The sequence below is a fragment of the Odontomachus brunneus genome, unplaced genomic scaffold (genome assembly GCF_010583005.1).
Source record: "Odontomachus brunneus isolate Ranch 3 - 2012 unplaced genomic scaffold, Obru_v1 Obru_scaffold_010, whole genome shotgun sequence".
NCBI lineage: Eukaryota > Metazoa > Arthropoda > Insecta > Hymenoptera > Formicidae > Odontomachus > Odontomachus brunneus.
Window position 1 is genome coordinate 431730 of NW_022639460.1, and position 61935 is coordinate 493664.

A 61935-nucleotide genomic window follows, 5' to 3' on the forward strand; every position below is an offset into this window, starting at 1 on the left:
TCTAAGAGGGCGCCGCAATATTTAAGAATTAGGGAAAGAAATGGAGGAGGATCAGGTTAGGACGCACGCTAGCAGAAGGTTAGTCGGGGAAATTGGGAAAGCTCCATGAATGCGAAAAAAAGATGAAGAGGAAGAAATAACGAATGTAAGATTGTGACAAAGAGAGAGAGAGAGAGAGAGAGAGAGAGAGAGAGAGGGGGAGTTAAGTAAACTAAGAAGGAAAGATGAAGGTCCCTCTTGATCGTGGGGTGACAATCGCAGACAGTGATAAGACGTAAACAGCAGGAACGTTTATTAGCTAACTCCCGCAGCATTCACGAATAGCTCGATCGTACTGAAGTCTAAACGAACAGAGCCAAATGGCGCGCCGCTCGTAGGATGAGGGCGGGGAGGAGAGAGGTGACAGTTTCTCGTACGCGTAATTCTCTGTAAACTCGACTAATCGTGTTATTCGAGCCTGCTCGTCGTGAGCAGGTGCGCGTAGTTATGTAATGGTAGCGTTAAAGCGTTAATAAGGATCGCGGCGGTGCTTGAGAACAGAACGAAGAAGCAAAGGAAGAGTCAGAGTGCGTCAAAGATGACTGAAGGTAGGAAGGAAGCAAGGAGGGATAGATAGAAGGAAGGAAGGAAGGAAGGAAGAAGGGACGGACGAACGGTGGAAAAAGAAAGCTGAAAGAAACAGCGGAGATGGAAGCAGTAGGCAAGGAGGGGTTGGTCTTTCGGTCGTGGTAGTCGCTGGAGTCGTGGTAATAAATGGGCAACACGAGCGCTTATAAGGGGTAGGTAATCTAAAGCTTTCGAGGCGGTGGCACGGCGGGGGCTGTCGAGAGAAAGGGCGTACAAGAGGGGCGAAGGGGGTGCAGGAGGAGGAAGAGGAGGAGGAAGAGGAGGACGATGAAGTGGCGGGCCAGGCGGCTTGGGGGGTGAAGAGAAAGAGAGAAGAGAGAGAGAGAGAGAGAGGTTGGCGTGTAGGATGAGAGGGTCTGGTTGGAGGAGAGCTGGTAGCGGAGGAAGGGGTGGATAAGGGTGGTTACGGGCGAGGGTGTGAGATAAGGTATAAGGTGGGTAAGATGGCGGACAATTTGCCGCTCGACTACTCTTGCCCGCACCCCTGCCTCCCTCCCTCCCTGGGCGATTCCGACCACCTCCGTCCCCCTTGCCTCTCCCGTTCCTCCTCTGGTCTATGTACCGGGTAATAGATGTTCCTCCTTCACGACCAGCGCGGAGACGTTGAACGCGCGCGCAAAAGCGTACACCGTCCTCCTTTATCTCGCGGCTGTACTATCGGGAAGCCCGCCTTTCTCTCCCGCGGCGAGAAGACGAAGGGGCGCGCGAGTACGCGGTGGGAGACGGGCGAGTATGAACGTGCGTGACGGTGAGAATTGCGCGTACACGTAGCGCGAGACTCGACACACACACATGTACACACTCACGACTATGCCACGCACATCGCCGGAACTTGCGGTCGCGTTCACCTACACGGAAAACTGCCGTTCCGCGGAGTACAGTCGTCCGCGGGTAGCTACGTAGGTATTTAAACGCTCTCCACACAGTCACCTGCCGCCGTTCTCCGCTGTCGCGCCGCCGTCTACCCCCGCTGCTTCCTGCTCTTCCTCGCCGCCCTTCCTTTCTACCTCGCCGCCCCCGCCGTTTTCGCCGGCGCTCCCTAGTCGGCAGACCGCACCAGTGTGCTCTCTCTCTTAGCATTCCATCCGCCATCTTCTCACTTAATAAAATAATTACCCCGGGCCAATTAAGCGTTCCCCTCTACCACCCTGTTCGCCCGCTTCTCTACGTGGGACCGTTCGTTCGTCTGTGCGTAGTCTCTCTCTCTCTCTCTCTATCTCTCTCTGCCTCTCTTTCTCTGCCTCTCTCTCTTTCTCTCTCTCTCTCTCCTTTTCCCTCGCGCGTGCTTTTCCAACAACGCGCGACGCCACGGCGGCAGTTTTCCGCGTGTGTGAGGAATAATAAACCGACGGAGCAACGGTATTCCCGGCGTTTATTATTCGTTATCACTTGGCGGGATTTACGCGCCGAAGTCTTGAGAAACGGCGGTTAATTGGCGCGTGTCGCGTTTACGCGCTACGATCAAACTTCAGCCTCATTACGAAGAGCGCGAACGACGCGGATCTGTGCCTTTGCTGGCGTATTTTAACATGAAAGTCGTCGCGAATCACGGATTTTGAAGATACCGTGACTGAGTTGTGAAACGTGGTCTGTGGGCGAAATCGCATGTATTCGCGCGATTAAAGGACTAATTAAATTTATCTGTTCGAATTTTGACACGCTGCATTTACACAAGAGATATGGGCAGGCACAATCTCTTATTCTTTTTATTCGTTAGATATAAAAGCTGAGAAATGACAGGTTTAATTTTATTAAGTCATATGAAAAGTAAAAAGTCACTTTTTACCCAAAGTATATCTTGAAATTTTTAAAAGATGTTCTGACCGATCGATCTCTGATAATTATTGTATCATAAAGATATCGCGAGAAATGATCGAATAAATTCCATAATCTTTTTAATTATTTTATGTTTAACAAATTATTAATTATTATAATATTTATTATTACTTATAAATGTTTTAAAGAAAGAAGGAACATAATATTAAAAAATAAAGAATGTCTGGCCTGCCGCCGAGTCATACTACTACCTCGATTTGCCAGTAGAAACAGTGGCGGCTCGTAGCGGACAGTTTAGAACTATATTTTAGTATAATATTGATTTCCAAGGCTTGTGTGTATGTTGCGTGCAATTCATTTACCTAACGAGTTTGAGTCTCAGCTAAATGAGGTTTAAATCTCGGCTAAATAGTCCCTATGAATTTTAATAAAAAACCCACGTTGTAATACGATTTAACGTGACAAATCAGGTGAACTTTTGATTTCGTGATTAAACAGCAGATAAACTTCTTATTTCTATTTAATAGGAATAAATATAAGTTTGGAATTCGAATCAAGTATACATATGTAGTAAATACATACAAGCGCTATAGGAGATCAATGAAGTTGAGTGATATAATTTAATAAATTGTATTGGAATAAGCTACAGACAACAGAGTTAATTGAATTTGAAAATATCGAGGAGACAATCAATCTATCGAAAGATCTGAATCGATAATTGATTCATCATGTATCGCGCATCTCCAACCAGAGAGAAGCATGAGAGCGGCCACCAGCCTGATTTCAATAGCCAGAGCTAGACGCATTTTTGAGATGCCATCTAACAAAGTGCACCTTTACTACGTTCATTAGGCACATTTTCGCGGTGGTAACGATAAAATACTTCTGGTTTTCTTTCCGTTGTACTTCCGTACAATGATAGTACAATGACAGTAAAGACCTTTGCACGTAGAAAAATTTTAACCGTAACCGTAAGGACGTAAGAAAACTGACCAATCACAGTCGATTATTCCTCGAATGTAAGGAGAATAATCAACTCTGACTGGTTAGTATTTGGTTTGATTGGTCATTGATTTTCGCGTTTGCAAAGGTATATTTTCGGAAATGACGTAACGTATGCGTATTTTGCTCTGCATCGTCTCTTGGATGTCAATGTGTGTTAATGTCACTCTACTCTCTCAGTAACACGCCCAGAATGTTGAAAATAATTTTCCAATATCCCAAAGTCGCGTTCTGAACGTTGGATCCACTATATCTCATCATATCTAAATTTTCCCGCTAAATTATTAAGTCGAGATTTGAACCGATGTATTTGGCGTCTCCCCTAAACTATTTAACCGAGATTCGAACCGAGTTATTTGGTCTCCGGTATTATTTGTATTATTATAAATTACTAGTTCTATTAAGATGAATTGTGGGACAGATTGTGCTCTTTGAGTCACTTTGATATCTTTAGTCGTTGCTGAGAAATGTCCGAAAAATGCAATCGGTAGCGAAATGGCTGTCAGCGACGTCGAAAATTACGCACCCTTCCACTGCTTTAATGAACCTTTATTAATAGTATTATTATAGTATATATTATTAGTATTACCACCGCAAAAATGCGTCTAACGAACGTAGTAAAGGCGCATTTTGTTAGATGGCGTCTCGAAAATGCGCCTTACTCTGGACGCTAAAATCAAGTTGGTGGCCACTCTCAGGCTTCTCTCTGCTCCAACTCAATCTAAGGCTGTATTCGAGGAGACGCTATTTAGCGCTATGAGTGTGTTCTGTCCTTGTTTATTTCTAAAAGTTGAACAAGGACAGAGGATGCTCGTAGCGCTAAATAGCGTCTCCACGAACGCAGCCTAAGTGTGACATCTAAGTGTGTAATCTAGAGCCATCTATTGGGAGAGACAGAAAGAGAGAGAGAGAGAGTAGATTAAAGTCAAGATGTCTGCTGCAATGTTGGCACGTCGCATTTTCTGTCAACAAATATCCGATTTAACAGCCTCAGTGTTGAATCAAGTACCAAAGAGGTTTCGATGTAAATTCGTGAAAGTACCGAAACCGGGCATAAATGGTAAAAGTTATCGAAGAATCGTCCATTTCAAAGATGAATACACGGTGGAGCCGTTGCAAGTGACGAATTTAGGTGGTAGAGATCCTGTTACAGGTACGTGAGGTAATACCGTTCTCATAGTGTTATTTGCGATAAATTATAATTCCGGAGCTCCCTATCATTATAAAGCAATTGGTAAATTTACGTCAAAGCGAAAAAAAATAAGTGACAAATCGAAATTCTCGTACTCCTCATGTCAACAATATAAAGCGTTGTTGTTAGACATATTTAAGCATTTCCTCTGCAATAGTTTAAAAGTTAATAGCTTTATACTTGAATACTAGTATTTTATCGTATTTTCAAAATGTTGTCATTTAAAAAATCACTTGACACGCGTTCATGTCGACATAACCTCAAAGATTATACTATATAGGTTATAATATATTCAGCATGATAGCTGTGGATAGAATTCATATTAGATGTTGTATTTTTTTGGCTCTTCACTTCAACTTGACAAAAATATCATGAAATTATCGAGTCTCTGTCTAAGTGTTGGTGCCATAATTGACAGAACCTGCAAAATTCAGTTTCTGTTTGTTCCAAGGGAACGGTCCAGTTTTCCTGCTGCGTAACAAACCTAGGACTCACATTGACTGATAAAGCAAGAGATACAATTAGAATATTGGTTTTGGTATACTGGTCATCAAAAAGTTATTTTAGATTGTCGTTCCTTTTGATTCATGCAACATGCCTTAGAAGCACTTGTGAACAATTAGTATTTCCTGAAAAATAAGTGACATTCACAAAATTCATTATGACTTTGTTGTCATTAAGCTGTCAAGTTTTAGATGTGAAAAACTTAGTACTCTGCCCAACACTGTATAAAGAGACGAGGAATCTTTTTGAATTATATAATTGAACATGTCTTTGATTCTTTTATAAATATAACTAGAATTTTGTAAACAACAAAAAGAAGAGACGAATAAGAAGAACCTCTGCACACATCTAATATCGTATACATAAATTTAAAAATAATAAATAATAGAAATAAATTACATTAATTAATTGAAATCGATACACTTAATTTATCAGCAGAAATGAGTGGGAAACGTAGAAATTTGGGGAACCGTTGGAAGATAACGCAGGAGACTTACATATCGACTCACGTTAATCGTCATTTACTTCAGCAATCAACGTTATATTTGCCACATGCAGAATTCGGCTGAATGACGTAATGATAAAATTCCCGATCGCGATAGAAATACTTTCGACGAAATACCGCGTAGAAACGTGCAAATTTTGCGAAGCATATCGTTCTCCTCCTTCCTCTTTCATTTTAAGCCATGCATAATCATCATTGGAAGTACCAATCGCCAAATATATCCCTGAAACAGGTAGAGTAGTGGCTAATGGTATCGGCGGTGGTATAAAGCACAAGTACCATTGGATCAAATGGGTCAGGGACGGGCCGAAAGACCTGAACGAGCCGCCCAAGGAGGAGAAAGTCTTAGAGATCTTCAAAGATGGTTGCAGAACTGCTTTCGTCGCGTTGGTCGCCACGGGCCGCGAGTTGAAGTACATTTTGGCTACGCAGAACATGAAACCGGGCGACATACTGCGCACTCACCAGGGAATACCGCGTAATTTTATACGACCATCGGAGGGAGATGCCTATCCTCTCGGCGCTCTGCCGGTGGGGACCATAGTGAGTTGCGTGGAGATGTACCCAGGATTGGGTGGCAGCCTGATACACGCGGCTGGCACCTTTGGTACGGTGACGGAGCACAATGAAGATCGTGTGATCGTCCAGATGCCCAGCAAGAAGCACTTCAGCTTGCACCAGACGTGCATGGCCACGGTCGGCCGACTATCGAACGTCGAGCACGGCTCCACGCCGATCGGCAGCGCGCAGAAAAATCGTGAATTGGGAAATCGGCCGAGGAGCGGTCTCTGGCATCGCAAAGAAGGCAGACATGGCCGGAAGATCAAACCACCTCCACCCGTGAAGAACATCGATCCAAAAGGCCCCCCGAAGGTCGAGACGTACGTCTTGAACATATGTGGTTACCGCTGATAAGCTGCGCAGCGGACACGTAATAATCATAGCGATTAAGCAACAGGTATACGTAATAAAAACTCATACAACACTGCTCGGAACATACAATAGTTTATTGTCTTTGTTAACCCTGAATCTTCTGAACCTTACGAAATTACATAACATGAAAGTCGAAATGGAAGAGAAGATATGTAGCTGTACGTGCGTTCGCAGTTAAGAGAATCGCAGCCGATGTCGGGTGCATCGGTGATTCGGTAGGTTTCCGTAGCACGACAGCTAGGAGTGTAGATTGTTTACGGAAGTTTAAGTCACTCAATGTTGAATTGAGTGGAATTCGCGCAGAAAGGAGGAGAGCCAATAAGGCCAATTTTTGGGCCATGAATGTCGCACTTTCTTGATGAAATATTCGTATAGTTAAGGTTGAGAGCTTTCCAAAACGCCTTATAAAAACTTTTTTACGTTGGAGAAAACTAAAGTTACGCGCCTTCAAAATTTTGATAATGAGGACCACAGAATAAGCGATAGCAATATTTACTTCTCTATAAGAATTAAATAAACTATTTTTATTGCATTAAATATATAAAAACAATATTCTACTATAAAACTATATGTAAAATATAATATATTCTGCATATAAAAAAAGGTAAATATTGACAAAAACGAACCACCTTCCGAGGACGATAATCATATATATTGTCAAAGTCATTACATTCAAAAGTAATATTCAAAAGATTTTAGTCGTCGCTCATTGTTTGTTAAAAAGTTATTAACAAAAGAAGTTTTATAAAACTCTGCTATGCTATGATAGTTCTCATAGAGACACGCACGCACAAATAGTTGTACAAACACACATATAAATAAAATAAAAATAGTTTATTTAGTTCTTATAAAGAAGCAAATATTACTATTGTCTATTCTGTGGCCCTAAACTTTGAAGGCGCGTAACTCTAGTTTTCCCCAACGTAAAAAGTTTATAGGGCGTTTCGGAAAGCTCTCAATCTCAAATATTTCATCAAGAAAGTACAACATTCATGGCCCAAAAATTGACTTTATTGATTCTTCTCCTTTATCTATTGCGGAACGCGCATTCGTTGCCCGAATGCCACGCTCGCGGGAATGCTTCGTCTGTACCTGAGTTTCGAGAGAGTAGGCCGTGCTCTTGAACCTAATATAGAGATAGAAGTCGTGAAGACGCACGTGAGGATCCCAAGTCACTCTTCAAAGGCCCTTGTTGTAGTATACTGTGTCCAGTTTTGGATGGGACGACTGTATATTGTTGCGCACCTCTGGCTCCAGTTGATACACCGGGATAGCGACGCGTTGCGCGAAAAGAGCGCAGCAGAGCGGCGTCGCGAAGGTGAGACAAACCCCACAGATGAGGACCTGAATCGGCCCAGCGGCCCATTTCATGTTACGCAGCATCCGCTTCCGGTCCAAGTAATTCATTATTATCGGCGCTAATACTGCAACGATAAAAACAGAATGAAACGTCTCAAACGTTGCACGAATCCTTCGCGACGAGTCGACTTTGTCGACGATAAACGTTAAAGAGGGCAAGCTTATTCAATTGTTAACGCATGCAAATCAGTCAGAGTCAGATAGGAAGAGCTAGAACATTTTCCTTAGTAAGTACTTGGTTAACGAATGTTAACTTACTCATGCTCGGAGAAGCCATTAGTATTCGCGATAACGTGACGGACGTAATCGCTTGTTTTGCCGCTCGCTTGCTCTGGCCAACCTTCGATCCTTCTGCGTTCTGTAATTCAATACCATCCTGTAGTTCAGTGATCCTCATGAGGGGAATGTTCACGCAATTAGCTGCCGCGACCGCCGCCAACGGCACCAAACGGCCTGCCAATGGGGGCCCATGTTGGGCCAGACGATTCAGGCTCAGCGCCGTGATGACGGCACCTCCGGTGGCGCCTACGTAACTCCGGGTTAAGGTCTCCGACGAGATCGGGTTGGAGCCGCTGCGGTTCGTGTAGTTCACTATAGCGTTGAACGACTGATTGATCCATTGCCAGAATATCACGGCCGGCGTGGACCTAAATTTATTCATTTTTAGTTTTTCATCGATTAATCGCGCAAGCATCACTCGTGTCCCCACGAATGCGCGGACTCTCGGCGAATTTAGGCCGTGCTAGCCAAAGAAGACACGCGGAAAAAATGCTGTCGCTGTATCAATAGAAGTCTTCTTTTCAATTAAATTGTGAATTAAATTCAATATCAATTCTTTCACACGAGTTATTCTCAATTTTACTACGTTTTCTAGAAGTATAGGAGTAGTAGGCTGTCGGTGGAGCTTGCTAAAGAACATGATAAACTTTTTGATAGTACAACGTTCAGTTCTTTTATAAGATGAAAAATGTTAAAGGAAGAAATTGCATCGATAAAATTGACCAACAGCGTCATTTCTGAAGTAAGACTTTTTTATTCAATCGCAGTATTGTTGAAACCACTGTTGGGCGTTAAAGGATTCAAATTTTCTTTGACTAAAATAATCGATGAATCTATAATCAAGATTAATCAATCGTCATCTGTAAAATAACGAATAATTTCATCGATTGATGAAATTAATTATTAATCAAACTTTGATACAATTGATTTTTCCCGATGTGTTTTATAACTGTCTTGTATGTCTTTTACTTTGCCATTGAAAAAAGTTCAGGACAAGATCGAAACGTTTTATTTATGCTTGTTTATAAATCAATATCATTGACTGTAACGTAATTTGAATAATCCTCTTATGATACTAAGGGCCGGTTTTTCAATGGTAGTTTAAACTTAGATTTCAACTTAAACTCTGTTTAAACAAAACAAACGCATTGTTAGAATAGAGTTTAAACTTGAATCCAAGTTTAAGCTGCTATTGAAAAACCGGCCCTAAGATATCAATCTATGGGCTCTATATGGGCTGTCAGTGACTCATTTTACTTAATTTTTTATTTTATCATCGGAATCTTCAATTATTTGTTTTATCGATTAATTATGTTGATACGGCAACATTTTTTCTCTATGGAAAATAATGCAGCACAGAAGCGCTCAAAGCGAGGGCAGCTTTAACGTTGACGCAGCGATAGCCGGATGACGCTAGTATATTTCAGATTTCAAAATTTTTTATCGCGATTCGTGACTGAGAATCAATACAATCGCGTATCGCATCGCTTCTGAAACTGGATTTCGAACAACAGCTAATAGATATCGTTATCGGGTCAGTCACGGCGAGCGCTAGGTCATGTTTTATATTTGACACGAGGCGTATCGTAGAAGTCGAAGTCCGCCTGTCGCGCTCATCGCAAGTGACTTCTCTGCCTGACGCGCGTAGACTTCGATTTTGATTACGTACTTATAAAACGTCATCATGCAGCCGGTTATTAGCATGTTCATGGGCACTTGAGCGCTCATACGGCCTATTAACAGCATCTTCTCGCCGGTGTCGGGATGGAAGGCGCTGTCATAAAGATATTTGTATCGCCATAAATCGTCCACGGTGATTCCGAGCTTTCCCAGGTCCTCGCTCTCGTTCTCTCTGCGATCATATTAAGATTACGCAAACCGCAACCCAATCCGCCTGGTCGGGGAAACACGACCAAGCAAACAAGCAAAGTTGCGCATATCAAAGTGCAAAAAATACAAGACACCTTAGGTAAGAGTATCAATTCTCGAACACTGATCTAATTCTGGATATTCTTATTATCTTGGTCTTTAAATGCGAATGGTCAAAAATGGTCGGATTTTTAGCATCGAGAATACATGTAAAACTGAATCAAAACCCAATAAAAATGTTCAGGGTTCATGTGTCCCGGCATTGGTACTTTTATCTTACACATAGAAATTAGAAATCAGATTACAAACGATGACGCGAAACAATCGGGGAGACGCGTGACTCTGTGTCTCTCTCTCTCTTATTGTTTCTCTTTCTCTCTCTTCCTCTCAAGCGAACTTATTTATCGAGCTTCTCCTCCTCCAATCCGATCGAACGTTCGATAAGGAAGTCGCCGGGTAATCAAGTCTAATTCATGACGCAAACAGATACCACTTATACATGATGTTAACGGCAACACGTAGACATTGGCCACGCGCGCCGCCACGATTGCGCGTTCTCTCGCTGAAAGGAAGCGAGGAAACCGAGAAAAGCGACTAATTATAGCTGAAACGGCTACCTGTACATCTTGACGACCTCGCGCGCGCGCTCAAGTTCCTTCTTTGGGGCGAAGATATTGAGCGGATTCGTCACGGTGAGAAAATGCAGAGCCCTACCGCGGTAAGAGCTCTGATCCCAGTACGGTTTGTCGATATTTACGCTCCGTATGGAGGATACCTCGTTCTCCGCTATCACCGGCATCTTCGTCCGCTCGTGTTCTACGCGTGTTCACCTCTCATGCGATCACGACGACGACGAAGACCGGCGCTACACCCACGACGAATGTCTCCTCCCCGTCCTCGTGCTCTTCCTCCACCTTTCTCCTTCTCTTTCACCCCGCTTCTTCAAGCCCGTCGGCAGCACGGGGCTTTCGTTAAAGAGCCGACGGCGCTCGCACCTGTGACGAGCACCTGCGCACTTGCCAGCAGTCTGTCAGACTCCAAAGAGACGGCATACGTGATGCTCTGTACCACAGGACAGGCTGTTCACCTAGCTCCCAGCCAACTGACCCATTCCAGAGACCAGGCGCTGGCGCTCTCCCTCCCTCGCTGTCTCTCTCTCTCTCTCTCTCTCTCTCTTTCTCTCTACTCTTTTGCCTCCTTCTCTTTCCTCAACTCTCTGCTTCCTACGCGCCCACATAGTTCTGACACCCGTCTCTCCCCTTCGCCTACCTCGTGCAATTCATCCAGCTTGCTCCCACCGTATTCATCGATAAGAGCGCGTGTTGCGCGCGCACCAGCAGTCGTCCGTGTTTAGCGGCTTGACCACGAGATGGTGGCACACGTTTCCCTTCACCTGATAACAAAGTAAGTCTGCTGATAACACCAAAAAAGTGGCCTATTATTTCGCTGGCGTTAATTTAAAGAAATAGTAACTTGACCCGCATTCGACGCAGTCGAATTGGCGCGATGCACGTGCGCGCGCAAGACACGTGAATGGAGCGGTTGTTTTCGTTTGTTTGCTTGATGAGCCGTCGCTCATTTGTTATTCAATCGCTTCCTCAAGGCGATTCCGATATAACATTATCGTTGACTATCAAGCACGGTGCTTTGCCACTCGTAGGTATTTCATATTCTACCTGTAATTTTCATATTAAATGAGCAGTGTGTTATATGTTATCAAAACCGCGCGCTGATAACGACTCCTCCGCATCGTTAGGCCGTTTCAAGCACGAGAAGTTGCTTTTAAGTAGCGCTCAATGTGGTGGAGTCCGCGTGCAAAGTAGTTTTCTAGGATGAGTCTCGAAACTCACTTTCAAGGCGATAATAACGCCAAATGACCTTGCTAATTGGACGCACCGGATGTTTCAAGGAGACGCTTCACTGTCATGAACGTTTTTCCGCACCATGGCGGCGGGGCCGTGCTTTTTTCCGGATCATACGCGTTCTTCTCTCATCTGGAGACGCACGCATAAACACGACGCGTGGAATTTTTGCGTCACGAAATTATCAATCGTTACTTCCTTTCTCTCTCACTTCAATCGCGCGAGCCGATCGAATATTAAACATCTAGATTTAATCAGGTTAATGTGAACTGCGCATGTAGCGTCTCGTTTAGTTATTCGTAACGAGGATAATTATGAATAATTCCTCTTCGTCTATGAAGCATTTTACGTCGGGTGCAAAGTACCTTTTAACGATCGTGAGAGGTTGCGCTCCAATTTACGCTGACGTTGCGCGTTGGCGAGATTAATAATACGTAATCCTAATGAAATTGAACGCGCCAAGGATGTGTTATCGTATAGTCTCCGCAAAAAGTCACTGAAAACGAGAAATAGCGCTCCTGTTTTCTCTGTGTGAAGAAACGCATGATACACGATACAATTGAATAACAATTTTTACACTAACATCATATCTTTATAGTTTATTTGCTTTACTTTATATTATTTGCTTTACTTTATTTTATTTATTATTTGCTTTATATTATTTGCTTTACTTTATATTATTTTTAAATTAATTAACGAAGGCTTTCTGGTAAAAATTAAAATTGATAAAAAAATATAAGGATATATAAGAGTCTATGCACAGACTGTAATAATGCAATAAAACAAAAAGCGCAATAGTCAAAATGTTTAAACTTAAATTTAAGGATTAAATGTAGATTAAACTTTTTTGACTCTTGCTTTTTGTTTTATTGTTCTATAACAGCTCTTATATGCTCTTATGTTTTTTTATTTATATTATCTTTGACTTTTAAACTTTTACCTCTTTCACTGAAAAACTTTACATATATTATTTCGAATATCTAAAGTATGCGTGAATGAAGAAATTGAGAATTTCGTAATTATTGTTTAATTATCTTTTACTTTACTAAAAACAGCGATCATATATTTCCATAACAGCACAGTTTAAGATATTTTCAAGCAGCAGGAAAACGCGGAAATGATATGTTAATTACGTATTATTATCGTTAGGTACATCATTAATACGTCATTTGACGTCATTATATTTATTAGATTTACACATTTCAAAGTAGAATCAGTTCCGATCAAAAACTGAAGCAATGTCAACTTGTTTGTGTGATAACTTTTAGATATAAAATAAATTAGTTTGAAATCTTTCTACAATTTTTTCATTCATTTTGAGATATGGGCAATACATCCTTAGTTGAATCGATCGTCGTTTATCATCGGTTATCGATTGCATGGTCGAAGCAGCAGGCACTGATAGCTACTCGAAGCAGATCAATGGTCACAATCGATCATAAAACGATCTTAAAACGAAGTCATTTTGTAACTTGTTTTATTGTTTAGGAAAGTGTGCCAAACACAGTGCCCTACAATGTTAATGTGATCTTCCGTTCCTTCTTCGATTATAAAGTACAACGTGTGTGAGGTCTGTGATGAATGTCGCCATTATTCGTCGAAGAACAAACTATGTTGTCCATGTAAACAGCCGATTTGAAAAGCAGCACAGAGCAAGCAGGATTTGCATTACAGAGAAAGGAGGATCTGTGTTGAGCGATTAAAATGAGCGCGACGTGAGAAGGTTAAATAAACAATAACCGTGGGCACGTGCGTGAATGTGATCTTTTAAATTATACGGAACTGTCCGCGTGTATTATGCGAAACTAGCGCTAATACGTTAATCGCGGTCCTTCCTTTGTTCAGCGAGGCTATGATGTCAAACGTCGAAACGACTCGACGACAAAGATGATAATGATGTTGTCGCAACCTGATTATTACCGCTATTCGTACTGTCATGTGGTCATGCTCTTATGCCCGTCCGTTAATTATCTCCAACTGGAAGAGAAGAGTGGAGAGTTTTTCACCCTTTAGCGATTGCATCTCTCATTTTTCTGTCTTTCTCTGTCTTTCTCTGTTGAGCCAGTCCCTTTCCAAAAACACCAACTATCAGTAATGTAACATCAATGTTACAATTTCCCACTCAACATTGTAAGTACAAACGTAACGTTATATAATATTATTGCATTGGTGAATGGAAAATTGTAACATTGGCATAATGTTACTGTTAGTTGGTGTTTACTAGGGAAATATTAAGTAGAATTAAATAACGTTACGCTAATTAGCTAATTACGAGAGAACGAATTTGGCGATTTAATTGAAAAGCGTAATATTAGGCGTGATTTTGCTGGGAAAGAAATATTATCGTCCGCAATTACGGAGATGCCTGGCACCGAGGATCTCTCTCTCTCTCTCTCTCTCTCTCTCTCTCTCTCTCTCTCTCAGAGCCACGAGATGTGTTTATTTTGAATTTTGTAGAATGTATATTGAACACACTAGTCAAGTCAAACTGTGTTTATACAATCGTGTATAAAAACCGTGGACTAATCGCTTGAACGGCAGTAGGCTCCTGTCATATAAAAATTGAAATACTTTAAATGGCAAGTATCCTAGTTATAAGAACACAGTATAACACTTTTTTAGTGAATTTTAATATTCCTGTCTTGACACGCAATTATTGCAGATATGATCGATACTTGACATATCGTCGAATTCACTAGAGACGCGAGACGTGTCAAAAACTTCTCAAAACCGAAGCAAGGGTGTCGCCAACGGCACTCGGACGATTTCTCGTCGATGGAGAAACTGGCTACATTATTTCCTCTGAATATATCAGATGTAACGGGGACGATAATATTTCGGATTTTAACGTTTCGTCTCGCACATCGTAATTAAAAATTAATTTTCGCTTGGGTCAGTCGCGATTTTGCGAGCGACGGTTTTATTTTTATTCAATCCGCAGGTCAAGATATCACGAGGTAGAATCTATCACGAGATAGATTGCGCGCTGCGTCTATAATCCTGTCAGCGCTAATCAAACGCGTTCCTTGCGATCGAAACGCACGATGTCCATGCTGGTTTGCCAAGACATGAATATTCAAACTTATTAAGAAAGTGTTATACTGTTCTAAAGTGTTATAAAGTGTTGTAAAGTGTTCTTATTAGTGGGATGCCTGTTGTGTGAAAGTATTTCAACTTTCATATACAGGAGCCTACTGTCGCCAAGGGCGTCGAACTTCCGGGCGAAATTCGCGATATATATCTCGTTCGCGTTTGATCGCTAACTCGCGTTTGATCGTTTGATTTGATAACTTTCAACGACGATGTCGTTACCTCATCACATATGTTGTTTGCGCAGATACAATACAGAAGGTAAAAAAGCTGGCGCAATGTTGGTGACATCGTTGTCATATAATTGGAGGATCGGCCTTACAGAAATTAATCGTCGTTTCTCAGCGCGCGATTTCAAAGAGGAGAGACTCTCGCCTGAAAACGATCGTGCGCCGTGAGATGCATAGAGGACCCAGGGCTAGTTGGTTATCGGGGTGAGTTGGCAGAACCGATTATTTCTATTGTTCTTTAACAGATTTCAGAATCAAGCAAGCAGGGATTCCTAAGCCATCTTTGACATGTGTAAAAATCTCGCTTGTTCAATTCTGCAACTTGTTAGAAAATAATCAGCTTTGTCAACTCTACCTCAGTAGCCAACTAATTCCGGTCTCTCTCCTATATCGAAATGTGTCATCTAATTGCGGACACGTCCGACTGACCAGCGCTCCAGACCGGAGGAGCAGTATACGCTAACCTCCTCGGAACAAAACGCGTTTTAGTGCCTGCGGGACTCTAATGAATTCAACGTATGTGTGCCACGTGCCTTTTCACTGCCGAACGGAATGCAGGACGGCGCGAGCGCATTAATATTTTACAAGCGTCTCTCGTAGGTTTTATGAGATGTATAAACATATTGCGAAAAAAAGGTACGACGTGCTCCGCAGTCATCATTAGACGCGATTGTGTGCCAGTGCACTGATGCATGCATGTTCATGAGAAAGAAGGCGATTTGTCCGGATTTGAGATGTTTCGTTATCGTCACGCGCGATATATTGTCGCGACGTTTATATCAGTTTAAATTACCCGCCCGCGGGAAATCACAATTTTTTTATTGTTCAGATTATCACAACGTATCGAGAGAATGAAATCAAGTAGGAAGGAATGTTCAAGTTTTAAGAATCTCTCGCAGGGTCTTCTCGACAGTAAATTTACTCTAGATCAGGTTTAGAAGTGTATAGAAAATATACAGAAGCGATTTTTCTAATCTCTTGGGTTTTAACTAACAGTATTTGGCGTTAAATGACTGAAATTTTGTTTGATTAAATATAAATAACTGATCTACTAATTAACAATAAATATCACTCATCAAAATCAAATAATCATAAAATAGTCATTATATATGTAATTACGAATAATTTAACCGATTGGCTCAGGAGTCAGAGTTCGATCCCATCCATAGTAAGTTTAAATATATATAAAATTATTAAATATTATAATTATTAAATATATAATATTAATTTAAATATATAATAAATTTTTTAAATATATCACAAAATTAAATTAATTAAATGTCATATATAAATTGTGTTTATTTTTATTTTTCCTTCAAAGTAAACAAAGACATTTAATTTAACTGTTAGTTAGCTTATCGAGAAGTTGGGAAAATTAGCCCACAGACAGACAGACATTCTTATTTTATGGATTACATGATATATTTTAGGATAAGATATAATATACTTACAATGACATCCGATACATTACGTGTAATATCTTTAAAATTAATGATATTATTTTGGTTCAAAGAAACAGAATTTGTGGTTTTTAATAAAAATAAATTTAGTTTATATGAAATAGTTAAGATCAAATTCGATTTATAAAAAACAGAAATTCTGATTTTCTCAACCAAAACAATTGTTTTATATTAAATAATTAAAGTCAAACTTTATTTATAAGAACCTGAAATGCTGTTTTCTTCAATCAAAATGTGTTTGGTTCTTTCATATTGTCAGGTTAATTCAAGCAATTTTCTTTCCCTTTGTGTATGTTGACATTTCATTAATAATAATAGTCATAATTTTATTGTGCAATATAGGCAATTGCAGAGAGTCTCATAAGAGAAATATTAAACTGAAACAAGAAGAAAAATAAAAACGCACGCACAAAAGGCACGCCAGCAACAGGGGGATGCTGTTACGAGATCTAACCTGATTAATGTAATGTGAAATATTTTATTTCAATTAACAGGATACAGCCAATCAATGCAGAAATTATCCTCACTTCGTCGTTGATACTCTTGAGAAAAAAATCTATCTCGATACATAAGGAAGTAGTGTTTATGGGTTAATGGAATTGGACGCTTATTATGGAATGACGGTTAGGTGGTATTAAGCAAATCGTGCTGCGGTAGCGTATATTTCCGTTGCCTTCGTCGCATTTAACGCAAGGGTGATAATAAGCGCAGAGAGAGAAAGAGGTAGCAAGAGATGCGCCAGTAGCCCACTTATTCGTGGTATTCGAACATGAAATCATGATCGAAAACGAATGACATGAGGACAAAATGAGGATATGGAAGATAATATTTGGCGTTAAATGACTGAAATTTTGTTTGATTAAATATAAATAATTGATCTACTAATTAACAATAAATATCACTCATCAAAATCAAATAATCATTAAATAGTCATTATATATGTAATTACGAATAATTTAACCGATTGGCTCAGGAGTCAGAGTTCGATCCCATCCATGGTAAGTTTAAATATATATAAAATTATTAAATATCATAATTATTAAATATATAATATTAATTTAAGTATATAATAAGTTTTTTAAATATATCACAAAATTAAATTAATTAAATGTCATGTATCAAGAATATTTTAAGTAAAAATATAGACAATACTTCTCTTAAAAACAATGCAATAAAAAAGAAATGACAATTAAAATATTTTTAACAGTGTACAAAAGAAAAATATATATATATTTATTTGATATTCTAAATATATCGATTTTATGCAAAATTTGCTTCAAAATAGTGTTTGTCTTAATTATTTAACACAATATTTGTGTTTTTTTAACATAGTCGCTTTGTATTAAATTAACATGCAAATTTGAGTAGACTTTCTGAGATATATAAGATATGTTAAAATGTTTTAACATATATTAAAATAAAATTATTTACTGTGCAGTCTTCAGTCGTAATAGATGAACTATTAATTTTTGTAAGTAAAAATCCAAGATTTGGATAAGTTTTGCCTAAGAAAAAATTGTCTTAGAATTCGCACAAGATTATGATATTACAAGAACAGAAAATTGTTTGGAATTATTCTGTACGCAGTTATGGGATGTGTTTTTGTCGAGTGACTCGTCATGCAATTACGTCCACTCGTGCTCGAGAGAATATTGTTCGTGACGGAATATTTTCTGTCTCAATAATTATGCCACTACGAGACCTTAAAAAGCGGTTGCTCCCAATTTTCTTGTCGTTACAGACACCGGTAGGCTTCGATGAGCCGATCTAGTCTGACCGGATACTGTGAAACCGATGCCGTTTCATCGCGCAAAACTTCGCATCCGATAGCGAGCCTAATCACACACCGTATTGCATCACAACCTCGTAATATCGTGCATGTACTCACTTTATGAGCATTGCCTCTGAAATTAATCCTGATGCTAATACACCTCTTATATATCTCGGATGTATGTGATCAGAAAATTGATTTGATAAATTTTTAATTTATTACATCATTTATCGTAAGCTGTAATCATTATTCTCTTTTTTTTGTTTTACTTGCAATGTGATTTTCGTGCATAATTTTGAGAGAGCTCTTGAAAGCTTGCACCCCAAGATACAATCCTTAACAAAATTCTTTTATAGTCTCAATGGATTCTCCTCAAGAGGAAAATATTCTAAATGCAATATTATTCCTCTTTATTAGTAGAGAAATATTCTTCCGGTAAAAGATTCCGCTTAGAAAGTGGAATTGCAGGAAGTAGCGCCTTGCAAACTAGAGTTCTTTTTCTTGAGCATTAGAATCTTTTCTTGTTGTTTGGTTTTAGAAGAATCTTCTTGAGGTCATGACGTAAAAAGATCCTAACGTAAGAACGACAGAATTATATATCTTTTTGGATACGCAGGAAGAAATTTGCACTAGTATGTCCGGAAAGTGCAATGTGTTACTATCTGTCGATCGAAGTTATCTCTCGTGAACGAGATTTCGTTCCGAGGCGGATCGCGAGTGATCTATCGATCGATCTCGTTGATGGTGAATCATTGAACGGCGTTTGACTACAGGAGTGTGAATCGAAACTATAAACGCACTTCATTTCCATATTTATAAGAATTTGATAGGCGACCATCATAGATGTTGAAGTAGCCAGCGGCAACATCTTCAAAATTGCTATAAGCTTAATTCTATGTAATTTATTGAGCTGATGAGAGGGCTGATTTGTCGTGTTTATATAGAAAATAGAAAATGAAATCGCCCGAGGAATTAATAATTTTTACTAATAAAACACCGACTCAGTATTTTCTAGACATTTAACAACGACTTTTCCTTTCAATATCTAATCTATTTGCTAGAATGTAATAAAAAAATAACAAAGTTTTTTTCTCAGCCTAATATCATTAATCGTGTTTACTTTATTTATTTTCCTCGTTCAAAGCCACTTAAATAGTTATTTGCCGGTGTAAACGTGAGACTCTATAAACATATAATAATTTCTATTTTCCTTTTAATACTCAAATTTCTTATGGACACGTAGTAGTAGAAAAATCACAAATATTTTACACCAACCTATCATTACTAGTTTTGTTCAATACGTTTCTCATTTTGCTTTTATTCAAAGTCATATTTAAAAATTTATTTATTTTTATTTTATTTTATCACAAAGATCATGTATAAATATCAACAATAAAATATATCACAAAGATCATGTATAAATATCAATAATTATCTTAATGTTATCTAAGATACAAAGATAGGAAGCTCGGAAAACGCGAGTTTTACATTGCCGTCGATTGTTTCTTCGAGATACTGCGTGTCAAACACTTTATATCTTCGCTTAACCTTGCTGCTCACGTCTCGTGATGTCCATTGCGGTCTTCCGTTGGAATCGCGATTGTAGTCTCGAACGTGAGAACGAAGAACGGAGCGTGAGGAAAACCGCGTGCCTTTTCTTCATACAGCATGCACGCGGGATTGCAGGCGGGACAATTTGTGATTCGCATAGCTCTTGGCAATGTCGGTGATTACGGTCAAAGGCTTCAATCGAAGCTGTTTCGAACTGTCCCCAAGTTTCCTCTGCAGTCGTGGCAATTCACTGGCCGTCGCCAGTGATTGTCGCCAAATAATCCGCGCAGGCCGCTGAATCGAATGCGAATTAGCGATATTCATCGTAGTCGACGCGATACTCACAGAGATATCGCACCCCGTCGCGATAACTGCCGAGGTGAGGTGGAATCAGCGTGATGTTATTTCCGCGAGAAACGTTCAACGTCCATTCATCATTTGTTCAAGCGCGCAGATAGGCTCCTCATGAACTGCAAAACACCACATGGCAACCATAACTGGTTAACTAAGATAAATCCCGTCGCTCCAACTTGGATATTACCGATTGGCTGCACCTTTTAGTGCAGCGTAAAATAAAGCTTGTCTTAACATTGCGCAATGTCAGCCTCGGCAAGGTGAAAGACTTCTCTGTATCAGTGTTGGGTATTGGTCGATTAAACAATTTTCTTCAACCAAAATTATCGGCGAGCCAGCCATCAAAATTAATCAATTGTCATGTATGTCATGCATCACGAATAATTTAATCGACTTGTGAGATTGTTATTAATAATTATTATTAATTGAATAATTATTATTAATCGATCACATCGAAACTTGATTAACAAGTAATTTCATTAATTGGTGAAATCACTTATGCACACAGAAAAATATTATTCCATTAACAAATAAAAAAAAATATTTGTTAATGGAATAAAATATTATTCCATTAACAAATACCTTTTTGTACTTCTACATTTGTGCCAAATTAGGAAGAAATCAGAATGTAACTTTTGGGTAGGTTTACTTGTAAGAAAAGCGATTATTCAGTTTACTTTTCTTCTTCAAGTGATAGTTATCTTCATATTTAAAGAATATTCTCTCGATATAATAATCTTAAAATATGCTCGTCATAAATTTTAGAGGAAATTACACATATATACGCACACACACAAAATTTTTATTTTTTTACAAGACATTCTCTTTATAAGAATATTATAAAATTTTATCACAGACAAATTTGTAGTAAGCAAGCCAAATTATTCTTTTAATTCAATATTCTTTACTGAAATGTTAAACTTACTAGGATTTAGAAAACTTTGGACAAATTTGATCGTTGTGATAAACTTCTGATATAGATTTGCGAATACATAAATTTATAAAATATTTGAAACAAGTAACACTTACTCGAGTGCAGTATGTATCTTCCTGTGTATGTGTGTGATTTTACAGATGACAATTAGTTAATTATATTGATTATGACTATAGAATCGCCGGTTGTCCTTGAGTCAACGACAATTTTAACCGATTAACGCCCAACACTGCGCTTTATCTATCCACATATCACTTGTAAAATTAATCTCTGTCATTTAAAGCCTCTTGCTCTAAGTAAGCGATTTAAGATTACGTTCCGCATACGCGCACGCGGCGCCTTGCTTCGAGATTAATCTCCGATCATCGTCACCGACCTGTAACTAATCAACCTTGAGCAAGTTTACGGAGAATAATTCTATATTTTCTTGCTCTTCTGCCGAGCGAGCCTGTCGTTCTCTTTCTCTCTATCACGCACACATATATCTTCCTGTCGTCCTCTCGTCTGATCGGGAATGCTTGGAATATCAGCGGGGAATATCGAGACTGAATATTGGGTGCGAGACAAGATTATTCATTTCATATCCTGCCGGTATCTCGTACTGGGTCAATCGGGTAAAGGGGTAAGCAGGTTACGCCGGGACAGACAGCGCGCGCTTCAGGATCCCGCCCGGCTTGCGCGACGAGCCATGCTCGCATCTTCTTCCTATCTGATGATAACTCCGTCGATGCGTCGCCACGGCGCGTGTTCGTTTTTTGCGACGAGCTCGCCAACCGCGAGTGAAAGGACGGCTTCTTGGACGAATGAACGCGGATGGACGTGCGTTCGAGAGGCGCCCGGAGCGGCGCGTTTGTTCGCGTTAACAACCCTATTCGCCTGTGCAAATCGCGGAAACGAGACGATTATATGGTCATATTGTATCTTATGCAAATTGCGAATTCTAATTTCGAGGTCAGTGAAACGGGGTGACCAGTAGATATCTTCCGGATTGCGTTCCGCAAAAACACATCCTCGTAGACTCGGCGGAATTCGCGTCGAATCTTTTTTTATCGTTTATACTAAAGATAAAAGCCGTCCGTACGGTGAGAATTACTATAGAGTTTTGTAGCAAGTAGATCGATGCCCTGCAATAATGCTCTGCGGAACATCCTTTCTTCTTTACATCCTTTCATTTCTCACGTGTATTATTTATGTCTTAGGAACTGAAATGAGCTATTAAAACATTTGCTATGCTCTTCGCGAAATTTACTGTGTGTTCCTTGGCAAGACAGTCTATTCCTGCACTATTAGAAACAAAAATTGAATTATTAAATAACAAAATTGAAAATAATTTATAAGAAAAAGCTACACTATGTGAGAGAGAAACTAACATTTAAGAAGTAAAAAATAATTATTCGATAGGTACACTGAGGAAAAGACACTTGGAAATTTATATTGTATAATACAAAATTTATTTCCGTGATATAAAATATATTTCTGAGAAATAAAATTTGTTTCTGTGAAATAAATTTTTGTCCTACAAATAAATTTTCAAGTATTTTTTTCTCAGTGTGCTACATGTTTATTTATACTACATGGAAGGAAAGTGTGATTGGACGGGATGTCTAATGAAATATGAATGAACTAAAATTCCGGTTAAAGTCATCAGAAATCGTGTTTGGTTAACCAGAATCTTGTTAACCTGAACCTGAACACAGAATTCTGGTAACTCCAATTGGAATTTCGATTCGTTCATATTTCATCAGACATTTGGTTAACTCAACCAAATTTTATTTTTCATGTATATTTTAAAATATTTTTCAAATAAGAAAATACGCATTTTCTTGATACTTTAGCTTTTCTTGAAAACAATTGTTTATTCTATTTAAATAAAATAATTTAGATTTAAGTGAATATATATTATTCAATATTCACTGATTAAATATTTTTTTAGGTATCTTTTCTCTTAATATGTACATGTGTGTATAATAATAATATATAATGTATATAATAAATAATATATAATATATAATACATAAAATATAAAATAATACATGTAAATAATAAGTGTAATATTCTCTCCGTGTACAAGAGCCATGTGTTAGATGTCAGTATGTGAATTTTATTAATTATTACGCAATAGTTCTTTGTTGTTGCAAGTAAATTAAAGTCATTACATCGGTTTAAATATATTCGTAATGTCTAAAAGTCCTTATGTAAGTCCTTATGTAACATGATTAATTAAATTTGTATACTGATATCTAACGCACGACTCTCTTATAAGCCTTTTATTTTTAGAGTTTGATTTAATATTAGACAAGCTTTCATAGTAGCATTTGGTTGTTTTGCGTAGCTCAAAGACAACAACTTGAATGTTGGGCTTGACCAGTCGGATAGATTTCTGGCGTCAGATTGTTTTGATTGCATACAAAAGCATCATAGTCCGATTAGAGCACCATAAATAGCAGCAAACAATGAGATCGTAACGATTACGAGTCTCCATTCTCTTCTGTACATGATCCTCCGCTCTCAATACTTTTGAACAAAGTATACTACGATTTTTTGATCCTATGCTATCACGTAGATAACGGACGGTATACCGTAATCCACGTGAATTGGCCAATTATCAAATAGGAGAAATAATGTGTAGACAGCTCTGCCGCAAATATTTTCCATTGAACGCACAAAGTGCGGACATAAAGTAGTACATCGCGACTCGCATACCGCTAATTGCGCGCGAATCGTTAAATTTGACAAGTCAGTATTGCAAACGAGATCAGTTCGGTTTGATCGTATTTTGTTAACTGTTTGCAAAGCAGCACACTACGGATGAACGAGCGGACGATCTTGAACTTAGCTCGCCGCGCGATACTTCGGAGCAAACGAAGCGTGCTACGAGGAGGAGGTAACGAGCGTCGTGTGAAGGTAAGTGGTTTTCAAAAATCGCGTTGAAAAAGTAAAACAAATAATATGACACGAAGCTAAAGTAAGGCGCGGACTTGTCGCACGTAAGAGGGCAGAAACCGGTTACGGAAAAGAGGCTGCGACGGCGTATACGTGATATTCCGATTCCGCGCGGACCTACGACAGCGACGATCGCGTTAACAGGTCGATCAACCGTCTGTTAATAGTTTCTTATTCATCTTCCGCTGCGTCCTGCCTCTTACTGCTGCCTCTTACGTAAGATTTCCCGGTGTCGGATCCCGGTGTTCAATGCGTCCGCAATCTTAACAGCGTTCAGCGAAGTGACGACGAATTCTCATTTATCTCGGAACAGCAGACGCGTTTGGCACGGAAAAAAATGTAAATTTGATGTAACGAAATGTCTGGTGAAATATGAATGAGCTAGAAGTGCGATTGATGTTACCAGAATTTTGTTCAAGTTACAAGATTCCTTAACTTGAAGAGTTGCAAGTTCTGGTTAACCAGAAATCTTATTAACTTGAACAGAATTTTGGTAACGTCAACCTGAATTTCTGGCTCGTCCATATTTCATCAGACATTGGGTTAATTCAACTGAACCTTTTTTTCCTTGTGAGTTATTATCAAATTTTAGTATTGCGAAAACTTGTTTGAGTCGCGGCTCACTAAAAATTGTGCACCGATCGCGAAGTCGTTTGCGAAGCACGCAGTCACACGTGCCAATCGAGAGTGGTTGCGGCGGCGATATCATCCTCCTCCGCAATTAACTTTTCAATTGCTATAGGCACGCACAAGAAGATGCATACTGCATTCAAGTTGAAGCAAATGTTATTTGTTAAAGTGGCCCATAGGTTTATATATCCACGATTTTTCCGTGAGTTTGTTATAAGCATCAAATTTATTTAATCCTTTCATAATTGTCGATTTTTATCTCAGCTTCTTTTAAAGAGGAAGATTTTCTACATATAGAGAATATTTTTAAATTTAATATTTTCGATAAAATATCCCTAGTAGAAATCTATTTTACATTTTAGTAGAAATCAGTTTTACTAGACACCTAATCAGTTACTGTCTAGTATTACTGTATTTCATAGTTGTATCGAAACTGCGCAAAAACTGGAAAGAAACTGAACATAGTTTTATTAAGTTTTATATCGCATACACATGTGCATGATAAAAATTACATTGTATAGAGACGATCTATGTAAAGAGTAAGTGAACGCGTAGCAAAACATAGAGCAAGGAAGTTGGAGGAAATCTGGAATTTAACAAAACAACACGCTATAGCAGAAGTGACGAGTAAGGTTAGAGTTGAAAGTGAGCAAACGACAAATGGGCTATATATTAATGATATAGAATTGTATTGCGACAAAAACACATTAGACTATCTTAGAAAGCACCTTAGATTTCCTGTACAATTGTGAACATAAAGGTTGTCCGACTTTTTGTTAGCAACGCAACCTAAAAATTATCCAATGAGATAATAGTACCTAAGAAATACATTTTCTTATATTGGACTATTCGGTTATATTCTGAAACTTATTACAAAAAATCAGACATTCTTTATGTCTACGACTGTATTGACTTTTATTAAAAATTAAAATTGTACAATAAGCAAGTATGCACACAATATCCATTATTACTAGCACAAAACTGTCCATTTTATGAGCAATAAACTTGCTTATTAATCGACTTAATAGTTTCTTTGTCCAATTATTGTTCAGTTCTCAGTCAATAAATGAGTTCAAATATCGCGCATTTTTTGTGCACAGTAACTGCAAACAAAGCGTTACATCTTGATTGGGATCCCAACAGTTTTATTCGTCAGTTACTGGACAAACGTTAATATAACTGTCCAGTAACTGCTTACAAATTGCGTGAAATTTTTACCAGGGATATTTAACTAGAAAACTCTTTTCAAAAAATCTAACTTTTAGATATCATACTAACAATGTCTACTTAGACTCAGAATATCAATGGTTCAAAGGGGGAGTCAATAATTGGATGGTTTATTCTAAACTGGCAAATTGATGATAGGAGTGAGAACATTAAAAAGCTATAAACTGCTCGTGAAATTCAAAGTTGGCCAAAATGAAAAAAATATGATCTAAATATTTTTTGTACTTCTACATTTGTGTCAAATTAGGGAGAAATCGGAGTGTAACTTTTGGGTAGGTTTACTTGTTGAGATAAAAACATGTGAAAAATAAAAAGATATTTATTCGGTGGGCATTAATAACATATTTACTTAAATATGAATTCTTTTATTTAAACAAAAGTGAGATATGGAATAATTAGTTGTGCTTTTTCTTGGGAAAAGCTCTGACTTTAAGAAAATGTGTATTTTTTATGTGTATTTAAAAACAATTCTTCCTTAGTATAAAAAATATGTAAAAAAATATGTATATTAATATTCACTGATAAAATATGTTTATCTCTTGGATAGTTTTTCCTTCTGCGTGTCTCAATGTTCTGTTGTGTATTTTAGCGTCAATAATAAAAACAAGACTTCATATAGTGCAAACAAGATAGTCTCGGTGCGTTGCGTTGGCCTATAAGACATTATTTTCTTCACCGATCGACTTATAACATTCCGAAGTATGCCGGCGATCGTTTGGTTCTGAAGTGTTCCGTAATGAAGGGATTAACTGCGCGGTATTCTGAATAATGGAGCGCGAATAATGTTTTCGCGAAAAACAAATGCCTCGTACCACGTATAACACGTGGCGTTCACGTTATGACGAGATAATTCGTGTTCGTAACGTTACCCGTGATTATCGGCGACGAAAAATCGAGCGGTCGTCGCGGGTGGGTGAGTCGGAAGATATGGCGTTTCCAGCGATTGGAGAAACACACCTGTGCGTGATTATCTCGCGGGCGGGAATGTCGTGAATTTTTCCCGGGACATACATCTCTCTCATCGGACGTGAAAACTCGTCCGCGTCCGTTCGACGGAAGGAACGCGCGTCACATCGCGGCCGTGGAAACGCGTTCGCTCCCATTCCGCGAGTTCGATTATGGGACACATCGTCTCGGAAATGTGACTTTGCCGGCGCCACAGCACCGAAAATGAAATGCAGAGCGTGTAATGGCAATTACGGTGCGGTTCACCGCCGCTTCTCTAAGCAAACTTCCAAGAGGCATTCTCGTAAAATCTCGATTGTCTGGTATTAGCCATTAGACTGACAACTTGCTCGGTAATACGGCTGCGACGTACCGTTAAGACCATTTTTTTGCTCAGCCAAAAATAAGGTTACGTGCACTCTTCTTTGGGGCCTCTTGATTGGATCTATTCAGTCGATCGCCCGAGATAATTAGACTTGGAGGCTTCTGCCGCGGCTTTGCGTCGCGATGTCCTTCTTGACGTAAGTTGCGCTCACCAGGTGGACGGTTTTCGCAGGAACAACAAAGAAGAAGCGCAGGGCGAAAAGAAGGAGAGAAAAATTATATATTATTATTGAAAGAATTATGCAAATTTCGTACGAGAGAGTATTACGAACACGTAACTGTCACACATCGATGGCGATGAAACTTCACGAGAGTTAAACTCGGAAATCGAATTTATCGAGAGTCAAAGTTAAAAGTTCAGAAATACAGGACAATATAAGAGAAGGAAATATAAGATAAATTTTTAAAATTACATACGATTTTTATTGTTTCCACAGGTTTTTCTATAAGATATTGTTTAGGATTTTTTAAAGTATATTTTTAAGTAAAATGAGATTTGAAAATATGACATATATTTGTTTTTTGCACGATTTTTTTATAAGATCTTTTGGTTATAATTGTTTTTATACGAGTTTTATAAAACTTTTTGTTGGGATTTTAATTTTATATTAAATTTTATTAAATTTTGGCTTTTTTATGCGGTTAAGATCTATTTCTTAGGATTTTTATTAAATATGCTTTTGAACATTTTTTTGCTTACAACTTTGCACATCTTTATACAGTTAACATCTTTTTTTCATAAAAAATATATATGGGAGAAAAAAACTTTGGTTGGATTAATTAAATTTCTGTGTGTATTGAAATATGAACAAACCAGAAATTCCGATTGAAATGATCAGAATTCTGTCCAAGTTAACAAGATTTCTGATTAACTCTTGGACAGAGTTTTCTCTGGTGACTTCACTTTTCTCTGGTGGAATTTTCTGATTCGTTCATATTTCACGATAAATTTAGTTGAGCCAAACCAAACGTTTTCTTCGTGTGAGAAAATAAAAATGAAAAAAGAAAAAAAGGAATATGTCGGAGCTCTCGTGTTTTGATAGTAATTTTTTCGCTCTCGCGGCGTTATTAGCTATTAAAATTTCGCTCATCCGTCGAGACGTCCATTGAAAATTCCACGACGAATCTGTCTCGCTTGACGTGTACTTGACCAAGTTTACAACGTGAGTCGCGAGCAGAGCGGCGCCCGGCCCGGCGTGTCTCCCGAGACGGCCGCTGCGCGCAGAATGCAGCTGCAATCTCTGCACAGGATTATCTAAGCCGTGGACCGTTACCCCCACCGACCTAAATGCACGCCGTATAAATGGTCAGGACAGCTTCTAACCACTGTCAGTAAGCTCGTGCACCTAATCTCGCCTCTCTGCGCAGCGCATCATCACGCCGCGAAAGTAGTGCGCGATAGCACGCCGCGCGCGCTGAAAGAACTAGCCTCGCCGACGCCTCATAACAGTACTTATGACTTCCCGCGATTAATTACGGAATTCTCTCTACTACCGGAATTCGCGCGGTTCGCCTCGGTTCTGTTGAGTGGCGCGACCTCGCCTCGTGATGATCGCGCGAGATCGCTGCAACGATCCGGGCGATCGCCAGCGGCGTCTGCGATGAGACACAAAACGGCGCGAGATTGAGATCGTCTCGATCGGAATTATGAGGTGCGGAGGTCGCGGGTGGCCTTGCGAGGCCGGACGAGTGGCGCGATTGTCGTGCTGGTTGTTTCTCCTGCTGATCGTCTGCTCGCGACCATGCCACTCTGCGGCTTTCGACAACACGACGGATCCGTTCGTCCAGAAATGCCAAATGGAATGCAGTCTGCGGAGAGATTTTGCGGCCTGCAGCAAATACAAGGTCGCCAGGTGGTTGCACACTTTGGTCAGAGAGAAGGTGAGAGATATCTCCAGAGCGTCGCTTCGTTTAATTAGCGCGAACAACATTCGTCGTTTCTGTCTGGTGCGATGTTGTCGCTGATAATTATTGAGTCAAAAAATTCGTTGTGTCAGATAAAATAGAAATGCAAATTAGTTAGCAGCAGAGATTGATTAGAATGCAAACGGCTTGTTGCGTTGTATCGAATAAAATAGGAAATGAAAACGTTCAGTTATCGAAGGATCGATCATTTTTACAAATGAAATAAATAACACGTCGACTCGATATTTTTTTACATTCGACGAGGACTTTCTATTGTTTTCTTTTTTTTTTTTTTTTTTATAAATAAACTTCTCGCAAGCATTTAATAGAAAAATGACAAAGTTTTGCACCAGCTTGAGATACGAAACATTTCAATCGCGATTTCGGTCGGTCGTTATTTTCTGTGACGTTACGATCTCGATGACGCATTCGCGGAAGATCGACGTTACGCATTGATGTGCGCGATCCATGAAGGTGTAACACTTTTTTTTTTACGTAGGAATTTAGTTACGGGCCATTTCGGGTAATAAGGATACCGTCGATGCACAAGCAATCATTCCTGCCTAATTTGCCGCGTAGCCGGGCATTCAAAAGCAGCATAACGGAAGTCTTGAACTTCATTAGGAACAACGTAGAAGATTTATTGACGAAACGTGCCATTGTGTACACGATAGACAACTCGGCAATTGGCAGCAGAGGCTTCTCGTCGGGTCTGATGGTTATGGATGACGATGAAATCAAGAAATTGCAAAATAAAGAAGAGGAAGGTAAGAGCTCTAACGGGAGATTAATACTGATGAACTGATATCTAATCAAAAAACAAAAGAGTACATAACAAAATGGCATGTAAGATAACCTGACAAAACATGTCGGAACGCGTACTCGGAATTTAGATTTTTCAATTACTACCTTTTATTCTTGATACGTTAATCTTCTCATGTAAATGTAATCATATAAATTTAATTGTGTAAATTTAATATAATTGATAAAAAAGTGAAAGCAGTGCGTGAGATAATAATTTGACAAAATTATATCGGGATAGATACTCGAAATTTACATCTTTTCGAGTATTCTCGTTTATTCTTGACACGTCAGTCTTTTCATGTAAATGCAATAATGTAAATTTAATATAATTGATAAAAAAGCAATGCAATACGTGAGATAATAATTTGACAAATATCTGAATGTAGTCATGCAAATTTAACTGTGCAAATTAAATATAATTAATAAAAAATAATAACGGTGCATAAAACAATAATTTGACAAAATTGTATCGGGACAGATACTCTTTTTTTAGCATTCTCATTATTCTTGATATGTCAATCTCCTCGTGTAAATGCAATCATATAGATTTAATTAAATTCATGTAAATTTAATATAATTGATAAAAAAGTGAAAGCTTTTCATTAAATGTATGAGATAATAATTTGAATATGCCGGGACAGGTACTCGAAATTTACATCTTTTCGATCATCCTTATTTATTTTCTTTGATACGTCAATTTTTTTTCATATAAATTTAATATAATAAGTCATATTGAAAAAACGCTGATTCAGTTTTATGCTCTTTGGGTCGCATCTCTCTCTCTCTCTCTCTCTCTCTCTCTCTCTCTCTCTCTCTCTCTCTCTGTCGTTTTTTTCTCTCCGCGGTTTTCACAATATCTTCATTGGTTAGCAATAACAAGGGAAAGGTGCATTCTTTTACTGTACTTCTGCACAACGGGACATTAAAATTCCGACATATCTGTGCGACTGCGGCGTAATTGTGGCTTCGGTTGCTTTTTATTTCGGGTAACGGTCAACGTTATAGGAAACAAGTATTATCGCCATGTACACTATACAATCAACTACAATGTCCTATATATTAGAGAGAAGCGATGAATGCGACGACAAAATGACAGTGTTTACTACCTCGCGTTTATTGTAACGGCAAGCAATATTTCGTCGCTGCCGACTGTGACCCCGCGAGTGTCTAACAGTGACCGCAGAGATTCTTTCCTTTTTTTGGGAGAAGCGAAACTCTCAACGGTTGACTCTTGTGTGCTTCTCACAGGCGATTGGCGAATCTTCAAGAAAAAGAAGTCCATCATTCTGCCGGTTCTCATACTGTTAAACTTGCTCAAACTGAAGCTGCTGCTGCTGCCGGTTTTTCTAGGAGTCCACTTCATCAAGAAGCTTCTCGTGCTCGGCTCGTTGGTCCTGCCATCCGTGCTGGCGCACTTAAAAGTTTGCAAAGTGCCACACAACCATCACTCCCATCCTTACCACATATGGTCCACCGCGGCGGAAGCACCGGCCGATTATCCGTCAGGTAAAAAATAAAATCCACCGATCGAAAGTACTCAGTAAAGATGAACACACATCTTCCTCAAACTTACGACATAATTATATAAAATCGAAACGCGGGACCAGGAGAAGAATCGAATAATCGCACAATGCTGTGATGCTCTTGATTGTTTCCAAAAATTCAATCTGCAACTGCGATCTGTGGTAGCCCGTTTGGGCGCACTTCTGACTTTACTTGATCAGCTCGCGAGTGCGCTCACGTATGAGATAAATTTTCTCCTCTCTGACAAAAGTAACCTGACAGCTTTGTATGATGCATACTATCTAGGCTAGCTTGAGTTCAGCGTCAGTCAGCTGTGACAGCGAACTAACAGACACAGCTGTACGGGCTATTACGCATGACGCATTGATGTTACCGGCCATAAACGTGTTCAACGTTTGCCCACGGTGGTGACTAGCAAACACTAGATTCCAAACCTGACCGTCCTCCGCGATAGCCACGCACCTGGTCATTTGCGCCCAGCGAAATCCTCCGGCGGGAATTCGCGCGGAAAGCGGCATCCTTTGCCGATCTATCTGGAGCACTGCGAGCTTTTACGCGTAACACGCCCTCTTTCGCGTTTTCTGTTTCAGGATACGCCGGGGACGATTGGCACAGAAACGACTATCAGCTGGGTTATCCCAGTTTCCAGATATTCCGCAATCCCTATGGGTGAGGCGGCGGTCAGTCGTGAGCCACCGTCGGTCGCTGGCTGACGAAAAATCACTTCGCCACCGGCAATTCGTCGATGGGATGCACGCGAGTCGTTTGTTTCACAACGCGAACCTCGTTACATCGTCTGTACATTCCGCGAAGCAGCGCGATCGCTAAGGTCTACTGAAACAACTCGCGTAGTGCATATATATATATATATATAAGAGGGTCAGTCAATCAAAATCTGTGCATTAAAAGTATGTTTTGTATATCAAACACACGATTGGCCGATTTCCTTGTATATACATGGAGAAAATATTACAGTTTTTTTATGTATATAAATTCTTCTCCATTTTACAATGTTTGCGAGTGATGCGAGGAAATAGATTGTCGATGGAGCAGGGATAAAGTAAATTGTCAATAGTAGATGGTATTTAATGATACACTCTGAGAGACAAATATCTAAAGAATAGAAGAAGATTTACTCGATGGATACTAATAACACATTTACTTAAAACTAATATTTTTTATTCAAGTACGAAGTCTCTTTCATGCAAAACCGTGATTTTAAGGAAACATACAATTCCTCATTTGAAAAGAAACTTTCTCTCTCGGTTTAAAAATGTTTATTATATATATAAATATGTTTAAAAATATGTTTATTAATATAAGCAAATATGTTATTAGCATCTCCATTTAATACATATTTTTTTGAGATATTTTTTCTTTTTTTTCAATGTATTGCTAAACACTATCTACTATTAAAAACCTACATTAGTGTCTAAAATATAAACAGCATGAAACGAAAGGAGAAGTTTTTAAATAGATCAATGTTTTCCCCGGTTATAGGATTCTAAAATAAAAATTTTACCGTAAAATACTCTCTCTGTGTATACATTAAACGACGATTTGTTTCCTCTGTACAGGTGTTTAAGTATCCTACGATCCACATAATCTCGATGATCGCGTAATTTTCCTGCGAAATTGCTCGCCCATCCCTCGGATGGGATCTACAATGTTATCCTGGATCCCAATTAGCAGCGTGGTCGCGAGAAGAAACGCCCGTCTCACTTCCGCTCGTTCGCCGGGCTGGCCTCGGCGAGGTACACTCACGAAATAACTTTCACATAGTCTTACCGTTATTTTGACGACGTGACATATTGATATATCTCTTGTAGCCTGTGCGAATTGCGGATTCGAGAAAGGGCACGATGTTAACGACACATCCGTCTGTTCCTCAAATTCTACATTAACAGAGACATGCGAAGCTAAAGAGAGATAAGCGCTCTCTCTCTCTCTCTCTCTCTCTCTCTCTCTCTCTCTCTCTCTCTCTCTCTCTCTCTCTGTGTCTTTCTCTTTTAACGCAGTAGATTGCCGGCAATTTAATTTACGGTTCGCTACTTCTCACTCGCTTGTGAGTACGTTATTTATGCCGCGGATTTGACGGCGCAACGATATTGGGCATGTCCTCGTCGTTTCCCGTCGCGCGTGGTTGTCTCCGTTGATAAGCTTTCTCTCATAATTAAGCAGCCCGACGAGTTTCGTGATTTCCCGATCACAAAAAGTGCTCTGTTGCGGCCTACTTTAGTCCTCCTGGTAACAATGAGAACTCGATAATCGCGCGATTATTTTGATAACCAGCGAGTCAGAGAGTCTGATTGGTTGTAAGTCACTTTTAGCGACAAAAGAAAGGGGCCTGAGGTAAAAGTACTCCAATACTAATAATCCTGGGTACTAATAACTCTGGTATACCTAACTCTGAATATTCTGGTCGTTTTGGTTTTCAAATATGAAAGAACTTTTGAACTTTCAACTTTGGATATACAGGATGTAGAGTTAAAGATGTGAAAAGACTACTATGTTGACAAAGTTAGGAAATCAAAGTGTCTTTGAATTTGCCTTAACGATTGCACCTAGGAAAAAACTAACTTTATCAAATGATATTATATATCTTTGATATCTTTGATATCTTTGATACCAAACGGTTGGATTAAAAAAAAAACAAATATTTCATATTCCACTTGATTTTAGAAATGACAGCCCGTAACACCTTTAACTTTGTACTCTGTATGTATATATTCAATATGTTCTCTATATTCTCTATATTGAAATTTTAAATATTCGTATTTAAAGTCCAAAACGATAAAAGTGTCCAGTATTATTAATGTCCACACGGAAACAACAGTTTGTTTGGATTGACTAATTTTCTATGGAATATGAATCAGAAAGTTCCGGATGACGTTATCAGAATTCTCTTCGAGTTAACCAGAATCTTGTTAACTTGAACAGAATTCTGGTAATTTTCAATCGGAATTTTAGGCACATATTTCAGGCTCATATTTCAAATTCATATTTCACCAGAGATTTGCTTCATCCAAACTTCTTTTCCGCGCAAGCATTGGCACTCTTACCTCACACGTTTGTACAGCGTTAATTATGACTATTATTATTATTTCAAGTCTGAAATCTATTGACTCTGTAACTGTTTATCTTTCAAACGTTTCTCCACATATGACGCGCCGTGCATAATACCCCGCCTGAGGCCATAGTGACCCCCGAACTCCCAACGCTGCGCTCGACTCCGCGCCTGACCCCCGCGCGTTTCTCACGCACGATGCTCTCCCGCGCTTTCGGACAGGTGTCGATATATCGCGGCGCCAGCTGGACGGACGGCACGTGGTCAAGGTCACGCGCTGGCCATTCGGACACTCGGCCAGGTACAACGCGGCCTCGGCGTTGACCTACTGACAGATTTGGACGAGTGCCCGGCTTACTGCGGCTGAAACGCACGAGGCGATTCGCGTCACGCGTCTCTTGTGCGTGCGTAAGTATAGCTGATCGTGTTTTCGTGTGTGCGCCGTGAGTGTGTACGTACACACGGCCTGATCGAAGACCGTTATCGGCTCGCGGACGAGCACGGCGAGAGCCGCGTACCTGTCGTCGACACATTTTAGGTCCCCGATGACGGTCGCGCCCAGTGGAATCTAGCCCTCGCTCTGTTTCTCTGCCATTCTCTTCTTCTTCTCCTTCTCTCCTTCTCCGCGGTATTCTCTTCTCGATCCATCCCACTCATCCGCCACGTAGAATTGACTCTCGGTTTCCCCTCTACCCATTTACGATACCGGATGTGTGAATCATTCACCGAAAAAGTATCGCCACGATTTCTAAACTGACCTTCTTTATTCCTTTAGAATTGGATTCCTGCGCAAAAATTTCGAGATTACTTCTTTCTTTCTTTACTGCTGTGCAAGATATCGTAAAAAATTCGTTCGCTCAGACCGGATGTCGTAAAATCTACACACAGAAAAATATCATTCTGCTGCTGAGAAGAGCGATCACTCAGTTCACTTTCCTTCTCTCAAGTATAATTGGTTATCTTCAAGTATATTTTTCTGAAATATTTTTGAAATAGTTTTGTAAAATGTACTCATCACCGATTTTACAGAAGCTCATTGTCATGTATTTAAGAAAAGAATTTATTTTCTTTACGAAAGTATTAAAGATTTATTATACGAGAGTATAAAAGATCTATTATAAAAAGTCTCAGGTCGTTCCTCTGCTGAAAAAGACTCCTGAAGAAGTGAACTGGAATGATCACAGACGTCAACCAATCCATAAAGAACGTGACACCTATTTAAAAATCTGACCAAGCAATATTATGAAACTTTATCGTAGATGAAGTTGATTCAACTCTATGCAGTAAGCAAACGGAATTTTTGCTTCAATTTAAAATACTTGATTGAAGTGGTAAATTTGAATGATTCAAACCTGAATAAATCTGTTCTGAATAAAATCTGAAAATTTTTTATGCTTATGATGAAGTTATGATAGATTTGTGAGTATATAAACTTGTGCAATACTTGCAGCAATTAATATTTTGTTTAACAATAAATATTCTTCTGTGTACGGAGGTTACCACCGTTAGTTAGTCCGTTATTGTCAATATAGAGTCATTTTGACTTCCTTAATTCTGTTTCATTTGTTATCTGTCTTACACGAAGGGAATTTTATAATAAAAATTACTATAGAATTTTGTAATCGAAAAATACATTGACATTCTACACTAATGGACTTTCTTTCAACCGAAATGAAATCCTTTCTTGAAATATGCGCTATTTATATTGTAAGAACTGAAATGGGCTATTAAAAAATTTGCCATGTTGCTAACGAAATTACTGAGCTGTATTTCTGAACAAGACAGACCTTTTCTGCAGAGAGAAACACGATAGAACTGAAAAGAATTTCTATTTGAAACATTATAATACTCTTTCTGTATACAAATCACAATTTAAAAACATTTTTTTAAATTAAGTCACAGTTTTCAAGACACAGACATTCAAAATGACTAACATCAGCAATTTGGAGTTAAAGTTAATACTCTCTTTCTCTCTTTCCCTCTCTTTCTCTTAGCATTAGCATTAATACTATAAGAATTGTCAAAGCGAGGAGGGAGGGAATTCGGAGACCCGACCTGCGCGCCCAACACCCGCCGGCGAGCGAAGGACTGATAACAACGCTGGCGAGCAAAGGATTAATGATCCGGTCTGGAGTCCGTGAAATGGCAGGGGACGCGAATCGGAAGCGACACATCGCTACGTGGACGCGATCGATATGTGGCGTGTGCACGTCCGCGACAACTCGACCGTTACGTTCTTACGTTATATGCGAGCGGAAAAAGTTGCATTAACGTAACGGACCGTCGTCCATGTCACGGCGCTCGACTGGGTATCTGTGTACTTAGCTTGTGTTGCTCGAACCTTGCCCACTACCATGTAGGCTGAGCTGAAATGCGCGATTCATACGCGCTTGATTTACGCATGTTTATCGCGTGGATTCGCACGCGCGCGTGTCGTGCGCGCGACATTACGTTGCATACGCCGAAGGTGTTTCCCCGGGATATGAAGAGTTTTGCGCGACAAGGGGGAGAGTGCCGTATCTTTCGATGAACATGATGTAATTGGAGTTTTAGCTCGAATAGACCATCTTTTTCCTATCCTCGAAAGGAAATCGTTTTTACTCTGAGGGAAGTCAAGGCTTCAGCTGCGTCGCGACAGATGACTGGCTTCCTGGCAAAAGACATCCGAACGTTCGATTCCTCCACGGCTGTTTGTCGATGAAACAGTCATTCAGGGATCCGTGTTATTAGTTATTATATGAAACTCGCGTCTCAAGTGAGGCACTCAAGCTTGTAATAGTTGTCACTTGAAACTTACCTCAAGTGAGATACTCAGATTTGAATTCAGAGTTAGATGCGAGTTTTTCAGTTGTATCGCGATTGCAGATGTAAATATAATCACATATGTTATATATAATTCAACTAAAAAATTTGAATCTAACTCTGAATAAAAGGCCTGAAGCCTATATTAATTTTTGAAATTATATACTCTTTTAAATGATATACTAAGATTTGAGTTCAGAGTTAGATGAGAGTTTTTCAGTTGTATCGCGATTGCAGATGTAAATGTCATATATGTTATATAATCTAATTGAAAGATTGAGATATAATTCTGAGTAAAAGTCTGAGTATCTCACACGAGACAAGTTTCAAATTTCAAGTGACAACTATAAGAGTATCTCTCTTTCGATGGAGAAGATATTCAGAGTGTCACTTTCTTTTTTCTACACAAAGTGATAGTTTCAGGTTGCGCGGAGCTGCCTAAATTGCCTGTCGATAAAAGAGATAATATCGCCAAATTCGACATGCAGCTGTAGTCAGAAGTTCGAACCTTAAAAGCTCGATCTTCCTGCTTGGATACTTTTTACCAGTATAGATCATACGATACGGGCAGTTTTCAATGAAACAGCTGTATCCAGATGGTGTTTGCGGACATTTTCGTGGTGTCGGTAATTACTTCATGTGTTTTGACTCTTGCAAGTCTTTTTTACGAAATTTCTCTCTATCTTTTTTCCCTCTCCCTTCTCTTTCTCTTAGCATTAGAGCGGCACGTGTGTTTTACGCGACGCCGTTTGCTCGCGGATGTAGATCTAATGGAAATAAAATTGTGAAATAATTTATAAATGGATGCGTTCCTTCACCTTTCTCCTAGTTTAAAGTGCACTTTACGGTACTAGGGAAATTTTCGTGTTCTACCTTGCAGCGAGATCGCAAACACATCGATGTACCGAAGATCATAATGCATGTTTACACGCGGCGCATTTTAATAAATAAAAACGCCTTTGTATGAAAAGAAAAAAAACGGCGCGACCTCGAATTCTTATTTACCGTCTTATTCCGCACGGCATCGCTCTCGATCATTTTTCCGCATTAAGTCGGATACACACAATAAATCAAACGCAAATCGCCGAGGAGTGAGCGTAGATCGATGCGACTTACATTTTCGAGAAACGGCCGAGAACGACTCCGCAGGTGTGCCGCGGCGCGGTTACATTTGTACGTGAAACGCGAGTCGAAAGAAGCGCGACACTCCGGCGTGACCCTCTTTCCAGGTGGAGCGCATTTTTACGAACGTGCGAGTAAGTAAATCCCTCGTCGGGGTTTGCGATGTGAGTTGCGCCCGGACCTTGTTTCCGACGAGTAGCCGTTTGTTTTTGCATTGGAAAGCACAGACAGTGTCAGAGTCGTGCCACTGCGCTCGCGTAAACGATTCTCTTAGCGTTAACATTCTAACGGGTTTCCCCGCTGAAAGTCGTTTGTAAATAGCACGTTGTAACGCACGGAGCACATGTGCCGCGGTGTCAAATGTTGAGTAGCGATAATCGCAGAGCAGTCGCCGAGTCAGCTGTTGTTGGCTCTCTCGCGGGGCACAATAAGGTGATCATCCCAAATCGCCGGCGACGTTGCACAGAGTCAAGTGACATTTCACGTTTCAAAGAAGGCTACAGCTTTGAAACTTCAACCGATTTCGATTCTCTTTTTTGATGAAAGCTGATGAAACTTAGAACAACTTCGTCGAGTCAGACACTTGTCTTTTGCTTCCTTTCTTCTAAATCAGACATAAGGAAGTTAAATATGAAAATTTTTTTCATTCAAACAGTGGATAACTCATTTCATATCTCATTTAATTTAACATTAGGTAGCACAGATATTGATATTGAAATTAAAAATGCAAACCCTGATTATAAGCTCGAAGAAAAGTCATACAGACTTGCTAAATCTTATCTTAATGAACGAGATTAATTGAAATAGTACTTAGTTTTAGTAAATAAAAACTACTTAATAAAATCAAATTATAACTATGATGTTATTTAATTTTTTTATTAATTATTGATCTTGAAGTAACAAGTTTTTTTAGTTTCGCATCTATCAGAATTGTTTGAGTGAGAGCAAATTTCCAAATCTAACTTCTTTAGGTTTAGTTTAGAAAAAAGAAAACGAGAGTCAAAAATCTGGCTTGACAAAATTATTCTAAATTTCATCAGTTTTCATTAAAAAAATAAAGAGCATCGAAATTGTTTCAAACGTCGAGATAGTTTTGATAATTTTATTTAGCCCCATTGGGCGTCGTGTCGAATGTGGGCGAAACCTAAATTCAGATTCTCGGGACCGTTGACTTCGCGACTCACTGGCCGATGAAAACATCATCGATAGTATCATTTAAATATCGGTAAACTCCCAAAAGGAAAAAGAAAAGGTGCGTGAGAGAAATCGCCGTGACTGATTCGATCGGAAATTCGCATGAGAGTTCTTCGCTGACGTCACCATCGCGAACAATCCACATACGAAAAGTAGATCGTGCGAAAACACAAAAAATAGCCGTTCCTTTGAGTTCGCCTTCGGCTTCGTTTCATAATTGTTTATAGTAAAAAGATAATCATGTTGACGGAAAACTGTACGTACCGAGATATTCTTTAACCTTTTAAGGCACATAATTCATGGAACATTCTAGTAACTTTTTTTTAATAAAATATTGTCAAAAACACATGTGCTAAATAGCACATTTATAAGGTTTCAACTGTCCGATTCTAAGTGATCCAGTGATACTTAAAGAGTTAATTTTAGCGTACGCGAAACATTTGGTCAAAATCTCTGATTGTACATTAGAGAGTCATAATACAAATTTTCGTTCTCAAATCTGTTTCTTCTGACCTTAAGAAATGCATCCTTAAAGAGGTTAAATAAAATACAAGTGCTGGAAAGCTTAAACTCGTCTAACGATATTTTTTTCACGCTATTTTTAATCCTACTCACTTTCAGTCGTACATGACCTAGTATTTTTGTATTTGTATCTCTTTGTAACGCTCTTACTTTGTGTGTTGATATCTGAGGCTTGATTATGGAAAAACATTAGCTTTGACTTCGTCGGCTTAGGGCCGTCTTTCTTTTTCTATCAATATTTCTATCAATGTCTAAACATTTCGGTTTACTTCATCAGATTGCTTTTCTCCTTAATAAAGCGAGCTGAAATGTTCATGAAAAGTCGGGAATAAATCCACAGAGAATGCGGAATTCATACTTAACGTTTCTTCACACTGCGAAAGCGTCAAATGTCAATATACAAAGTGGAAAGGCAAGCAGATAGATAAATGAATTTAGAAATCTGAACCCAATTGTTTGAAGATACAAAGAGATACAGATATATCAGATCAGACACGACGAACTACTCAAATAAAATAAATAGTCTTGCAGTCATATTTTTAAATCAGTTATCTAAATATGAGGAACTAACTAGCTAAGATAAAGAAATGTTTAATAAATAATACGATATGTTTTGTATTTCATCAAAATAGATAAGAAAAACAGAATGTCTATCTGAATTATTTGTAAAAGTAGGATGCTCAAAATATATGAGAACCCCGCTTCACGTAAACAGTCTGTGTCAAATCATAGTTTTCTACTTTAATTTTATTTAGTTCTGTACTTTAATTTTTAATCAGCACTTTCCTATATCTAGTAGCTGAAAGGATATAAAGTAGTTAAAGTGGTTAAGGTTTCAATAATTTTATACCTCCCTAATGCCTTTAACAAATGTTGAATGATTGCTCATTAGTAAAGGAACAATCATTCTGCAAAGTCAGAAGCTCTGGGTCAGACGATTGAGCTCTTAACTCAATAAGGGTCACCGCTATCAATAAGAGAATACTAGTTGGGGACATTGATGAAAAGAAAACAGCAATAGTAAATCGGAACAGAAGCAACTTGAAATCGCTGAATGTGAGTCGACCTATGTGTAAATCTCATAACAATATATTGTATCCCAAATATGATCGAAAACGTTCCTCATTTTCACGAAATGTAAGTATTTATGCAATTATAATATATGCATATAATGCATATAATGCAATTTTGAAGTTTTCTATATCTCGTTTTGGATATTTCAGACAAAGATGAACCTAAGAGTAAGTTTGATATACTCGAGTCTTTTGGTTTCATTCGTGTCCACTCGGGGGCTGTTTTGAACATTTTTCTTTAGCAAGAAAGCCTCTCTCTATGGCACCATCCATCCAGACTAAAGTCAGCCGCACTTTACATAAAAATTGACTAGACGGAAAAGACCAGCGACAAACGAATGCATAATCCTCACATCCGTCTAAATTTGCCTTCAGACATCGCTAGAATGCCGTTGCTGTCAATTCTAAATACGATTTTCTAACAGATACAAAAGCAGCGATAAATTTTAACATTTATAATTCTGCCAGTAGAACGTTACTTTGAACGAAATTAGGCTGAAGGTAATGCAAAGAAAAATCCAGTCAGACGAGTTTAGGAATTTCGCCTCGGCATCTTCCGGACTGACTCGATTTTCTTTTCTTTACTGTCAGTTCGTTCGCGAGTCATCATCGTCGTGTTCTCGAGCCAGTCTCGAAGACCCGTCGCAAGAAGATCCCGCGGTGTAGTTGCCTCGTAGAGGAATTTCTTGTGTCATCGGATATCGTCGGCGGCTCACCTCAGGATCGGGAGTGCTCGCCGAAATTCCGCCAAGTGAAATCGCGAACCCGCGTACGCGCGCGCTTACGTGCGTGCGTGTGTGTTCAATTAAAGCCGCGACAAGTTGTTCAAATCCGATCGGTTCCACGTGTCAGGGCGGGCTGTGCCCACCTCGCAGCGGGCACGTATCATGATTTCGCCCTTCGTGAGCGCCTCTCCCTCGGAAGTAGGAAGAAGAAGATGAAGAATGGACATCGGCGGCGTCCTGAAGCGCCGATGGCGGGAACGAGTGGACGAATGAACGAACGTGGTGAGCGAGGAAGAGGCGGAAAGGAACGGATAGAGGGACGGACAGACTGATGGCCGGGTAACCCAGATCGGGTCAGTCGAGCCGATCCTACGGCGACCGGCTGGCAGTACGGTGTCGGACGTCGTGCACGATTCCGACTTCCCGGCCGTTCGAAAGGCGCGCGCTCCGCGACCGGCAGATTCTCTTCTTTTGCTTTTCCCCTCTGTTTCTTCCTCTCTCGCTCCCGCGGCCGGAAGGGCTCGCCTCGCGATTTCGCAGGAGTCGCCCTGAGGGATCGAGTCCGCCGTCGCTCGTCCTCGTTGTTGTCCGGGCGCGAGCCGGGTGTTGATGTCAGCGACGCACCGTGAAAGTGAGTATCAAGTCGATTCGCGAGATGCGCGGGATAGCGCCGGCTAATGGGTCCTCTTCGCGGATCATCGCGTGTGCGATGGACGAATGAAATTGTCCGTGGCGCGTAACATGTCGGGGAAAAAACGGGACAGAACGCTGTCGGTGAGATCGCGTTAGAATGTATCGGTGAAAGGACGATACTCGCTGCGCACCGCTCATTAATCGCACATGTGTTCGCATTCGAATCAATCTGCCGCACACGTTCCACCGTGCTAACTACATACACAGCCCGAGATTAGAGTGTCCATTTTTATATTTGAACATCTAGTTTATCTCGTTTGTCGCGTGAGGTAAGAGTAAACGCCGGCAACATTACGGGAATTGATGTAAGATATCAATGCCCGGACACGTGATCTTCTTAATCGTGGAAATTCTTGTGTTTTTATGATCTTTAAAAACGAATATTTAAACTTTCAGCATAGAAAATATGCATCTGTTGAAATATATAATATATATTCTATATATATATTTAAATATATTCTATATATATGTTTAAATATATCCTTATCTAAAGAACAAAATAATAAGAATGTCCAGGAGGCAAAAGTATCAGTGCCGTTTGGACACGTGCCTAATTCTGGGCGTTCTTGTTGTTTTGGCCTTTAAATATGGATATTTAAACTTTTAACGTAGAATATATCCATATATTCATATATGTATATATATTCTGTGTTGAAAGTTTAGATATTCGTATTTAAAGACCAAAATAATAAGAATATCCAGGAGGTAAAAATACCAATACTTGCGGACCCACGCCTAATCCTGGGCGTTCTTGTTGTTTTGGTCTTTAAATACGAATATTTTAACTTTTAATATAGAATATATATGTATATATCTATATATATAAAATAGAATGTCTGTATATCTGTATGTTCTCTATATTAATTAATCCTAGACCCTTTGACCGATCTGGATCAAATTTGGCATAGTTACTTTCTAGCCGTATTTCCATTCTATGGAAAATATAAGCTACCGTGAGATCTGGACATCCCACCTCTTTCCCCTAACTTTATCCCCTTGACACTTTGTGTAATTTAAGTTTAGATGTTCTAAATACACAGAAAACCCGAATGACACTGGATAGTTTAAGTCAGTATTTCGTTTTGAAGTTTAAATATTCATATTTTTAAAGATCAAAACAATAAGAAGGTTCAGGACATGGAATATGTAAAAATATCAAAATCCTAACACGTATCTGGTTCTGGACATTCTTGTTTTTTAGTCTTTAAATACGGATATTTAAATTTTTAACATAAAATATATATATTTTGTGCTGAAAATTTAAATATTTATATTTAAAGACCGAAATAATGAGAAAGTTCAGAATTAGAAATCCGTATCCGGAAATTGATTCTTTTACCTTACACGCGAAGAATTTCACGGTTTAATAGGCTTATGTCGAGAAATTTAGTAGAGAAATCAACGCGAATAGTAGGAATGCAGCTTTACAAAAATATCTAACATACTTTATTATAGGTTTGCGTACAAATCGATGATTATTTAAAACCTTGAAGTAATCATAAGAAATTAGGGAATTAATATTTATTACACCATAAATATCCAGATATTCATGTCGAATAATTATAAATACTCAATTATCCTTCTTCAATTACTTTCGAGTCTATCCAAATATGATCATCAAAATTTTCTCAGGGTTCCGTCTTTAACGGTAGCTTATCTTATTATCAGTTCTGTGCACCGTATTACATCATTATTTCGTCGGTGTTTCGCTTTTCTTCATCAAAAAACAACGAATTTCTTTATACCGGGTCCATTATATCTTGTCCATTGGACAAAGCTGGCGAATAATCTCCGCGGGTACCAGTGAATCGTTGGAAGTAAAACTTGCACGATTGAACCCATCGGAAGCTATCTAGTGAGTATGCCGCGTGCAGCTCACCCACGACGGGCGAAAGAATCAGCTGACCGTTCGAGATAGAGGAAGGACATGCAAGACTGATCTAGCATAACTGCGTTTCGCTGTGCGCGAGTAATAGTAACATCATTATTATTAAGTATCGTTTCGAATAATAATTTCTCGTGCCGTTAAGTTACGTGAAATGATGCCATAAGCAATCATAATTCAACACAAGGGCAAGCTGAGGCTCACAGAATTTCGACGGTTCTCGGTCGTACGTCGCGCCACCTCGAAAGCCAACACCGTGTCGTCTGATTTCAGAAAACGAAACGCACAGGCAAGCGCAGGTCGAGATGCAGTTCTTCTCGTACGGTAACCAAAGCTAGCCGACAGTCGAGCGCCTGGTGTCTCCCTCATTAGATCGGACAATGGCGAGGGGGAGGGCAGCCACGATATTGTCGATCGTGATCTTGGCTGCTGTAAGCCTCCGCGTTGCCGCAGAGTTCAAGGTCCAGGCGGAAGCTGCGGCCTTGAACGAGACCGCGCGCCATGATGACGAGGTCGTCGAGGAGAACGAGCTGCCGTTGTACGGCGAGCCCGAAAACCGGACCGACCGATCGCCGACCGAACATCCTCACAAGATGCACGGGAAGCCAAGTAAATTCGACGTGGATCTTCGCGCGGACGACAAGGCGGATTATCAGATCGAGTCCACGAGAATGGACAACATCACCACTGCAAGTCCGCTGGAGACGAACTCGGCGACGACGATGACGACGACGACGACGACGAGAGCGACCACGAGGGCGACTATGATGGCGAGTCGTTATCCGGCGTATTTGACGCGATGTAGAGGCTCGCAAATGTTTTCTTGCCTACGGAGGGACTTCTTGAACTTTCTCGACCGAATCTCGCGGGTCGACACGTACAACGTGACGGAGCACGTGCAGATAGTGAAGAATCCCCAGGCGAACGTCACGTGCGACAATCGAAGAGAAGATGGAGAGGAGACGAATCTCTTGGACAAGGTGCACCGCTACGCTCGGACACACGTGATGAAGATACAGCTGGGCAAGGATCTGAGCCTCGCCGGGAAAGCCAGGACATTCTTCGGTTGTGAGTTTCCCCAGCTAAACACGCTTGCCACTGGTTCTTCCCGCGTGTGTTCTCCAGTGTTCCTTCGAACGCGATCCGTCGATCATTATCCGCACGTCGCGGCGCGTAGCTCGGATTGGTGCGGTGCGAGAGTAAACGGAGGTGGCTTCACCACGAAAAAGGGGTAAAACCGCGTGCAACATCAGCATGCTCTTCATCACATGATCCTGCTTCTTCGTTTCATTTTTCATCTTGGTCTCAGGGAAACATCAGGGAACAGATCTACTCAGATCGTCTTCGCATATACACACACATATCCACACTTCAAAGAAATGCAAGATTTTACATTATTAAGCATCCTTATATTACTCATTCTAAATCTATTATACTATTAAAGAATCTCTTTACATCATTGAGAATCTTTAATTCTATCTATCTTATTAATAATACTACTTGCTTTAATTCTATCTTATTAATCTGATTTTTATTTTGATTTTTTAAGGATCCTTTTCTTTAAACAAAAATATTTTAATACATTATTAAATCCTTAACTTTATTTTGATTTTTATTTTAATGTTTTAAAGATTCTTCTTTAAAGAAAAATATTTTAATATATTAAGAACCTTTAATGCCATTTTTATTTTGATTTTTAAAGATTCATTCTTTGAAGAAAACTATTTTAATGTAGTAAATATCCTTAATTCCATTTCGATTTTCTATTAAATATATAGTAAATATCACTAAAGATCCTTAGATTTATTTTTATTGTTTAAGGATCCTTCATACATAAAAAAAGAAGAAGAGGAGTCATAATAGTTTTGCGCCTTTTTCGTGGGGTGAGCATATCAATTAACACATATATTTCTTAATTATCTCCTAAGTGACAAACTCGGTATGCTCGGTATGCTCGTAGACACGACCAGACGTCAACGAGGTCGAGGTGTGCGAGAGGGAGCTTTAATTTCATGAATTAGCTTTTTGGTGGTAAATCGAGCTTGAGTCGATGCTAATTGGCAAAAGCGCGGACTAAACAAAATTTCGCGCTCACGCGATGAGATTAATTGCGATTACGCGGTGGGAAACCCTTTATTCTTCTTTATCTACACACGAGAATGGAATGTTTCAGCAAACGCGCGGCACGTGGAGAGTTGGAGAAAAAGAGAGAGAGATAGATAAAAAGAAGGAGAGGTAGAATACGGAAGAGATGTTGGCTGCAGCATGGCTTTCAGGGCTAACCGCAGGGCTTTAACCGGCTGGTACTTTTGCTTTCAGCCATCTTTCAGGGAAAGAGTACCTTTTTAACAGGATTCGGGCTTGGTTTTCTAGCGTTCGGTCTGAAGAAGCTGCTGCTGCCGCTGTTCTTCGGCGTGCAGATCATTAAGAGCGTGTTGCTCGCTCTCTTTTTACCGAGCATCATCGGCAGTATCGGCAATATCGTCGGCAAAGGTGCGTTCAACTTCGTATTACGAGAGCACAGATTACTTCGTCTCGTCGATAGGACGATTTCTCCGTTCTCTTTCGAGAGAGACGTTGCTAAGTGCGCTCGTTCGTTCGCTAACTTAGAAAGTGTTTATTTCGAAACGAGCGCTAATAATACGTGCGCGCACGAATTGCAGGCGTTTCCTCGTTCGCGCAGTCCTCGCATCCGCCGGTGCCCGAGGAGAACTTCGAGTTCAAGGACAACTCCGACCTGTACAACGACGATTATCTCACCAGGCAGCCGGTGGGCACGCTGCCGGCTTCCGCTATGTACGACGAGAGCATGATGCAAACGCAGAAGAGCCCGGAGATTGCGTCTCGCTACGCCTTCGTCGACTCCAGAATATCTCACGCAAACGCGCTCTCCGATCGTTATTACACGCGGCACGTGGCCGCGCACGGGCTCTCTAAGAAGCAAGACTTTAAGGTGAGTCTTCACGATCGCGAATTCACGATCACAGTTTGCTTCATCATAGAGAAGAACAATCTCTGCCGCGAGAGTCTCAAATATCAAATTTCAATGGACTTTTATCAAGTACCATATCTGATATAATTGATCATTTGTAGCATCTTTATTATTATTCCACTTTATTAACGGATGATTAGTTGCTCTAATATTTAAAGAATACGTCATTATAATATAGAAAACGTCGCAAGCGTTTTGTTACAGCAGTCCTAAATATAAAAAGCTTAACAACATGTAGATTAGCCAATACGATTTGCAGGCTTAAATTTTCCGTGTGATGTTTTGTACAAAGAAAGAGCATTCAAACAACATGAGTAAGGAAAGACTCGATCTACATCCATACAATTTCTACAAAAATGATTACACACATTGCAGAGTAGTCCGACACTTCCTGAGTAAAAACTTACGCATTGCGACCTATTTATAGATCATATACATTACAAATTGGCACATATCACATTTGTCTGATTGGAACAGTCGGTTTCGAGTCTCCCTCAACGGCAATCACTAAAGCATTGTTCCACTCCAATAGTGGAGCCATTGTAGGGAAGGACTTAAATGGAGATTTAAAGAGATTGCTTATTAACCGCGACTTTTCAGCTGTCTTACGGTAACATAGCGGTTTACAAACCGCTATTATTCTTGTCGGTTCGATCGGCTCGAGATAAATCTCGGCTTGTTACATTGCGTCGGCAGTCGCTGACAGTTCCAAAGAGCCCAATTCGATAATGATCAAGGTAAGTATGTCGTAACAATACGTTTGTTTTTCCGTTGTTTTTCATTCCACGCCGGCGCCGCCGCCGCCTATCCGCCGGCGACACCGGCGAGCATCTTCCACTTTTGACACTCTCGACGATTGAGATTTGCGCGACCCACTTACTTCGTTGCACTTCGTTTCAGCACGTTCGGCAACACGCATCAATGCGCAACGGATGCGCAGGACATCAAATCAACTGTATTTGGAAAGATTGGCCGATAGAGTATCTGCTTCTTAAAAACCGAATTTACTTTGATTTACAAGAACCAGAAATTCTATTTTCGTCAACCAAAACGTGTTTGGTTGTGTCATTGTCGCGTTAATTTGGCTAATCTTTATTTTCTATGCCAAGCATCGCCATAAAATCAAACGTACATAAGAACAAGTCGTAAAGACGCGAAAAACGTCGTATTTGTTTGTCTGCAGGTCTTCCACGAGATCCCGACGAGTTCGCTTCTCCTCACTAACTATGATCCTTTCTACTCGCCCTTGCTGTCGCGCCTCGACGCCGTGTTCTCGCGTCTCGGGCACAACACGGAGGGCTGCAGGGAGTACGCGGTGTGCGCGATGTATCGAAGTCCAGCCCGGTACGCGCCCTACTCGAATCTAGTGTCCGCCCAACTGTCGAGGGAGTTGAACGAGTTGAGGAAGCCTAGCAGTGACAATCCCGACGTGCTGCGCTTCTTCAGGTACATGAAGGCCGCCAAGGACGGCCAAGACGGCGTCAAGTGCGAAGAGCTCTACGCGAACTGCGCGAACGCGCGCGAGGATCAGAGCCTGAAGCAGAATCAGGCGATGTTGGCGACTTACCAAGACATCAACAAGCTCGTGCAGGCCCGGAAAATCTGAGAAGAGTCGCGCGAATCTCCTTCTCTTCTCGTCGTCGACGCCGTCCATGTGAGATGAAGAAGAAGTAGAAGAAGAGAAGATATATTTTCTGTCGCGTCTGTCGCGATCTTTGGGAGGAGTCGTCTGTGTAAGATAGTCGGGTTGGAATGATCGGATGCACTAGCGCGGTCGCTGAGCAAGTTCAGTGTCTGCTCTAACGATTCAGCATCCGTCCATTTGTAGACGTTCGTTCGCGCGAAGCGTAAGTTCGCAGTGATGGCCCAGTAAGCAAAGAACATTAAATCAACATCTTCAAATATATGAATTTTACGTGTATCTCTTGAACATTTTCGGTTATGTTCGAGATATTTTCAAAATATTTTCAAGATATTGCCGGATAATACGATCTCTTTGATTATTGTGGAAAATATTTTAGAAATATTGAAGCTGAAATTGTTCATAATAATTTGATATTTTAGGCTTTCGCAGTGTCCATACATTTAGATTTTGCTCCCGAGTTTGAGCCGTGTCTCGGACTCTTCTTTGTTTGATTCGCGAACATTTCAGTCCGTTTTATCAGAGAGAAACGACCCGATTGTTCATAATGACGTTGATATGCAACGTTAAAAGCTATATATTAAAAAATATGTGTTATTGGATATTATTACAATAAGATTCTATCAATGATTTTTGCTTAGTGGAGATCATTACATTTATTCGAGGGCCCATGGATAAAAGGGATGAAAGGGAACCAGGAGTCGTTTAGCGCTGCGGGTTTCTAGATCAGTCTTCATCTGCCACTGTGTGAGCCTTCAATTTCCGCGATTGAATGCACTCTTGGGCCCGTATTACTAGTTAGTAGCCCGTATTAACATAATTATTACCTGAGATCTTTCTCAAGTGAGATACTCAAATTTCAGTTCAGACTCGTATCAATAGTCATTACTTGATACTTGTGAGATATTCAAATTCAAAACAAGAGTTGTATCTGAGTTTTCTAATGGAATCATATGATATATGTAACATTATATAATACTTGTAACCGTGATTCAGCTGAAAAATTTATATCTAACTCTAAATTCAAATCTGAGTCTCATCTGAGATAAATTTCGAGTGACCATTAATACACGCTAGAGTTAGATGAGAGTTTTTCAATTGAATCGCATTTATACAAATGCTATACATATATTATAATTTGACTGGAAGACTTGAATCTCTAACTCTGAATAAAAATCAGAGTATTTCATATGAGACCAGTTTCAAATAACGACTATCAATATAGACCTTGGTGTATCGCGTACAGTTTTCCAAGTTATCGTCCGTGGTACGAAAGAACTCGCTCGAGTTTTAAGGTTCAGCTGGCATCACGTGTAAGCCTTTGAGAACTTCCATTGATTACGTGAGGCCTCAGAACTTCCCTTCGATCGTTTTCGTGAAAATTGCATGATTCAATTAAGACGGTATAAATAATATGGATCATATGAATTCATTCGAACACTGATTGAGAAATTCGCTTTTTGTTAACTTTCTCTTTCAGAAATGCGGCCAAGAACGGATGCACTCCTTGTGTATAATTTAGCGATCATTACTGATTAAATCAAGCGTGTCTTGTGCGCGTTTGTATCGTGTGCAAAGAAGTTGGTCGATCAACATTATCATCGATGTCATATCCTAAGTATACAATCTTGGACACACAAGCGGAAACTATATCGATACGAACTAGAGCATCGCGATTTATTAAACGTCCGGTTCTGGGATTATGAGAGAGATGTATGTGATTCAATCTACTTCTCACGTAACAAAGTGGTTTAGAAGTGAAAATGATATCTAATCATAATGTCGATGTAGAAATACGCAGTGGAAGGGATTTGTTCCCCCCCTTCTGGACTTGTTTCCTGGGAAATTATATTATGACAACTAGATTGTGCAGAATACTGATGCGATAAGCGTATTCTGCACTGAGACTCTTGAATCGAGGAAAAAGATTCTTCGAAGGAAAAAAACATTATATTTTTCTTTGTAGCCTGGTACTTGCGCGGACGAATGAACGGTTAATAATTTAACGACGTAAATGAATTAATTTCGACGAGTTGTGTAGATATGGCGTATAGTATTATGAACTCACACGACACGCACGTCTCAAAAACGTCTTAGGCTTATATTAATAGTTGTCACCTGAAACTAATCTCATGCGAGATACTCAGTTTCTATTCAGAGTTGGATCCCAACTTATCAGTTAAACTATGATATATATGACATTTGTATTTGTAATCGTTATTATATCGTTACAATATGTGAATGCCACTTGAAACTTGTCTCATGTGGAATACTTAAATTTATATTTAGAGTTGGAGCCAAGTTTATCAGTTAAACTATAATATATGTGATATTTGTATCTGTAACCGTGGTTTAATTGCAAAACTCATCTCATCTAACTCTGAACTCAAATGTAGAAATCTTACTTGAAACTTATTTCATGTGAGATACTCAGATTTATACTCAGAATTGGATTCAAGTTTATCAATTAAACTATAATATATGTAATATTTGTATCTATAATTGTGATTCAACTGAAAAACTCTCATCTAACTCTGAATTTAAATTCAAATACCGTGCGAAGAGACGAGTTACTATTAATATGGGCCTTAATTAAAGATGCTCAAAAGACGTCTTATTTTTTGGATGTCTTTTGGACGACTCTGAGACGGCTTTGAGGCATTTGTGTTGTGTGAGAAAGTACTACATATATTGAATTAATTAATTTATTTGGGTATTATATCGTCCACACACACATACACACACACATACACACGCAAAAACAAGCACGTAGGATTTAATCTTGCGACGAATGACAGTGACTACGAATATTATTTATTTTTGTGTGACGTGAGGATGCGGATATATTAATTTATTAAACGTGCGAACGACAAGAGCGTCGCGCGTGCGCGCGGAGTGCACGTATACTTAGATTAAATCCGACTTCATTAAAAAAAATTGCAATCGCCGTTGCATTTATGGTATATCTATGAATTAATGTACAGCGTGCGCACGTCAATAAACGAAGAAATGGTACATGACGTCAACCACGAGGGTTTCTCCAAAGTAAGACGGCGCAACGTGTGTCATGACGTACATATATATATTATATAATCACGTTTACATAATAGAGATCTCCTAGTTCCGTTTGAGATTTCAGGCGTTAACGATAAAAACAAAACGTAAGCTCGGATTATAGCATCCGCATAAAATCGACGTCTTCAAATCTATCTTCTAACGGGTGAAATTGCATGTCAAAGTTCAGAGAGACGAGGTATCTTAAGGGGATGCTGGAGTCGATGATGAACTCGAACAATGTCGATAATGCAGAAACAATCGTCACTAACATAATCATGCTATATTTTTCGTATTTCTTGTATATACAGAACTTACATGAATGTGTGTTGCTTTGTTTTATCATATTCAACGGAAAACCTAACCATATAGAAATCTTTCTGCAATTCTCATTTTCGATATTTTTAAGCTTCCAAATGCAGATGTGAAGGTAGAGCAATGTGCTTCAAAATTTTTCTATTTGGAGCATCTACACTTTCAGTACATACAAGCTGCGGAACTTTTGGATTAGGCAAATATTACGCTGATAGCTTGAGATTTTACATTAAAATTTTTTTGTTCGTTTTCGTCACATATCGAGCAATGCTCCTATTTATTTTTGCACGTACTTTCATTGCGTAAAAGCACTTGTAATTCTGTGTAACCAATACGACGTAAACTTTGCAAAAAAATGTCAGTAAAGTTTTGTCGGTAAAGTTTTCAGCTTCAGCATCCCCTTAAGATTAATACGAAGACAATTGAGTTGAAGACAATTAGATAAAAAAACGTTAAACGATAGATCTCGTATGTATTGCGATGCGAGAGAGGATCATTTCGAGAGGGAAATCGATGAGAGAGATGCGAAGGAATGAAACTGGTGTAAGGCGATGACGCACCTCGGGTCGTGAACCGGAGAGGGAAGTACATTGACTTCATCTCTCTCCTGCGGCGGGAGACGTCTTTGTCCCTTTACGTTGTCCAGTTCCGGCTCTTGTTCCGGCCACGCCACTTTCACTCTTGATTTTTGTATATCCTCTTGTTCGCCATACATAGAGTAACTTACGAATCCTTCCCCTTCTCTGAACGAAATGGCACGCTCATATAAATCCGTAGATCGTGAGTCGAGGCGTCACATCTCTTTCGGAAACTAAAGTGTCCGACACCGCGTCCCACGATAAATCGATCAATCTCAAAAAGACCTCCAATTTTTCGGCAAAAAGTAGCAAAAAAATAATTTCTCCTTCGAAAAAGATTTAATTTTCAATCTCAGCGAGGTAAGTTGCACTTCTCATTTGATTCATACGTTTTATGTAATTTTCTGGTCACTCTTATTTCCCCCATTTGTAGATTTTTTTCGTACTTCTAATTTGCCACGTGAGTCGTCACTTGAGTTATTCAGGATTTGGTTCACTCGCGTTGTTTATCTAAGCGAGTCTCTCGTTCCGTTCGTCGATTTAATCAACAAAATTCACGGTCATCAGCGCGGTATTTGCCGAGCGAAAATTTGCCGCGCAATTTCGCAGTTCGGCGGTTCCGGAAAATTTGCGGTCCGGTTGATGATTGTAAATACGGTGGTGCATAATAGCCGGGTACCCGTCCAGTGAAATGCGCGGTCAGAATTTAGAATCGGGAACCTGGTTTGCCTCCCATCCCACCTTTCTGATTGGTGCGCTCATCTAACGGCACTTGGAGAACCAGCGCGTCGACTGCCAACAGTCGATCTCGCAGACGTCCGAGCGCTGTTCGAGGATCACCACGAACACGTTTTTTCGACGAGGATGTCGCGCAACGAACAACGGGCAGTCGTGGTTATTTGACAGTGTGCTTGGTGAGAATACCGTACTTATAAGATTTCGGTTGAGAAAAGCCGTATTAATCGCGGGATCGCCGTTGTCTTCTTCTGACTTGATGAACGACATAGTTTACGCGTGTGCATTCAAAACACATTCTCGACACGTGTATATCAATTTTGTCGCCGAATTCAAATTAACGTAAAACAAGTGTCGTCGAAGTAAGGAGGGGTGAATTGTCCGAATAAACAAGTCGTGTTTTTGTATTCCGCGCCTATGTTTTGCGTTCTGCGTTCCGCGTCTGACAGGTGAGTGAATGGGATTCACAGAACAGTTAACAATGTTATTATGCAGTGCATTAATTAGCTGATTGCACCGCGACGCGCGTCCCCTGGTGTTTGTTATGTCTCGCCGTAAAACGCAAATCGGTAAAGACGCGTGCTTTACAGGTTCAAAGTGTCTAGACGAAGAAAAAAAGGATGCAACCGCAGCGATTGTTGGTAATTCTAGGAGTCGTTTTGACAGCGTCGTTGCTGGTACGCTGTCAGTCCGCCGGCAAAGTTACGTTCCAGGATGTCGTTCCAGAAGGCCAAACAGAAAACCAAGGTACGATACTTTATATCCACGTATTACCTACGCGTACGGAGAGAATTTTACGGTAAAAATAGTTGCAGAATTTTATAGTTCAGAAATAGATCAACATTCCATGATAATTGAGTACTCCTTTATTTTATACGTGTTGTTTATATTTTAGAAATTAGAATGTCTATTTAAAAGATTTACTATGTTCCTTAGTAAGATAATTAGAATAATTGAAATAATTATATATATATATATATATATATATATATATATATATATATATAAAATTATTTCAATATATTTAGTTTAGAATAATTAGAATCGAAAAGTATTTATATATGAAGAAAATTATAACATATATTCTCTCTATATAAATTTTCTAGACGATAATTGGAACAATATATTTAAAAGATTTACTGTGCTTTTTAGTAAGATAATTAGAATAATTGAGATAATTATAATATATATATTTAGTTTAGAATAATTAGAATCGAAGAAAATTTATATATGAGCAAAACTATAATATCTTTTTTCTCTATGCATAAATTTTCTCTATACATACATTTTCTAGAAGATAATTTTTTTAATGTATTATATAATTTATTATTATATTATATATTATAATTAATTATATTATAGTTATATTTATAATTTAACGAGTGAAGATAAAAAACATCATTTTCAAGGAACAACGTAAAGTTTTCATGAACAATGCTAAAGTTACCAAGGGATTACAGAAAATATAAAATTACGAAAAATATAAAGTATAATAAAGTAGACGAGAAAAATTATTTATTTCTCTCGTTCTCATTTTGTCAGCCTTTGAAGAGTTTAATTTGTCGAGTGATGAAAGATACGTGACAAAGTTGCCTGATGAGAATATACGATTTCAGAGAATGCCGAAGAAGCTCCGTCGCAGCAGAGAGGATTCAATCCTGTCCAACACGTGGAAGATCTATTCGAGTATATCGGTTTCGGGACAGGTCGAAACACGGATCCTTATCTAGCGAGAATCAACGAGCGGTGTATAACCGGCGACTTGGCGGAATGCTTCAAGTCCCGCGCCTTGAATTACTTTTCAGACTTTTTCGACCATGCTGAGTATTCCTTGAGCGATTACGTGCGAGTCAAGCGGATGTCTCAGGACGTGGTGACGGAGGTGTATCGTCAGCCGTACGAGTATTCCAACGAGCCCAGGTATAACTTTGTTTTTGTAAAAGATACGCAGAAAATAGCCTATGTCTATGCGCAGTTGTGCACACACTTCTCCACGTGTAGGAGAAATCACGCGATTGAAAAGATTGTTAAAGATTTTTGTAAATTTCCGACAACGCTGGAGACAAGCGTTGCTCAAACTGATCGACGAGAATCATCTCTGAATCCAAAACAACTTTGTTTATGTATTCAACACAGGTCCGAGGAGTCGGAATGGGATAAAATGCTCAACTTCATGAAGAGGAAAACGGAGAGATTTATCAAAACAATGTCCTTCGAATTAACCATACCTACCTCGGAGACGGGTCGTAGTGGCGCTTATGAGCCCAGATTTTTGGACGAAATCGCCGATGAAATCAATACTCTTGAGAACAAGAAGGATACACTATTTTGTGAGTATCTACCTAAGATGACAGCGAGAAAAGTGCTCTTGAAAATTACTTAAAAATTTTTATACATTATTTTTTATACTAAGACATCTACCGATCTCATTACTTGTTTCTATTTCGCTTTGACAGAGCTAGATCTTTCGCGCGCAAAACTTAATTAAATTAAGTTGATCAAATAGTCAAGTGAAATTGAGTTTAATAACTAAACGAGCTTACTAAATAGAAATCAAACTTACTAAATAATTTTTTCTGTTCAATAACATTCGATATTATTACTCTACTTGCTAAGACGAGTACTACATTTGTTCCAGCCCGTCATAAGTTCAGGAAGCTCTTGATACCGATGCTGCTCGTGATTAAACTGTTCAAGCTGAAGCTGCTGCTCTTCTTGCCGCTGATTTTGGGCCTGGCTTCATTCAAAAAGTTCCTCGGATTCATGGCGATCGCTATACCCGGTCTGATAGGTTTCTTTAAGCTTTACAGGCCGCAAAATTATTATCCGCCAGTCTACACCAAGAACGGCATCGGTCACCTTCAATACGGAGTTCATCCGGATATCGATTATCATCATGATGATCGTTACGGAAGCGCGGACTCCTACGGTCAGGACTTGGCGTATCACGGATATCAGCATTACAAGTCGTAATGCGCTTATTTATTGCGTCATGTTCATGTTAGAAGGAGCAACGGCGGAATAGACAGTCATATTTTCGGATAGTCGCGAAAACCGCGTTCAAATATGACGCGCCGTTTTGTCGTTTCTTACGGATTGTTTTAAGCGCGCCTATTCGCGTTGCATCATTTGCATCTGATTGTGACTCGAGTATGTTGTACATATTCTTGAAGCGTGAATGTGCAAATTCTGACGTCGATTTTTTTTAATAAAAGACGCGACTCTCGCAGAGGAACTCGCTCTGATTACGTATATGTTATACGTATAGACGAGGAGTCCAGTTTATAGCTGCGTTTTATAGAAAAAGAGGAACGCCAAGGTCGGTGACGTTGAATGAAAATTCCATCGCACACGTTTATACATAGTAACAGACTGTTAGCGTTCTCTCCATCGTTTTCGCTCCACTTTTAACGCATTACGCATACGTGCGCTCGCGATTTTGCGAATCGATATACAGTGCGCGTCCGCGTGACACAACGATAATGCGGAACTGTCGGAATAAATCTCTTTGAACTGCGGTTTTTTCCAAGCGGGTCTGCGGACAGAGAAATATTGGACACGGAAGATATATGTCGCGCAACAATTTTTTAACGTTTAATTCGTGCAAACCGGAAATTCTGGAATGGGAACTAGGATATGGCGATTTCCACGGAGGAAGATTAGCCGTGATCAACGGTGTTTACAGCTCTTACACGACTCTTCACGCGCGTCATTGATCGTCATAATCGTTCGCGTATTAACGCATTTCATGTCATTACACGTCTTTGTTAATAATCAACCTCATTTAGATTAATTAGAGAGAGGGGAAGAGAGAAAGAGAAAGAAAGAAAGAAGAAGCTGTTTATGCTAATAAGCTGTTTATGCTAATAAGATTTTTTTATATGTTGTACAGGAATGTATGTAATTAAATTTCCCTGAAAAAGTATCTAAGAAGGAGTAAACATTATTTATTATTTATATTTATTTGCGGTACATATTTGAGATTATACTAATATATAAAATATATAAAATATATAAAATATTTTTCAAATATAAATATATATATTTCTCGGAACCTCCAAGAAAACTGAATTTCTCATGAGAGCAATTGTTTGTTTTATTTAAACAAAAGAACTTAGATTTATGAAAATATATGTTATTAGAACATTTCCACCAAAGAAATATTTATTATTTTTTAAATATTTTTTTCCTCAGCGTGGCATATCGCTATATATTATTTTTCTGGGAGGAAAATTAAGGATTTTCTTTTTTTCTTTTTTTTCTTAAGAGATTGCTCATAAGCACAGTTGTGACAAGTTAATTACAAGATTTGAGATAAGTTTGGACATCATAAACTTTGATTGGAATGTCAGGTTGTTGGATCTTTAATGACGCTTTAATGGCGATGAGGTAATCCGGAATTCGGAATCCGGAAAAGGATTATACGATGACGACAACGGTATGAGGAATGTAAATTTGCTGTCCAAGTCAATCACGAGGGTGGGGGAAGAGGCGTCGTCACTTGGAAATACCGATTGCATTCCTGATCACGTGACTTCCTGTAGATTCCTCACGATATCCACTTATTGTCACAGCATCTCTCCTAATGGCGTGAAAATGGTGAGCGAGCCTTACGCTGATTTTCTCTCTCTCTCTCTCTCTCTCTCTCTCTCTCTCTCTCTCTCTCTCTTGGGTGCGCAACGAGGAACTATCCTGTACGTGAACCGGTCCGATACGATTCTCACTCACGATCCGGAGAATCGAACGGAACGGACCCGTTGACCAAGTGGCCTCCTTTGCGGAGAAGACCGGAAACTACCGGCCGCCTCGCGGCGATACATGGAAAGCAACTCGACGGAAACTCGTGTTGCGTAGGTTGCATAGGTTCTGACCCTTCAGCCGCCACGTTGCGTTGCTTTAGTGATCGTTGACAAAGCAAAAACGCACTAAAACCGCGACGCATTGTCAAGACCTTAGTTATTTTTTATTAGACCATTTTATATAATTTTTTTTTTCATATAAATTATTTCTGATCAACTTCAAAAGCAAATATTCAGTAAGTAATCAAAAAGTACGAAATAAAAAAATTTTTGACAAAAATAAACCGCCTTCAGAAACCTCAAATGTTCTATCAGATGTGAAATAATTTTGAATTAATATTTCTACGTGCTATATTTTAATATTCTAACGATACTAAAAGTCGCTGCGAAAAAGATAAATTAAGTAGATAATTAACTTAGTATATAACTTCAGAAAGATAAAAAATATGTAAGATTATTTTGATTCAATTATTGATTTAATTAACTAGGTTCTCGCGTCTAATATCGTTAGAATATCGTTAGAATATTATAATTGTAGGCATTACATAGGAATATTGATTCCAAATTATTTCGTATTTTTTAGGACAGTTGACATTTTTGAAAGTGGATTTAGTTTTGTCAAGAAAATTTAACATAAATATTTTTTTCGTTTCATTCCCGTGAATTTTGTTAATTTTGAAATTTACTTAATTCTCGATAAAATCTTCCTGTTTCTTATCCTTTCCCGAGCAATATGAAAATATTGTCGTATAATATTTTCTTTTCACTATTGTTTTATTGTCGTCGATACTTTCATACTGTTCGGGAAAGGACGAGAAGTAGAAGAGTTCGTCAAAAGCACATAAGACGATTATTACTAACACTAGCAGAATTTAATTAAAGAATAGTTTTCTTGACCATAATTTATAATTATTTCTCCATGTGATGATAGTTACAAATACCAAACGTTTTTTTTTTTTTAGTATACGAAAGCGGATATTGTACGTACAGAGAAATTCTCCTCTCACTCTCCTGACAAATTTCCGTTCGCGCTGCCGATACCGCAGATACTTTAGGACGACAGTTTGAACATGATAACAAACGCAATTAATTTTTCTCTTTGCGAGTGACCGCAAGTGAAAGGAAATTCGAGCCGCGACGTTACAATTGCGACGCCCGTTTAACCGTCTTGCCGGCCGGAGAAAACGCAATAGGGCGTGCGAACTGGTGCGTTTATAATTACGTGAATTTTTTTCTCTCTTTCTTTCTCATTCTTCCCTTTCCTCCCTTTCCTTCTCTTCTCCTTCAAGAAGGCACACACACACATACATATCACTCGCCGAATTGCCGACGACACACCGACTCGTTCATGTCGAGCAGCCGGTGCAGCGAAAGCGACACACGATAAAGATGAGCCGTTCGACTTTTCGGCTTTTCTATACTTTCTATCAAATGACCGGAAGTCCCGGCGTGTCGGACGAACTCGCCAACTTTCCCGCGTCCTCCACGAATTTCATCCCGAGGGGCGTCAGCCCCTTTCTTCGAAATTCCCTCTTCGACTCGAACTCACCCCATTCATTTGGTTAATTACGCGTAATCACGCAGGCCGTCCTCTTTTCTCTTCTTTTCACGAAATCGCGCCTGTCTTTGCTCGCGACGCGCAACGCTGCTGAATTAATACCACGCATTATGAATGTGAGATCCAGGCGGTTGATTCGCGCTACGCTGCGCGCGTGCACGCATGCAAATTAACGCAATCAAGACGCGGTTCCGTCTATTTCTCTTCTTTACCGGGTTATCCGGCTTGCCGGCGCTCGCGCCGAGCGGACTATCGAATGTCCGGCTATTGTGAGATTTCACGAGTATCCAACCTCACAGAAGCCACCTCACGTGCGATTTTCGCGAGGATCAATCGCGCGGAATTCAGATCCGAGACGGATAAGAGTGGGCGCACTTCAATTTCACGATTTCTCTCGCGCCACATCTCGCAGGGTTTGGAGTGAGCGTCTTCAATGTAAAACGTGACGCGCTTTGATATCCCAGTACGATAAGCGCAATGAGGACCTTGGCCGCGTCACATCACACGGCCGCATCCTCATTCGACGGACCAAGACGCGCGCCCTCGTGTGCGCGCTCGTTATCCTGACAAAACGTCTGTCCGGAATTCAACGTAACGGTGCACCGAGTACGAAAACGCTCGTTTACTCGTTCCCGCGCAGGTTGAAGTCTCACGGATAGAGTGACCAACTCTTAATCAGTCAGTCTCGAGCGGAATGGTGAAAATATTGATTAAATTTTTCTCAATTTAATAATTGATTTGAACTAATATGTTTCAATTCAACTAATTAACTATTGATTACAGCAAAATCAACCATTACGTTGAATAAATTCGATATATATAGATAGATAAGTAAAGTGTTTGTTCATTATTAGGTCAACAGTAGAGATGTGCGAACTATTCAAATTCAAATCGAATCAAGTGAAATTCGATTCGATTCAAATTCGAATCCTTATGATTCGAATTCGAATAATTCGAAAATCTCGAGTCGAAAAAATTCGAATACGGATCAGGCATATTAACGAAGAACTATTGAAGACATCCAACCTTACGGGAATTAGCATAACTTGAAAAGTTTACTATACATTAAGATTTTCTACAAAAATATTAAAAAAAGATAATGGCTACTAGATAAACTCTTACCAACAACTGTCGGATCGATATGTGTCGTTGCGCAGGTTTTCAAGGTTAGAACTGTATTCCATATACGTTTACCGATTATATGTTATATATCTCTTACGTTAAAATGAAATGACTTCACATGATTCATGTTATCTCTTATACTGAAATCATTATTTTCATGTTGAATTCAATGATTATGTTAATTAAAAATTCTTTCAACGATTTGATTCGATTTGGATGAACTTTCATCGATTCGGTTCGATTTGACATTAAAAAAAAATGTCACATTTTTTAATTAGGTGTGCCAAGACTTGGCACACCATATTTCAAAATGTGACATTTTTTTGCAGTTCTGATACTCTCTTGAAAAGTTCTAGAGCTCTTTGCAACAATTTTCAATAGTTGCGGTCATTAAATA

General features: G+C 39.4%; 5 protein-coding genes across 8 annotated transcripts; 4 read left to right on the forward strand and 1 right to left on the reverse strand.

Annotated features, from left to right (window-relative positions):
• Positions 1-4126: 4126 nt before the first annotated feature.
• LOC116840446 (39S ribosomal protein L2, mitochondrial) lies at positions 4127-6605 on the forward strand. Its single transcript, XM_032807153.1, has 2 exons — positions 4127-4558; positions 5839-6605. Exons 1-2 carry the CDS (start codon positions 4336-4338, stop codon positions 6516-6518), a joined length of 903 nt encoding a protein of 300 aa, XP_032663044.1. The 5' UTR covers positions 4127-4335; the 3' UTR covers positions 6519-6605.
• On the reverse strand, positions 6596-11161 carry LOC116840444 (sideroflexin-1). Its single transcript, XM_032807148.1, has 4 exons — positions 10664-11161; positions 9847-10029; positions 8157-8545; positions 6596-7963 (listed from the first exon to the last, which is right to left on the reverse strand). Exons 1-4 carry the CDS (start codon positions 10843-10845, stop codon positions 7719-7721), a joined length of 999 nt encoding a protein of 332 aa, XP_032663039.1. The 5' UTR covers positions 10846-11161; the 3' UTR covers positions 6596-7718.
• Positions 11162-28741: 17580 nt separating this feature from the next.
• Positions 28742-33191, forward strand: LOC116840448. Its single transcript, XM_032807155.1, has 4 exons — positions 28742-29308; positions 29832-30099; positions 31385-31642; positions 32251-33191. Exons 1-4 carry the CDS (start codon positions 29075-29077, stop codon positions 32331-32333), a joined length of 843 nt encoding a protein of 280 aa, XP_032663046.1. The 5' UTR covers positions 28742-29074; the 3' UTR covers positions 32334-33191.
• A 9377-nt stretch (positions 33192-42568) lies between these two features.
• Positions 42569-52403, forward strand: LOC116840443. Of its 2 annotated transcripts, none has more exons than XM_032807146.1 (5): positions 42569-42796; positions 45017-45811; positions 47063-47236; positions 47407-47696; positions 48919-52403. In XM_032807146.1, the coding sequence occupies exons 2-5, from the start codon at positions 45124-45126 to the stop codon at positions 49339-49341; spliced, it is 1575 nt and encodes a 524-aa protein (XP_032663037.1). In that variant the 5' UTR covers positions 42569-42796; positions 45017-45123; the 3' UTR covers positions 49342-52403. The 2 variants fall into 2 exon arrangements, with proteins under 2 accessions (XP_032663037.1, XP_032663038.1); XM_032807147.1 differs by having other exon boundaries at positions 47117-47236.
• Positions 52404-53157: 754 nt separating this feature from the next.
• Positions 53158-57984, forward strand: LOC116840445. Of its 3 annotated transcripts, none has more exons than XM_032807151.1 (5): positions 53158-53684; positions 54650-54806; positions 55676-55979; positions 56196-56389; positions 56698-57984. In XM_032807151.1, the coding sequence occupies exons 2-5, from the start codon at positions 54680-54682 to the stop codon at positions 57030-57032; spliced, it is 960 nt and encodes a 319-aa protein (XP_032663042.1). In that variant the 5' UTR covers positions 53158-53684; positions 54650-54679; the 3' UTR covers positions 57033-57984. The 3 variants fall into 3 exon arrangements, with proteins under 3 accessions (XP_032663042.1, XP_032663041.1, XP_032663040.1); XM_032807150.1 differs by lacking the exon at positions 53158-53684 and adding an exon at positions 53900-54508; XM_032807149.1 differs by lacking the exon at positions 53158-53684 and adding an exon at positions 53901-54238.
• Positions 57985-61935: the final 3951 nt, after the last annotated feature.

Excerpts from the sequence above, each read along its gene's own strand:
- LOC116840446 (XM_032807153.1), top strand. The coding sequence starts at position 4,336 with ATGTCTGCTGCAATGTTGGCACGTCGCATTTTCTGTCAACAAATATCC. Across the intron at positions 4,559-5,838 it reads TGGTAGAGATCCTGTTACAG|GTAGAGTAGTGGCTAATGGT; the intron begins GTACGTGAGGTA and ends TCCCTGAAACAG.
- LOC116840444 (XM_032807148.1), bottom strand. The coding sequence starts at position 10,845 with ATGCCGGTGATAGCGGAGAACGAGGTATCCTCCATACGGAGCGTAAAT. Across the intron at positions 10,030-10,663 it reads GAGGTCGTCAAGATGTACAG|AGAGAACGAGAGCGAGGACC; the intron begins GTAGCCGTTTCA and ends ATATGATCGCAG. Across the intron at positions 7,964-8,156 it reads AATGGCTTCTCCGAGCATGA|TATTAGCGCCGATAATAATG; the intron begins GTAAGTTAACAT and ends TTATCGTTGCAG.
- LOC116840448 (XM_032807155.1), top strand. The coding sequence starts at position 29,075 with ATGAGGTGCGGAGGTCGCGGGTGGCCTTGCGAGGCCGGACGAGTGGCG. Across the intron at positions 30,100-31,384 it reads GCAAAATAAAGAAGAGGAAG|GCGATTGGCGAATCTTCAAG; the intron begins GTAAGAGCTCTA and ends TGCTTCTCACAG. Across the intron at positions 31,643-32,250 it reads ACCGGCCGATTATCCGTCAG|GATACGCCGGGGACGATTGG; the intron begins GTAAAAAATAAA and ends TTTCTGTTTCAG.
- LOC116840443 (XM_032807146.1), top strand. The coding sequence starts at position 45,124 with ATGGCGAGGGGGAGGGCAGCCACGATATTGTCGATCGTGATCTTGGCT. Across the intron at positions 45,812-47,062 it reads AGCCAGGACATTCTTCGGTT|CCATCTTTCAGGGAAAGAGT; the intron begins GTGAGTTTCCCC and ends TTTTGCTTTCAG. Across the intron at positions 47,697-48,918 it reads CTAAGAAGCAAGACTTTAAG|GTCTTCCACGAGATCCCGAC; the intron begins GTGAGTCTTCAC and ends GTTTGTCTGCAG.
- LOC116840445 (XM_032807151.1), top strand. The coding sequence starts at position 54,680 with ATGCAACCGCAGCGATTGTTGGTAATTCTAGGAGTCGTTTTGACAGCG. Across the intron at positions 54,807-55,675 it reads AGGCCAAACAGAAAACCAAG|AGAATGCCGAAGAAGCTCCG; the intron begins GTACGATACTTT and ends ATACGATTTCAG. Across the intron at positions 55,980-56,195 it reads GAGTATTCCAACGAGCCCAG|GTCCGAGGAGTCGGAATGGG; the intron begins GTATAACTTTGT and ends TATTCAACACAG.